The sequence below is a fragment of the Salvelinus alpinus genome, chromosome 17 (assembly GCF_045679555.1).
Source record: "Salvelinus alpinus chromosome 17, SLU_Salpinus.1, whole genome shotgun sequence".
Taxonomy (NCBI): domain Eukaryota; kingdom Metazoa; phylum Chordata; class Actinopteri; order Salmoniformes; family Salmonidae; genus Salvelinus; species Salvelinus alpinus.
This window is the reverse complement of record NC_092102.1, coordinates 14057238-14129326: the sequence shown is the minus strand read 5'-3', so window position 1 is coordinate 14129326 and position 72089 is coordinate 14057238. Positions and strand designations below refer to the sequence as shown.

At 42.4% G+C, this 72089-nt stretch overlaps 2 protein-coding genes across 9 annotated transcripts; one reads left to right on the top strand and one right to left on the bottom strand.

Moving 5' to 3' along the window:
- Window positions 1-15467: 15467 nt before the first annotated feature.
- On the top strand, window positions 15468-28267 carry LOC139542204 (myosin light polypeptide 6-like). 5 transcript variants are annotated; one of them, XM_071347354.1, is made up of 6 exons: window positions 15468-15675; window positions 18046-18073; window positions 24634-24783; window positions 25028-25201; window positions 25525-25602; window positions 27624-28267. In XM_071347354.1, the coding sequence occupies exons 1-6, from the start codon at window positions 15493-15495 to the stop codon at window positions 27650-27652; spliced, it is 642 nt and encodes a 213-aa protein (XP_071203455.1). In that variant the 5' UTR covers window positions 15468-15492; the 3' UTR covers window positions 27653-28267. The 5 variants fall into 5 exon arrangements, with proteins under 5 accessions (XP_071203455.1, XP_071203456.1, XP_071203459.1 ...); XM_071347355.1 differs by having other exon boundaries at window positions 15471-15675; window positions 24634-24777; XM_071347358.1 differs by lacking the exon at window positions 18046-18073 and adding an exon at window positions 17797-17824 and having other exon boundaries at window positions 15474-15675; window positions 24634-24777.
- A 2826-nt stretch (window positions 28268-31093) lies between these two features.
- Window positions 31094-62029, bottom strand: LOC139542203 (complement C1q-like protein 4). Of its 4 annotated transcripts, none has more exons than XM_071347349.1 (3): window positions 61568-62029; window positions 59430-61035; window positions 31094-33514 (listed from the first exon to the last, which is right to left on the bottom strand). In XM_071347349.1, the coding sequence occupies exons 2-3, from the start codon at window positions 59979-59981 to the stop codon at window positions 33335-33337; spliced, it is 732 nt and encodes a 243-aa protein (XP_071203450.1). In that variant the 5' UTR covers window positions 59982-61035; window positions 61568-62029; the 3' UTR covers window positions 31094-33334. The 4 variants fall into 4 exon arrangements, with proteins under 4 accessions (XP_071203450.1, XP_071203451.1, XP_071203453.1 ...); XM_071347350.1 differs by having other exon boundaries at window positions 59430-60202; XM_071347352.1 differs by having other exon boundaries at window positions 59430-60095; window positions 61776-62029.
- Window positions 62030-72089: the final 10060 nt, after the last annotated feature.

Here is a 72089-nt window from a genome sequence, read left to right as displayed (position 1 = left end):
TCTGTGAACTTGAGTTATGCGTGGGGTCGTGGGGTCGTGGAGGGGAGATGCTGCACATGAAAGTGTTAGTTTTGTCTGAGTTCAATCATTAGCACACATAATCTCCATTTCTCATTGTGTGTGTGTGTGTGTGTGTGTGTGTGTGTGTGTGTGTGTGTGTGTGTGTGTGTGTGTGTGTGTGTGTGTGTGTGTGTGTGTGTGTCTTTGTGGTTTTTGTGGTGTGTAAATGATTTTATAACTGCCGGGTCAAAAATGACCCTAAGACATTCTTTGTACTCTGGTGGTGTACAGCTTTCATGGAAATATGAACAAAGGCGATGTTTCACTTTTTCTAATGTTGGGGTCCCTCTAGAAAAAGTCATACAATTTTAAGTTGAAAAAATATAATTTAGGGATTTTCTCTGCTGTTAAACAGAGTGGCGGGTCATTTTTTACCCTTAAGACAACACAAGGGTTAAATAATAGGACCACATCAAATCAAGCCAAACTTTAAATGCACTTGAAATAAAGTTTGATTTAATTTAGTCCTATTCTTTAAACTTAGATTTTTGGTTGAGACGGAGACGTGAAGCCAACATATCAATTATTAATTTGTAGACAAACCGGAATTGATGGAACTATCCAAACCGCACAGATGAAACTATCCAAGCAGAAGATACAATACATCTCCTTCAAATGTTGATATTTGGTTGTGTTGACAACCAAACACAATTCAATATCACTAAATATCTTTACATTTGAAATCAACCAAAGCTTGAAACCCTATGCCTAGTTTAGTGTCTATTTTTAGTTGAACCCTGGGTTAAATTGAAACTGATAGTGGATACAATGTTGAAGATCTGACATTGTTTTAAAGGTTTGTCTATGTTGAAATGGTTACCATGATGACATAATCCTGTGGTTGAAATTTCATCCTCAAAACAACAGTTGATTACTTTTTTCAAATCCAATGTATTTTCTATGTATGAGTCCATGTCACAATATGTTGACAAATTACGTTGAAACAATGTTGATTCAACCAGTTTGTGCCCAGTGGGAAGTGCTTTTCTGTTCATATATATATTTTTTAAAGTCATTCACTACGAAGTTGCATTTTGCCTATTAGAATTGGTTGTGAATATAGCCAAATGATTGGGGATTACACAGAAATAGTTTCCTTGAACCTCTCCCGCTTACAGTGGAATTGATGTGAATTTTCAGAGATAAGCTCACATCTGTTAAACAGATCACAACAGTCATCGTCTCTCGCCGTTTTCTGAACCACCGAATGAATAGCTGGATTGGCATCATAATTGAAGGGTTAAACCATGATTAAGGTTACGTTATATATTATGTAAGATCTCTATGATCTATACCAGGGGTTCTCAACTCTTACCCTACGAGGTCCAGAGCCTGCTGGTTTTCTGTTCTACCTGATAATTCATTGTGCAGTCATTAATTAATAGTTCCTGGTGTCCCAGGTCTAAATCAGTGGAACTGGCTTCGAGGTCCAGAGTCGAGTTTGAGGGATCTATGCATTTATTCAAATTCCTAACTTCTCTCACCTATTAAATATGGGCAATAAGTACTGGTTGAGCAATACTGACATCTAGTTGTATGGACAGGTAACTGTGGTGAGTGCCACAGTTAAATGAGCAACCAGAGCCATACCCTAAAATAGTGTATAAGAGATCATACAAAAGTTTTTGCTGTCACTCTTATGTGGATGATGTTCAAAATATGTGTTAATAAGGAGCATACAGACACTGCACTTGATGAATTTATGAAATTGCTTCTTCCGATTAATGATAAACATGCAGCTGTTACAACTGTTAAGGCTCCACTGATTGACGAGGAATTGAAAAACTGTATGGTTGAAGGAGATGGGGTGAAAGGAGTGTCTAATAAGTGGCTGCACATCTGACTGTCTGACTTATTGCAAACTGAGAAATTATGTGACTAAACTCCACAAAAAGAAGACAAAACTTAATTAGTATTATGAAGCCAAGATCAATGATAGAATGAATGACATACATTTTTGGGGGAGTAATTTAAATGAAATGATGGGCAGAAAGACATTCAACACCATCTTTCATCTAATCAAATGGATTATTCATTAAAAAAAAACATTTAATGATTACTTCATTGGCAAAGTGGGCAAACTTAGGCAGGAAATGCCAACAACGAACAGTGAGCCATAGTCTTTATGCATTAAAAAAAACAAATAATGAAAGAAAATCACTGTAAGTTAGAATTTTGGAAAGTTAGTGTGGGAGAGGTGGAAAAATGATTGGTATCGATCAATAATGACAAACCTGGCATTGACAACTTAGATGGAAAGCTACTGAGGATGGTACAGTGGCTTGCGAAAGTATTCACCACCCTTGGCATTTTTACTATTTTGTTGCCTTACAACGTGGAATTAAAATTGATTTTTTTGGGGGGGTTTGTATCATTTGATTTACACAACATGCCTACCACTTTGAAGATGCAAAATATTTTTTATTGTGAAGCAAACAAGAAATAAGACAAAAAAGCAGAAAACTTGAGAGTGCATAATTATTCACCCTCCCCAAAGTCAATACTTTGTAGAGCCACCTTTTGCATCAATTACAGCTGCAAGTCTCTTGGGGTATGTATCTATAAGCTTGGCACATCTAGCCACTGGGATTTTGGCCCATTCTTCAAGGCAAAACTGCTCCAGCTCCTTCAAGTTGGATGGGTTCCGTTGGTGTACAGCAATCTTTAAGTCATACCACAGATTCTCAATTGGATTGAGGTCTAGGCCATTCCAAGACATTTAAATGTTTCCCCTTAAACCACTTGAGTGTTGCTTTAGCAGTATGCTTAGGGTCATTGTCCTGCTGGAAGGTGAACTTCCGTCCCAGTCTCAAGTCTCTGGAAGACTGAAACAGGTTTCCCTCAAGAATTTCCCTGTATTTAGCGCCATCTATCATTCCTTCAATTCTGACCAGTTTCCCAGTCCCTGCCGATGAAAAACATCCCCACAGCATGCTGTCACCACCATGCTTCACTGTGGGGATGGTGTTCTCGCGGTGATGGGAGGTGTTGGGTTTGCGCCAGACATAGAGTTTTCCTTGATGGCCAAAAAGCTCAATTTTAGTCTCATCTGACCAGAGTACCTTCTTCCATATGTTTGGGGAGTCTCCCACATGCCTTTTGGTGAACACCAAACGTGTTTGCTTATTTTTTTCTTTAAGCAATGGCTTTCTCTGGCCACTCTTCCGTAAAGCCCAGCTCTGTGGAGTGTACGGCTTAAAGTGATCTTATGGACAGATACTCCAATCTCCGCTGTGGAACTTTGCAGCTCCTTCGGGGTTATCCTTGGTCTCTTTGTTGCCTCTCTGATTAATGCCCTTCATGCCTGGTCCCTGAGGTTTGGTGGGTGGCCCTCTCTTGGCAGGTTTGTTGTGGTGTCATATTCTTTCCATTCTTTAATAATGGATTTAATGGTGCTCCGTGGGATGTTCAAAGTTTTCAATATTTTTTATAACCCAACCCTGATCTGTACTTCTCCACAACTTTGTCCCTGACCTGTTTGGAGAGCTCCTTGGTCTTGATGGTGCCAGTTGCTTGGTGGTCCCCCTTGCTTAGTGGTGTTGCAGACTGGGGCCTTTCAGAACAGGTGTATATATACTAAGATCATGTGACAGATCATGTGACACTTAGATTGCACACAGGTGGACTTTATTTAACTAATTATGTGACTTCTGAAGGTAATTGGTTGCACCAGATCTTATTTAGGGGCCTCATAGCAAAGGGGGTGAATACATATGCACGACCAAATACAATGCTATTTTTCTGTAAAGAAAATTAAGAAGGGCACTCAACATGTACTACACTGACACAAGTGAGTGATGATTGGTTGAAAGATAATAATAAGATTGTGGGAGCTGTACTGTTAGATTTCAGTGCAGCCTTTGATATTATTGACCATAACCTGTTGTTGAGAAAACGTATGTGTTATGGCTTATCTAATAGAACTCAGAGGGTTTTCTTCAATGGAAGCTCCTCTAATGTCAAACATGTAAAGGGTGGTGTGCCGCATGGCAGCTCTCTAGGCCCTCTACTCTTTTCTATTTTTAGAAATGACCTGCCACTGGCATTAAAGAAAGCATGTGTGTCCATGTATGCTGATGATTCAACCATATACGCATCAGCAACAATAGCTAATGAAGTTTTGCAGTCAGCTTTGGAATGGGTGGCCAGTAATAAACTGGTCCTGAACGTCTCTAAGAGCATTGTATTTTGTACAAATGATTCCCTAAGTTCTAGACCTCAGCTGAATCTGGTAAGGAATGGTGTGGCTATTGAGGAGACTAAATTACTTGGTGTTACCTTAGATTGTAAACTGTCATGGTCAAAACATATAGATTCAATGATTGTAAAGATGGGGAGAGGTCCGTCCATAATAAAGAGATGCTCTGCTTTTTTGACACCACACTCCACAAAACAAGTCCTGCAGGGTCTAGTTTTATCTTTATTATTATCCAGTCATATGGTCAAGTGCTGCAAAGAAAGACCTAGTTAAGCTGCAGCTGGCCCAGAACAGAATGGCACGTCTTGCTCTTCATTGTAATCAGAGGGCTAATATTAATACTATGCTTGCCAGTCATTCTTGGCTAAGAGTTGAGGAAAGACTGACTGCATCGCTTCTTGTTTTTATAAGAAACATTAATGTGTTGGAAATTCCAAATTGTTTCAAACACAGCTCTGACAAAAAATGTACTCCACCTGTCACGCCCTGACCGTAGAGAGCTTTTTATGTCTCTATTTTGGTTTGGTCAGGGTGTGATTTGGGTGGGCATTCTATGTTTATTTTTCTATGATTTGTATTTCTTGGTGTTTGGCCGGGTGTGGTTCTCAATCAGAGGCAGCTGTCTATCGTTGTCTCTGATTGAGAACCATACTTAGGTAGCCTTTTCCCACCTGTATTTGTGGGTAGTTGTCCATGTATAGTTGCCTGTGAGCACTACGTTGGCGTCACGGTTTCGTTTTGATGTTTATTGTTTTGTTGGCGACATCTTATAATAAAGAAGTATGTACGCTCACAACGCTGCACCTTGGTCTACTGTTTCCACCTTAGACGATCGTGACGCCACCCGACATGCGACCAGGGGCCTTTTCACAGTCCCCAGGTCCAGAACAAACTCAAGGAAACAGTACAGTATTATACAGAGCCATGAGTGCATGGAAATCCCTTCGATCTCATATAGCGCAAGTGAACAGCAAACCTGGTTTAAAAAAAACAAATAAAGCAACACCTCACGGCACAACGCCTCTCCTCCATGTGTCCTACTTGTTGTGTGTATGTACTGCCATCTATGTGTAACTAATAGATACACGCACACTACATGTTCATGCTTTTAAATATATGTCAATTGTAAATAATTTTGTCTGTAATCTCTTTTTCGTGGTGTCGGACCCCAGTAAGACTAGCCGTCGGCAAAACCTTCACAACTTGCAGGATCGCAGTCATCTCCATGGGTCATAATTCATAAGGTGCTTCCATGTGTCATATTAAATAACCTTTTAGTAAATTAATTTATATCGGAATTCTACAAACATAAACTATTTTTTTTCAAATTACTCGAAATATTAGACTTCAAGAGTTTAATGTTCCATTTATATTACATTATTACAGGTGGCCCGAACACCTTGCTGTACATAAAATGATTGATTATTACCATATTCATGTTTGATATATGATCTGCTTCTCCAATGGAATAATACCCAGCCACTGTCAGGATGAATAATCCACACAGGGTGAACTTTGTTTTTAAGAGCATCTAAATCTGGCAGAAATCTGTTTGGTTTGACACAATGCCTTTTCACACCTCCAGTATGCCTGTATGTGTGTGTGAGCGAGAAAGAGAGAGAGAGAGAGAAAGAAAGAAAGAAAGAGAGACTGAGAGAGACAGAGAGAGAGACAGAGAGAGAGAAAGAGAGCGCGAGAGAAAGAGAGAGAGAGAGAGAGAGAGAGGAGGAGAAGAGAAAAAGAGAGAGTGTGTGTGCGAGCATGCGTCCATGTGTGTATGAGAGAGTTGCAAGTGTGTGTGTGCATGTGCATGCAAGCATAAGAGAAACAGAAACAGAAACAGAGAAAGACACACAGGTACAGAGAGAGAGACACACAGAGAGAGAGACACACACACACAGAAACACAGAGAGAGAGCCACAGAAACAGAGAGAGAGCCACAGAAACACACAGAGAGAGAGAAAAACAGAAACGGCAAGAGAGAGAGACACAGAAACAGAGAGCAAGCCACAGAAACAGAGAGAGATATTGTTGAATGTATGGTTATTTTGACCCTTGGTTATTGTTGTTACTGTTGTCCCGTTGACAATTTTGACTCTCATTTTTATATTGTAAATATCCAAAATAAGCTTTGGCAATATGTACATTGTTACGTCATGCCAATAAAGCGAATTGAATTTAATTGAATTGAGAGAGAGAGAGAGAGAGAGAGAGAGAGACTTTAACCACTTCTGGGAGAATTGGAAAACACTAAACAAACAACAACATGAAGAGTTATCTATCCAAAATGGAGATGTATGGGTAAACCACTTTTCCAATCTTTTTGGCCTTATAACAAAGAAAAAAATGCAGAAACATAAACATGATCAAAATAGAAAACTATTAAAGACTACCAGAACCCACTGGATTCTCCAACTACATTGAATGAACTACAGGACAAAATACAAACCCTCCAACCAAAAAAGGCCTGTGGTGTTGATGGTATCGTCAATGAAATTATAAAATATACAGACAACAAATTCCAATTGGCTATACTTAAAATCTTTAACATCATCCTTAGCTCTGGCATCTTCCCCAATATTTGGAACCTGATCACCCCAATCCACAAAAGTGGAGACAAATTTTACCCCAATAACTACTGTGGGATATGCGTCAACAGCAACCTTGGGAAAATCCTCTACTGTATCATTAACAGCAGACTCGTACATTTCCACAGTGAAAACAATGTACTGAGAAAATGTCAAATTGGCTTTTTACCAAATTACAGTACGACATTCCACGTATTCACCCTGCACACCCTAATTGACAACAAAAAAAAGTTCTCATTCTTTGTTGATTTCAAAAAAGCATTTGACTCAATTTGCCATGAGGGTCTGCTATACAAATTGATGGAAAGTGTTGTTGGGGGAAAAACATACAACATTATAAAATCCATGTACACAAACAAGTGTGCTGTTAAAATTGGCAAAAAAACATACACATTTCTTTCCACAGGGCCGTGGGGTGAGACAGGGATGCAGCTTAAGCCCCACCCTCTTCAACATATATCTCAACGAATTGGCGAGGGCACTAGAACAGTCTGCAGCACCCGGCCTCAAACTACTAGAATCTGAAGTCAAATGTCTACTGTTTGCTTATGATCTGGTGCGTCTGTCACCAACCAAGTAGGGCCTGACAGCATCTAGATCTTCTGCACAGATTCAGCCAGACCTGGGCCCTGACAGTAAATCTCAGTAAGACAAAAAGAATGGTGTTCCAAAAAAAGTCCAGTCGTCAGGACTACAAATACAAATTCTATCTAGACACCATTGCCATAGAGCACACAAAAAACTATGCATACCTCAGCCTAAACATCAGCGCCACAGGTAACTTCCACAAAGCTGTGAACGAGCTGATAGTCAAGGCAAGAAGGGCCTTCTATGCCATCAAAAGGAACATAACACTTGACATACCAATTAGGATCTGGCAAAAAATACTTGAATCAGTTATCTTCTTATGGCTGGGGGCAGTATTGAGTAGCTTGGATGAATAAGGTGCCCAGAGTAAACTGCCTGCTACTCAGTCCCAGAAGCTAAGATATGCATATTATTAGTAGATTTGGATAGAAAACACTCTGAAGTTTCTAAGACTGTTTGAATGATGTCTGTGAGTATAACAGAACTCATACGGCAGGCAAAAACCTGAGAAAAAATCCAACCAGGAAATGGGAAATCTGAGGTTTGTAGGTTTGCCTATCCAATATACAGTGTATTTGGGGTCATATTGCACTTCATAAGGCTTCCACTAGATGTCAACAGTCTTTAGAACCTTGTTTGATGCTTCTACTGTGAATAATGAGGTCCCGTGAGAGCGACCTGCGTTCCATCACATTTCTGAAGACAAAGGAATTCTCCGGTTGAAACATTATTGAAGATTTATGTTAAAAACATCCTAAAGATTGATTCTATACATCGTTTGACATGTTTCTACAAACTGTAATGGAATTATTGACTTTGTCTGACCTGCGCGTCATCAATTTGGGTTTTGGAACTAAACGCGCGAACAAAAAGGAGGTATTTGGACATAAATTATGGACGTTATCGAACAAAGCAAACATTTATTGTGGAACTGGGATTCCTGGGAGTGCATTCTGATGAAGATCATCAAAGGTAAATGAATATTTATAATACTATTTCTGACTTCTGTTGACTCCACAACATGGCGGATATCTGTATGGCTTGTTTGGGCTCTGAGCGCTGTACTCAGATTATAGCATGGTGTGCTTTTTATGTAAAGTTTTTAAAAAATCTGACACAGCGGTTGCATTAAGGAGAAGTTTATCTAAAGTTCAATGTGTAATCTTGTATCAATGTTTATTATGAGTATTTCTGTAAATTGATGTGGCTCTCTAAAACATTACTGAACATAACGCGCAAATGTAAACTAAGATTTTTGGATATAAATATGAACTTTATCGAACAAAACATACATGTATTGTGTAACATGAAGTCCTATGAGTGTCATCTGATGAAGATCATCAAAGGTTCGTGATTCATTTTATCTCTATTTCTGCTTTTTGTGACTCCTCTCTTTGGCTGGAAAAATGGCTGTGTTTTTCTGTGACTAGGTACTGACCTAACATAATCGTTTGGTGTGCTTTCGTCGTAAAGCCTTTTTGAAATCGGACACTGTGGCTGGATTTACAACAAGTTTATCTTTAAAATGGTGTAAAAGACATGTATGTTTGAGGAATTTTAATTATGAGATTTCTGTTGTTTAAAATTGGCGCCCTGCACTTTCACTGGCTGTTGTCAAGTCAATCTCGTTAACGGGATCTCAGCCATAAGAAGTTTAAAGAACCCATTGCCCTTTATGGTTGTGAGGTCTGGGGTCCGCTCACCAACCAAGAATTCACAAAATGGGACAAACACCAACTTGAGACTCTGCATGCGGAATCTTGCAAAAATATCCCCTGTGTACAACGTAAAGCACCAAATAATGCATGCAGAGCAGAATTACGCCGATACCTGCTAATTATCAAAATCCAGCGAAGAGACGTTAAATTCTACAACCACCTAAAAGGAAGCGATTCCCAAACCTTCCATAACAAAGCCATCCCCTACAGAGAGATAAACCTGGAGAAGACTCCCCTAAGCAAGCTGGTCCTGGGGTTCTGTTCACAACCACACACAGACCCCACAGAGCCCCAGGACAGCAACACAATTAGACCCAACTAAATCATGAGAAAACAAAAAGATAATTACTTGACAGAGCAAGCTAGAATGCTATTTGGCCCTAAACAGAGAGTACACAGTGGCAGAATACCTGACCATTGTGACTGACCCAAACTTAAGGAAAGCTTTGACTATTATACAGACTCAGTGAGCATAGCCTTGCTATTGAGAAAGAGACGGAGAGAGAGACACACACAGAAACAGAGAGAGAGAGAGAGAGAGAGAGCAGGCTACAGAAACAGAGAGAGACAAACAGAGAGAGAGAGAGAGAGAGATACACAGAAACAGAGAGAGAGAGAGAGAGAGAGACAGAGAGAGAGAGAGAGAGAGAGAGAAACAGACAGAGAGATACATAGAAACGGAGACAGAAAAAGAGAGCGAGCCACAGAAACAGAGAGAGAGAGACACAGAAACACAGAGAGAGAAAGAGACAGAAACAGAGATACACAGAAGCAGAGAGAGAGTCACAGAAACAGAGAGCGAGAGAAAGAAACAGAGAGAGAGATACACAGAAGCAGAGAGCAAGTCACAGAAACAGAGAGAGAGTCACAAAACAGAGAGAGAGTCACATAAACAGAGAGAGCGAGAGAGAAAGAGACACAAGAGTGAAAGAGAGAGAGAGAGACACACACAGAAACAAATAAAGAGAGAAAGAGACACAGAAACAGAGAGACAATACCAAAATATACGCTTGCTTTATCGACTTCCAAAAAGCATTTGATTCTATTTGGCGTACAGGACTGTTCTACAAAGTTATTGTAAGTGGTGTAGGGGGTAAAACATATGACATAATTAAATCAATGTATACTGGCAATACGTGCAGCATTAAAATTGGCAAGAAAATAACAGAATTCTTTAACCAGGGGCGGGGCCTTCGCCAGGTTTGCAATCTGAGCCCTGCACTCTTCAATATTTTCATCAACGAATTGGCCACTATTCTAGAAAAATCCTCAGCCCCTGGTGTTAGTCTCCACAATTCAGAGGTTAAATGCCTACTCTTCGCAGATGACCTATGCCTGCTGTCACCCACAGCACATGGCCTACAACAGAGCCTGGACCTGCTAGAGCAGTACTGCCAGACCTGGGCCCTGGCAGTAAACCCCAAAAATACTAAAATAATGATTTTCCAGAGAAGATCCAGAACTCAGGGAATTAGACCAAAGTTCTCAATTGGTACAAAATATATAGAGTACTGCACACACTACAATTACTTAGGTTTAAAAATAAGCTGGACACCTTAATGAGGCAGTGAATGAACTGAGGGAGAAAGCACGCAGGGCATTCTACGCCATTAAAAAGCAAATTCAAATTGAAATACCGATTAAAATTTGGCTAAAACTAATTGAATATGTAATTGAACCATTTGCACTTTATGGCAGCGAGGTGTGGGGTCCACTTGCAAAACAAGATTTCATCAAATGGGACAAACACCCCATTGAAACCCTGCATGCAGAGTTCTGTAAGATTCTCCTACGTGTCCAGAGGAAAACTACAAACAATGCATGCAGGGCAGAATTAGGCCAATATCCCCTTATAATAAAAACTCAAAAAAGAGCAATTAAGTTTTGGAAACATCTAAAATACAGTGATATCGTATCACTACCAAGCCCTGCAATGCCAAGAGCTGAGCAAAGAAAAGAGTCCCCTCATCCAGCTGGTCCTGGGGCTGAGTTCACAAACCTGTTCTACTAACACACTGAAGCCTCAGGACCAGAACATCCAATCAATCAGAATAAACCTAATTACAACACAGTCAAAACAAAACTATATTGTTTATTGGGAAACACAAGCACAAACACAAAGCAAAATGCAGTGCTATCTGGCCCTAAATCGACAGTACACTGTGGCTAAATATTTGACCATGGTTACTGATCAAAACCTTAGAAAAACCTTGACAAAGTACAGGCTCAGTGAGCACAGCCTTGAAATTGAGAAGGGTAGACACAGGAAAACCTGGCTCCCTGTAGAGGAAAGGCTGTGCAACCAGACGGAGCTGCAAAATGTCAAAGATATACAACAATTAGAGAGTGTCATTTCCCCAAATTTGAAACCCTTATTCAAGGTTTAAAGACCTCTCTGATGAGAGTAGGCTACCAGTCCTGTTGGGGGAGGACGCAGAGAGCTGTGGGTTGGCAGCGCACTACATTGCTGCCTGCCATAATTTGAGGGACAGTGTCTGACAAACCAATCAACCTGCACATGTACTCTACTGTATGCTTATTGTTATTGTTGAATGTATGGTTATTTTGACACTTAGTTATTGTTGTTACTGTTGTCCCGTTGACAATTTTGATTCACATTTTTATTTTTATATTGTAAATATCCAAAATAAGCTTTGGCAATATGTACATTGTTACGTCATGCCAATAAAGCAAATTGAATTGAATTGAAACAGAGAGAGACAGAAACAGAGAGAGAGAGAGAGAGAGAGACAGAAACACAGAGAGAGAAACAGAGAGAGATACACAGAAGCAGAGAGAGAGAGAGAGACAGAGAAAAATGTCCTCCTGTGTGCTACCTATATCCCCCCACTAGAATCCCCATACTTTAATGAAGACAGCTTCTCCATCCTGGAGGGGGAAATCAATCATTTCCAGGCCCAGGGACATGTATTAGTCTGTGGCGACCTAAATGCCAGAACTGGACAGGAACCTGACACCCTCAGCACACAGGGGGACAAACACCTACCTGGAGGTGACAGCATTCCCTCCCCCATATGCCCACCTAGGCACAACTATGACAACATAACCAACAAAAACGGGTCACAACTCCTGCAGCTCTGTCGCACGCTGGGTATGTACATAGTCAATGGTAGGCTTCGAGGGGACTCCTATGGTAGGTACACCTATAGCTCATCTCTTGGCAGTAGCACTGTAGACTACTTTATCACTGACCTCAACCCAGAGTCTCTCAGAGCGTTCACAGTCAGCCCACTGACACCCCTATCAGACCACAGCAAAATCACAGTCTACTTGAACAGAGCAATACTCAATCATGAGGCATCAAAGCCAAAGGAACTGAGTAACATTAAGAAATGCTATAGATGGAAGGAATGCAGTTTGGAAACCTACCAAAAAACAATTAGGCAACAGCAAATTCAATCCCTTTTAGACAACTTCCTGGGTAAAACGTTCCACTGCAATAGTGAAGGTGTAAACTTGGCAGTAGAAAATCTTAACAGTATATTTGACCTCTCAGCTTCCCTATCAAATCTAAAAATCTCAAATAGAAAACCGAAGAAAATGAACAACAATGACGAATGGTTTGATAAAGAATGCAAAAATCTAAGAAATAAATTGAGAAACCTGTCCAACCAAAAACATAGAGACCCGGAAAACCTGAGTCTACGCCTTCACTATGGTGAATCACTAAAACAATACAGAAATACACTACGGAAAAAGAAGGAACAGCACGTCAGAAATCAGCTCAATGTAATTGAAGAATCCATAGACTCTAACCAATTCTGGGAAAATTGGAAAACACTAAACAAACAACAACACGAAGAATTATCTATCCAAAATGGAGATGTATGGGTAAACCACTTCTCCAATCTTTTTGGCTCTATAACAAAGAATAAAGAGCAAAAACATATACATGATCAAATACAAATCCTAGAATCAACTATTAAAGACTACCAGAACCCACTGGACTCTCCAATTACCTTGAATGAGTTACAGGACAAAATAAAAACCCTCCAACCCAAAAAGGCCTGTGGTGTTGATGGTATCCTTAATGAAATGATCAAATATACAGACAACAAATTCCAATTGGCTATATTAAAACTCTTTAACATCGTCCTTAGCTCTGGCATCTTCCCCAATATTTGGAACCAAGGACTGATCACCCCAATCCACAAAAGTGGAGACAAATTTGACCCCAATAACTACCGTGGAATATGCGTCAACAGTAACCTTGGGAAAATACTCTGCATTATCATTAACAGCAGACTCGTACATTTCCTCAATGAAAACAATGTACTGAGCAAATGTCAAATTGGCTTTTTACCAAATTACCGTACAACAGACCATGTATTCACCCTACACACCCTAATTGACAACCAAACAAACCAAAACAAAGGCAAAGTCTTCTCATGCTTTGTTGATTTCAAAAAAGCCTTCGACTCAATTTGGCATGAGGGTCTGCTATACAAATTGATGGAAAGTGGTGTTGGGGGTAAAACATACGACATCATAAAATCCATGTACACAAACAACAAGTGTGCGGTTAAAATTGGCAAAAAACACACACATTTCTTCACACAGGGTCGTGGGGTGAGACAGGGATGCAGCCTAAGCCCCACCCTCTTCAACATATATATCAACGAATTGGCGCGGGCACTAGAACAGTCTGCAGCACCCGGTCTCACCCTACTAGAATCCGAAGTCAAATGTCTACTGTTTGCTGATGATCTGGTGCTTCTGTCACCAACCAAGGAGGGCCTACAGCAGCACCTAGATCTTCTGCACAGATTCTGTCAGACCTGGGAGAGAGAGAGAGAAACAGAAAGAGAGAGAGAAACAGAGAGAGACAGAAACAGAGAGAGAGAGAAAGAGTCACAGAAACAGAGAGAGAGATACACAGAAGCAGAGAGAGTCACAGAAACAGAGAGAGAGTCACAGAAACAGAGTGAGAGATACACAGAAACAGAGAGAGATACACAGAAGAAGAGAGAGTTACAGAAGCAGAGAGAGAGTCACAGAAACAGAGTGAGAGATACAGAGAGAGAGATACACAGAAGCAGAGAGAGTCACAGAAACAGAGAGCGAGTCACAGAAACAGAGAGCGAGTCACAGAAACAGAGAGAGAGTCACAGAAACAGAGAGAGAGAGAGAATTGAAATTGGATTGAAGTTGAATTGAATTGAGAAAGAGACAGCGAGAGAGAGATACAGAAACAGAGAGAGAGTGAGAGTCAGAAATAGAGAGAGAGAAACACACACTAGGAAACACAGAGCGAGAAATGTGCATAACACGTCATGCCAATGAAGCAAATTTACATTGAAATTTAATTGAGTGTCCTCAGTTTCTGTGCATGGCAGATCTGATTCTAAAATCACCACAGGAACCACAGGAAGGAACCACAGGAAGGAAGGAACCACAGGAAGGAAGGAAGGAAGGAAGGAAGGAAGGAAGGAAGGAAGGAAGGAAGGAAGGAAGGAAGGAAGGAAGGAAGGAAGGAAGGAAGGAAGGAAGGAAGGAAGGAAGGAAGGAAGGAAGGAAGGAAGGAAGGAAGGAAGGAAGGAAGGAAGGAAGGAAGGAAGGAAGGAAGGAAGGAAGGAAGGAAGGAAGGGAAAATATCTGGGGAATAAAGAGAATGTTTATTATTCCAGATTCCAAAATAGAACATTATATTTTTAGCTTTACTGGCTGTATCAAGTCTTATTGTTACACAAATAGACACGACACACACACCCAAACCACTTCACAGTATAATTAGTGGCAGGTGTATAGGTGATGATGTGTATAATAATACATGAATACTGAGCTCACTTACACAAACAAGCATACTCACTGACTCACCCACCAGCCTTTCTGACCCATATAAAATGTGCGCTTTCTCTCTATAGCTGCGCCCCCTCCTCATTCGACTCTCCCTCTCATCTCCACTCCTACGCGGCTCAATCTCAACGTCACTTACATGCTCTTCTCTTCTATACAACCACCTCTCTCTGCCTGATCCACCTGCCTGTCCCCCAGGCAACTATACTCATCCCTCTCTCTTGGCCTCTTTATCTCTCTCTCTTCTCTATCCGTCTCTCACTCCCTCTCTCTAAATATATCCCTCTCTCTCCACTATCTCTCTCCACTATCTCCCTCTATTTATAGACTTCCCTCTCCATTTCTCTCTCTCTAGCTCTCTCGCCATCTCTCCCTCCCTCTTTTCCTCTCTCTCTCTCTCGCTCCCGTACACATCTGACACACTTTCTCTTTTTCTGCCTCCACTCCTCTCAGCAACCACATTAGTAACCAGTACAGGGAACAGAGTGAGAGGGCGACAGAAGTACTGTTACGAACTCCAGAAATGGCCCCTAAAAGAGAACCATCTATTAAGAAGACTCCATCGCCTGTGGCCCAGCAGCCCAGACTAGGGCCTCCTTTCCCTTGCCTCCCCTCAGCTAACCCTGCCCAGCCAAGGTCAGCTCCAGAACAGAAACCCAGGATGCTGCGACCCTCTGATTCTCCATTTGACCCCAGCACCATGGAGGTGAGTGGAGGTGCCTCCCACAGCACCCAACTCTGTGTGTGTGTGTGTGTGTGTGTGTGTGTGTGTGTGTGTGTGTGTGTGTGTGTGTGTGTGTGTGTGTGTGTGTGTGTGTGTGTGTGTGTGTGTGTGTGTGTGTGTGTGTGTGTGTGTGTGTGTGTCTGTGCACAGCAATAACAGAGCTAATGTGGAACGCAATCCTAAAATCTAGATCAGTGGAAGTCTCTTTACAAAATGTATCGATACAGTGCTGAATAACTACTATGACTAATAGGGCATGCTGAAAATAGCCCAATGCTCCCATGTCATAATAGACTGGAAAGTAGGCAGAGCGATAGGCTGTTTCTTGAGATGCAAGCATTCAATCCATTTTGAAATATGCAGTTTACTACTATTGTTTTGTCCTGGGAAATGCTCGAGGCTCAAAGCATCTCAAATTATGTTTCTCAATAGCATGATGTGCTTACAAAGCGGACTCCACAAATCCTCTTCCAAATAATCTTCCTATTGTTTTATGAGAGACTAGTAGGAACCAAACTACCAGTATCATTCTGGGATAAAGATGAGTTGAGAACTAGGGCACTGCTATAGAAGCTGTCTGTGACTGACCTCCTCTGGGAGGGAGTGTGCTTATTTCTCTCCAGGAGATACTCTGCTATAACCTTGAGCCTTCCGCAGCAAACATTTACATATTCATATCCTGGGGGGGAAGGTTAGTGAAGGGAAATGAAATAAACTCGTTTTCTTTCCTTTATAAAAATGTTTGGTTAGAAATGTAAAATCACAGAGACATCACAATTGGTAGACCTATATTTGTGTTTCATCCACATTAGGCCTGTCGCTCTGTTATGAAACATCCATAGCTTTGCTCTCATCAATGCTTTGTATGTTACTTTGCAATAGAATTAGTGGTCTGCTGCATGTCTGTGTTGCGAGAGTTTATAAAGGGGTCAATATACCCATAGACTGTAAACACTCCTTGGCACTTTGTCCTCATTGATCAGAGGACTAGACAGGTTGTGGCCTAGTCAATGAGCTAGTCTCAGAACCTAAGGAATCCAACACCATTTCTAGAACAGGCCAAAATGAAACATACATTCAGAGTATAATGTAGCTAGGCCTATGACAGTTTCAAAATGTTTTACCACAGATAAAAGAGGAAATTAGAAGATCTAGTTATATATCTAATAATGCTCCTGAGTGGCGCAGCGGTCTAAATTACTGCATCTCAGTGCAAGAGCAATCACTACAGTCCCTGGTTCGAATCCAGGCTGTATCACATCCGGCCGTGATTGGGAGTCCCATAGGGCGGCGCACAATTGACCCAGCGTCGTCCGGGTCTGGCCAGGGTAGGCCATCATTGTAAATAAGAATTTGTTCTTCACTGACTTCCCTAGTTAAATAAAGGTCCAATAAAAAAATATATATAAATATACAGTATATATATCTTTGGTTTTACCATGGAAAATGGCCAGGGCAGAGGCCATTCTACCCTGGCATGGCACCTGTCCATGGTTATGCGAACTGCGCAGATGCAGCACAGAGGAGCTATGACGAGCAAGTAAACACTGCTGGGGCTGTGCTAGTACTAGTAGGGCTTTTCCTTGCTGCCGACCCCTCACATTCCTCCAGCTCCCGACGTCTTCGACACACTCCAACAGCCACAGATATGGTGTGTTCTTCAATAACCTGTATTAACTAACTAGCTATCTATTCGAAATCCTATTCTTATTTCGGGAATTGTAGCTATGTCGAATTAGCTAACAGTTCGTTAACTTTACTAGCTAACGTTAGCCAGTTTAATTGAGCAGAACCAACTAGCAAGTTAGCGTTATCGTAGCTAATTAGCTTACTGGCTAACGTTAGTCGCTTACTCGCCAGTTTAGCAACCATAGCTTATCGATATAAAGTGGTATACCAGTAGCTAAATCTCAATATAATTTGCCATTGTCTCCAAATGTCACTCAGATGTTAGTATTTCTCACTGACTAGTAACGTTAGCTAGCTAGTTCCTAGATAAGGGTGTGATAGAAAGTTGTCTGCCTAGCTAGCTAGCCACAGGTCTTTCGCAACAGGATTTTACAAAATCATAGTAGTTAGCTAACTTTATCTTTCTTTGAACAGTCTGACTTCTCAGAAGATCAAATCATGGGTGAGTTACACATTTTGCTAACTAGATTAGCTAGCTAATTTTCCCAAACTTGACCAACTATTGCATGTTGCCATCCTCAACTCAGAGACAAATGCCACTTATTTTTTTTTCTTGCTTGTCTTACTTTTTCTTTACTGGCTATCATCTGCTTTATGCCTTGTCTGTCATTCCTCCTATAGTAGCAAAGTTACCACTCTTTCCTTACTGCTTGTTCTTTCCAGATTGAGTTTAACCTGGATCAAATACACGGTGAGTTATTGGCGAATGACCCTAAAATTTGGCCCCTGAGTCTTGGACCTGAATCTAACCGTGTTTAAGGCATGTTGTTTGTCTGATACAGTTGCTGAAGGCTGTGATAGCCAGTCACACCATGGATATTATGTTGGTATATTTTATGACAGAATGAGTCTTACCTGTTATTTTAGCCCATTGTGTCATGTCTGTTTCCTGTTTTTTACTGTCAGTAGAAAGTCTGTTTTATAGCTAGTTTCATCCTCGTTAGCTCAGATCCAGTATACAAGGTAGTAATAGGCTCCTGGTGTGTTTGTTAGTGCATTTCTATAGACAGGAAATCCACCTTTTGCATACCATAGGTCGTCACTCCACTTTCTGTGTTTGCATCAAACTGCATACATTCCCAATCGTCCCGTTCCCATGTACCATAAAAGTTTGCATGCTATCTTACTAGCTTGTCATCTCCCCTGGAGTGTTCCCTTTCCTTTTTTGGAGTTAGACACAGACTAGTATATGAGTCTTCTCCACTCCCTGGCTTGTTTAATCATGGTTGACAATACAGCTCTCTGTCCCTCGCTCCTCCATGACCTAATATGGTGTTGGGAAATGGAACTCAGCGGGCCATGAGGGAAGAGGGAGGCACATTCCTGAGAACAGGAAAAATTACAACGGTGCTGTGTTTGCCTGTAGTTCTGAAGGGATATCCCATACTCTGCAGGCCAGGGTTGTGGTCAATTCCACTTCAATTCAGTCAATTTGGGAAGTATATGGACACTTAATTTAAATGTACATCATTTTCAGTTTACTTCCTGATTTCACAGAATTGAACAGGAATTGGCCCCTAGTCTGATAAGTGGTCCTAGAACCGAGAGACCGCCACCAAGCGCTTACATAATTTCTCTTTCTAGGCCTTTTAGTGGCTTATGGGCCCTTTCTAGTTAGTTCGGCCAGCTTCTTTATAAGACTTTGCTACTACTAATCAACTTGTTTGTTTTAAGGAAATGTTCAGCTGAATAGTTAAAAAAAAAAATTGAAACCAAATAGACTGATCTCAATAACCTATGGTTGAGATGCTTTGGCATTGTCATTGCTTCTGCACTGTCTGCTATGGATTTAGTGTTTTCTGTGCCCTACACTAGTACTCAGTAGAAACCTGCATGCCTCCTTGGAAGGCTTAGATAACATCTCCCGACCTTATATTACGCAGACCTATTTAAGGTCATCAAATATTCAGATGGAAGTAAATGCACAAAAGAGATTACGACATCTGAGAACTTACCGGTGTGAAGACTCAAGTGTTGGTTACATAGGAATTCATATCAGATTTTCCCCCCCCCTTGTTGATATTTGAGTCTACAGTGTTAGCCTAATTAGGCACATTTACAAAGCTCATGGTAGTTAGTGTAGGCTGTAGCAAGTGAGCCTCTTGTGGCTGTTTAGTTTGACTTGTTTGTCATTACTTGGTAATGTGGATGCGGACTAGGCTAATTCCCTTAGTGAACTGGGTGTTGTGCCATTAAAAGGGGAACCGTTCTCATATGTGGCTACATTGGATAATGTTCCCCAGCCTTGCTTAGGTAATGTCATTCTGCTCAGGTGTTTTCTTCCCCCATCTACGCCGCTGGCCTCAATTAACCTAAACAACAGACCCCATTATCCAGGGTAGAGTCTGATATGCGCCTTCGTGTAAAATGAGCTGGCTTCTGTCGAAATCACACGGAGAGACCCCCGTCAACGGCGCAAAATTTGCGCGCGAGAGTAGCCAGCGTCAATTCACATACACTGCGTAGCGTATGCCAACGTAATTGTCATGAAAATCCACAATAAACCGTTGTATTTGTTCGCTGTGTTGCCCCTGGGAGTTCCTTTTGACTCACCTTAGATGTCGTACGCAAGCCACCGTACCTAAGCTAAAGTCTTGTTGCATTTGCTAGCTTTTGGTATTTTATTAGGGTCCCCATTAGCAGTTGCAAAAGCAGCAGCTACTCTTCCTGGGGTCCACATGAAACATAATGCAGAATGACATAATACAGAACATCATTAGACAAGGACAGAACTACATACATTTTTAAAAAGGCACACGTAGCCTACATATCAATGCATACACACAAACTGTCTAGGTCAAATAGGGGAGAGGTGTTGCTTTATCTGTTTTTTGAAACCAGGTTTGCTGTTTATTTGAGCAATATGAGCTGGAGGAAGTTCCATGCAAGGAGGAAGGAAGTTTCATGCAATAAGGGCTCTATATAATACTGTACGTTTTCTTGAATTTGGGGAAAAGACCCCTGGTGGCATGTCTGGTGGGTTTGTGTGTCAGAGCTGTGTATAAGTTGTCTATGCAAACGATTTATGGATTTAACACATTAATGTTTCTTATTAAAAGAAGTGATGCAGTCAGTCTCTCCTCAACTCTTGGCCAAGAGAGACTGGCATGCATAGTATTAATATTAGGCCTCTGATTACAATTAAGAGCAAAACATGCCGCTCTGTTCTGGGCCAGCTGCAGCTTAACTAGGTCTTTCCTTGCAGCACTGGACCACACGACTGGACAATAATTAAGATTAGACAAAACTAGAGCCTGCAGGACTTGCTTTTTGGAGTGTGGTGTCAAAAAAGCAGAGCATCTTTTTTATTATGGCTAGACCTCTCCCCATCTTTTCAACCATTGAATCTATATGTTTTACCATGACAGTTTACAATCTAAGGTAACGCCAAGTAATTTAGTCTCCTCAACTTGCCACACCATTCATTACCAGATTAAAAAATATATATATATGTTTTTATTTATATAGCCCTTCTTACATCAGCTGATATATCATATATCAGTGATCGGTAAGCTGCTCTGGCAGTTGATGCTTAAAGATAGAGGGGGAGATATAAGACTCCAGCTTCAGTGATTTTTGCCATTTGTTCCAGTCATTGGCAGCAGAGAACTGGAAGGAAAGGCGGCCATAGTAAGTGTTGGCTTTGGGGATGACCAGAGAAATATACCTGCTGGAGCGCGTGCTACGGGTGGGTGTTGCTATGGTGACCAGTGAGCTGACATAAGGTGGGGCTTTACCTCGCATAGACTTATAGATGACCAGGAGCCAGTGGGTTTGGCGACAAATATGTAATGAGGGCCAGCCAGCGAGAGCATATAGGTCGCAGTGGTGGGTAGTATTTGGGGCTTTGGTGACAAAAAAGAGGGCACTGTGATAGACTACATCCAGTTTGCTGAGTAGAGTGTTGGAGGCTATTTAGTGAAAGACATCGCCAAAGTCGAGGATTGGTAGGATAGTCAGTTTTAGGAGGGTATGTTTGGCAGCATGAGTGAAGGAGGCTTTGTTGCGAAATAGGAAGCCGATTCTAGATTTAATTTTGGATTGGAGATGCTTAATGTGAGTCTGGAAGGAGAGTCTAACCAAACACCTAGGTATTTGTAGTTGTCCACATATTCTAAATCAGAACCGTCCAGAGTAGTGATGCTAGTCTGGCGGGAGGGTGCAGGCAGCAATCAGTTGAAGAGCATGCACTTAGTTTTACTTGTATTTAAGAGCAGTTGGAGGCAACGGAAGGAGTGTTGTGTGGCGTTGAAGCTCGTTTGGAGGTTTGTTAGCACAGTGTCCAAAGAAGGGCCAGATGTATACAGAATGGTGTCGTCTGCGTAGAGGTGGATCAGAGACTCACCAGCAGCAAGAGCAACATCATTGATGTATACAGTGAAGAGAGTCGGCCCGAGAATTAAACCCTGTGGCACCCCCATAGAGACTGCCAGAGGTCCGGACAACAGGCCCTCCGATTTGACACACTGAACTCTGTCAGAGAAGTAGTTGGTGAACCAGGCGAGGCAGTCATTTGAGAAGCCAAGGCTGTTGAGTCTGCCGATAAAAATGTGGTGATTGACAGTCGAAAGCCTTGGCCAGGTCGATGAAGACTGCTGCACAGTACTGTCTTTTATCGATGGCGGTTATGATATTGTTTAGGACCTTGAGCGTGGCTGAGGTGCACCCATGACCAGCTCGGAAACCAGATTGCATAGTGGAGAAGGTACGGTGGGATTCGAAATGGTCGGTGATCTGTTTAACTTGGCTTTTGAAGATTTTGGAAGGGCAGGATGGATATAGGTCTATAACAATTTGGGTCTAGAGTGTCTCCCACTTTGAAGAGGGGGATGACCGTGGCAGCTTTCCAATCTTTGGGGATCTCAGACGATACGAAAGAGAGGTTGAATAGGCTAGTAATAGGGGTTGCAACAATTGCGGTGGGTCATTTTAGAAAGAGAGGGTACAGATTGTCTAGCCCAGCTGATTTGTAGGGATCCAGATTTTACATCTCTTTTAGAACATCAGCTGTCTGGATTTGGGTGAAGGAGAAGTGGGGAGGGGCTTGGGCAAGTAGCTGCAGGGGGTGCTGAGATGTTGGCCGGGGTATGGGTAGCCAGGTGGAAAAAATGGCCAGCCATAGAAAAATGCTTGTTGAAATTATCGATGATTTATTGGTGGTGACAATGTGTCCTATCCTCAGTGCAGTGGGCAGCTGGGAGGAGGTGCTCTTATTCCCATGGACTTTAGTGTCCCAAAACTTTTTGGAATTAGTGCTATAGGATTTCTTTTTTATAAAGCTAGCCTTAGGAAAGCTAACTGACTGAGTATATTGGTTTCTGACTTCCCTGAAAAGTTACATATCGCGGGGGCTATTCGATGCTAATGCAGAACACCACAGGATGTTTTTGTGCTGTTCAAGGGCAGTCAAGTCTGGGATGAACCAAGGGCTATATCTGTTCTTAGTTCAATTTTTTTTGAACGGGGCATGCTTTTTTAAGATGGTGAGGAAAGCACTTTTAAAGAGCAACCAGGCATCCTCTTCTGACGGGATGAGATCAATATCCTTCCAGGATACCCGGGCCAGGTCGATTTAGAAAGGCCTGGTCATTTAAGTGTTTTAGGGAGCGTTTGACAGTGATGAGGGGTGGTCGTTTGCCCGCGACCCATTACGCATGCAGGACATGAGGCAATAATCTTTGAGATCCTGGTTGAAGACAGCAGAGGTGTATTTAGAGGGCAAGTTGGTCAGGAGGATATCTAAGAGGGTGCCCATGGTTACGGATTTAGGGTTGTACCTTGTAGGTTCCTTGATCATTTGAGTGAGATTGAGGGCATTAGCTTAGATTGTAGGATGGCCAGGGTGTTAAGCATGTCCCAGTTTAGGTCACCTAACAGTACGAACTCTGAATTGATTGTCCCCCATCGATCTTCACATATGGTGTCCAGGGCACAGCTGGGGGCTGAAGGGGGTGGCAACGGTGAGAGACATGTGGCAACGGTGAGAGACTTGTTTCTAGAAAGGTGGATTTATAAAAGTAGAAGCTCGAATTGTTCGGGCACAGACCTGGATAGTATGACAGAACTCTGCAGGCTATCTCTGCTGTAGATTGGAACTTCGCCCGCTTTGGCATTTCTATCTTGTCGGAAAATGTTATAGTTAAGGATGGAAATTTCTGGATTTTTGGTGGCCTTCCTAAGCCAGGATTCAGACACGGCTAGGACATCCGGGTTGGCGGAGTGTGCTAAAGCAGTGAATAAAACAAACATGGACACGCATGCTTTGTTTAATGCCAGTGGCAGGTCATTGGTAAAAATAGAAAAGAGTAGAGGGTCTAGAGAGCTGCCCTGCGGTACACCACACTTTACATGTTTGACATTAGAGACGCTTCCATTTGAGTTCTATTAGATAGATGGCTCTGAATCCACAATATGTCAGAGGTTGAAAAGCCATAGCACAACATCACACGGATGTTGTAGCTAATTAACCTGAGTTGTAAACAACCAAGTCTCATTCTTCTACAAACAGTGACGTTATTCTCTCTTGAAATCGGAGTCCTCGAGTTTTGCTTAGGCTATAAGCCTGTGACACACAGCACAAAGCTGCATTTAAAAAAACAATGTAGCCTATTTGACTGATAAACCTTAGCTTGCAGGCAAAAACATTTTAAACTACATCTTTAGTCTACTTAGCATAGGGAAGATCATAACAATTCCTATTCTGCACACGACCCACACAATTTATCTTCTTATTAAACAGATTTGCTTTCTAAGTTGACGCTTGCGGTCCATCAATTTTCTCTCATTAACTCATATGCGTTCTATTTCCAGTGTGAGCACACTCGTTCACTCGCTTAAAAAAAGAACGCTTTTTGTTTGAATTGGGTTTTAGGCTACCCACTCCACTGTAGTTGGTGCTCTCTCATTTTACTTTCCTACGTACCACCGTGTTGATCCCGCTGGTCAGGTGAAGGGAGACCATGATTTGTTCATTAATGGAATAAGCTGATGTTAAACAATGCCAAGTTCACTAACCTGTTATTCTAGCAAAAACTACCTGAAGTAATACACACATTATCAGTTGTTATCATATTGATTGGTGTCTTTCTCTGGCCTGTCTTACTTATCCAACCTCTCTTGCATTTCCAACTTGTTCACCATCTTCCCGTCTTGAATTTTTTTTCTTCTCCATTTCCTAACCATTTAACATCCCTCTCCCACACCTAATCATTCTCTCCTCACACTCAACCATATCTCCCTCCCACCCTCTAGAGTTTAAGGAGGCTTTCCTCCTCTTCGACAGAACCGGCGATGGGAAGATCAGTTACAGTCAGTGCGGCGACGTTATGCGGGCGTTGGGCCAGAACCCCGTCAATGCAGAGGTCCTCAAGGTCCTGGGCAACCCCAAGGCTGAGGGTGAGGGTGAGATACAATAGAATACTGTATACTAGTGTTCTATTTCATTCTGTGCCCTAAATATATCTCTCTAGCAGAACTTGTTTGGACCAGGGTTCTTTGAGTTTTCACAAGCGAAGGCGTTATCTGATGCAAAAATGATCTAACCGCCTTTGACCTAGCGATCACTTGTGCTGAAAGGGTTATAATGTTTAGACCCCTGTGTTCACTCATATCATCAATTCATTAATTTCCTCCATTTCTACTTCAGAGATGAACCACAAGATGCTTGACTTTGAGCAGTTCCTGCCCATGCTGCAGGCCATCGCTAAGAATAAAGACCAGGGCTCCTTTGAGGATTTCGTTGAGGGACTGCGCGTCTTTGATAAGGAGGGCAACGGCACCGTAATGGGGGCAGAGCTGCGTCACGTCCTCACCACACTAGGTGGGTTACTGGAGCGTCATTCTTTTACTCTCATCCACATCTGAGGAAAGACATTTCATGTATTTAATGCAGAATGCAAATCCCCGAGCGAAAGGTCATCTAATTTGGAAGTTGACTCAGAAAATATAAATCCTAAATGTCACAAAGATAATCTCTGTAATGTGACAATATTTTTTTTTTATCAAAGCACAAACATCAGATTTCAGAAGATTACCGATTTTTAAAGTGTTTTCTTTTTAAGTTCAACACCAATGAGAACACAACTTTTGAACATAACAGTGTAGCTATTACTTTACTAATATATGAGTTTGTCTGTCCTTCAGGGGAGAAGATGACGGAGGAGGAGGTAGAGACGCTTCTTGCCGGACACGAGGACGCTAATGGCTGTATTAACTATGAAGGTGAGCGGGAGGGAGGGGGAAACGGAGAATGAAAGATGGAGGGAGGGAGGGGAAACGGAGAATGAAAGATGGAGGGGAAACGGAAAATTAGAGATAGAGGAGACATGGATGTGTTGTTGTGTCTGATTAGGTTAATAATGTGGTGTAAGTACCCCACCGACCTTACACGACTTCTACTTCTAACCACAACACCCTGGTTATGCAATGATGACCGTGCATGTTTCCTTGCTGTGTGGAGAGAGGTAAAGTGCAGAAGTTGTGGCGGGGGAGGACTTCTGAGCTACAGTGTGTACAAAATGAAGATATGGATGTTTTGGTGCAAAGGTTTGTTTATGCAGGGATCAATATTGATAGCGCAATCTTGCAGGTAGCCTTGAGGTTAAGAGCATTGGGCCAGTAACCGAAAGGTCGCTGGTTCAAATCCCTGAGCCGACTAGGTGAAAAATCTCTGTCCTTGAGCAAGGCACTTAACCCTAATTCCTCTTATAAGTCGCTCTGGATAAGAGCATCTGCTGAATGACAAGTGCCAATGTCGATGGCTGAATAAGTGGACAAGTTTGTTTTTCTATAACTTTACCGTTGAAGCAGTTGGCTAAAGAACTGGACGGAGGCGGTGAAAGTACCAGCGATTACAATCTCCTGTGTCACTGCACAATGATGTATCTCTGCAACGTTTTGTATACAGTAACTGTTTGGTGATGGGAGAACCAGATTGTGAATACAAACCGAATAGGTAACATGCTGTGTAACTGTTCTTCCTCCACAGCGTTTGTGCGTACCATCATGTCTGGCTGAGCGCCGGTATGAGCAGGGCAGCAGAGGGTATACTGTAGAGCCTACTTGAACAACGGGCTTCTTCTCAGGCTCTCCTGCTTTAGGCATCCCTGCAAAACATACACACAAAAGCTGTTATTTGCCTTGTAAACCCATTGTACATCTTGCAGTGGGATAGCCTGGTGAGAGAGAGCCCTGTTGTAGGGCAGTTTGGACTGGAGGTTTTGACTCGTTGGTAGACTCCCTGTTCTCTCCTGCTGCCCCCTGTCTCTCTCTCCTACCCTGAGCCTGGCTGCTACAGCAGGCCCCTCTGCATGTCTGGATATCCCCTCTGTCTGAAGAATTAGTGGAATCTCATTTGTATTCCTCGCTTCCTCTGACCTTTTCCTTCAATGCGTTTTGAGAAGGAGAAGAGGAGAGAGGAAATACAATTGATATTCACCCTATAGAGGGGTAGTTTATACATGCAGAGCACTCTAGCAGGAGTGGTTGTAGTACTCCATGTTGTGTTCGGAGCTGGGCTGGATAATGTAATTGAGCACCTTTTGCAGCAGGTTATTACCCACAATGCAATTTTCTCATTTGGGCCTCTCATCACATGAATTCCATGCTGCCACAAATAGGCAGTTTGCTTTGGAAGTCTCTCTGTGGAAGCCCCTACATGAGAATTAACACTAAATTGACCATTTGAATCAATGTGAGCATATCTTATATATTCCCCCAACTCTGACTCAACAGACCAGTCACTCCTCCCTTTTACTAACCCCAGAATTGCAGTGAATTTGCTATTTTTTGCTGGCGATATCTACTCTCCTTATAGACACTGATTATAGCTGAGTGCTATTGTGATCTCTGTAGATCCCCCCCCCAATCTCTCTCTTCCAATCTCTTCCCCCCTTATCCGTGCCTCATAGAGAAAACAAAGATGGTTTCTCTTCTTTAACGGTCTCTTGGATCCTAGAACAGTCATCCTGGCCAAATCCATCCACTTTGGCTGAGTAGGAGATACTGTAGAGATGATCTCTCAACCTCTGTCCTCCTCCCTCGCCCCCACTTTCCTCTACTCATGGACTTAGATAAACAAGGGATGTACCTCCTACAACAGCATCCCTCAACAATGTTGAGGTCGAAGGGTTAATTTTCAAAACAACCAGGATGTTGCTGTATTTGGAGTGGATTTCCCCCAATTAGCTGTGAATTGGGATTCTAATGTTTTTTCTCTCTCTTCCTCTTTCTTTACACCACAGAACTCGTCCGGATGGTCATGAGCGGTTGAAGATCGGGAAGAACATTCCTTCCTATTCTTCGTTTTCACCCTGTTTATGTCTGTGACACATTTCCCCTCCTTTTTGCAACTAGTTTCCAGTCCTGCCCGCTTCCTGTGCAATCTTATTATATCTTCACGTTTCTTTTTTCTTTCGAAAGTGCCTTTACATTCCCAAGTTAAGACCATTAGTGACCCAAGCTTTTTTTAAATTGTTTTAATGCGTCAGCCTGGTCCGTTGAATTAAGAATAAGACCAACTTGCATGTAATTAGAAGCTTGTGTGCTGCTGGCGTGACCAGCAATAACATTCCAAGAGAGAGCACTTCATACCAACTGTTTGCGCCGTCTTGCCTGTTGCCAACTCTGTCAATGGTATGACAGTGACAGCAATGGAGTTGTCAAGACAGCACAAAAGGATCTGAGACCAGGCTAATGAAGACTTGCTTTGGCTGGGAATGTCTCCCTTCCTATCGCTCCCAGAGCTATGCAGTTAGTTAACCAATATGTATAAGAAGCCATACAATCATGACGACATAGAAATCCATGAGCGGTTCAGTGGATTTTTTTTCTTTTTTCTTCCATTTATTTGTTGCAGCGTTCCAATAAAAAAATGATTTTCTGAAAACATTTTTTTCTTCGTTTTTTTTCTAACAAATTAAAATTGTGAGAACATGATTTGACAGGGTGAACATAATACACCTATGAGTGTTTATTGTAAAATACTTTTTTAATAATTTTGTTTAACTGACAAATTTTGTCTTTTAATTAGTGCTCAGAAATGTGTTGCAATCTATTAAGTGGGCACAAGAGGGCAGTGCTGTGTCTGTTGCAAAAAGACCATTGTACTCGGCCCATACAAGCAACATCTATTGTATGTTTTGTGAATGACAGGTTAGGCGGTAACCATAAACCCACAATGAAACCAAAACTAATTGAATGACTACAATTCTAACAGTCTGCTTTTTATTAAATATTGGCATAATGAGTTTGCACTGTTGGAAAAGGCATGCTCTAAATCAATGGGAATAGTTTTCACTTCATATAACATGTTTCTATAGTTACGAAGTTCTCTTGTAACCAGTGTAATATAATTGTTCTAACACTCTTAAGAGAGCTTTTTATGTATTTTACAACCACTTCAATCTCAACTTTCCTCGGCGCTGACTGAATTTTAAAAAGATAATTATTGCGTTGAGATTGTACTACAGTTAATTGATCAGTGTGTGATCCGGTATGACAGTGTTCTGGATTGGAACATGAAACTGTATGACAGTGTTCTGGAACATTCCCAGTAGAATCCTGTATGTTATGTTGCTTAGTGTGCCAAGACCGATTCCTCTCTGGCTTCCTGACCTTTTCCTTATTCCCCTCACAACCAGTCAACTATTTCCTCTCATTAGGTACCAAGAGATCTATCGGTGTGTGTGTGCGTGCAAAAGATAAGGTATCATAGCACAGGGGTGAATAGGTTGTCCACTAATTACTGAGCGTACGTGCACAGGCCTGTGTTTGTGTTGGATGTAAGTGAAGTGTATTGATTATTTTAAACCTGCAATTTGTGAGCGTGTGATCCTCGTGGCTCTGCATTGACAGGGGAACCTCTAATGGCCTGCAACCTGCCTCAAAACCTCTCCACCAATTAATTTTACACTGGAATCTATCTGCCAGGACTACTGGAGAGAGCAAGCTAGGGGCCTGAGCACACACACTTTCGCTTTCTGTATTTTTCTCATGCACACTCTCCCTCTCACACACGCAAAGATCCACCCCACTCGCTCCCACAGGCAACAGATTCACCAAAGCCCTTTAAATCCAGAAGGCCATTAACTCTCTCCTTTAATTAAAGGTTTCCCTCTGCTCTCTGCCAATACTACAGGTACTGTAGTATTCAAGAACCAATCAAGGAGGAGGAGACATCGCCCTCTGGATGACTAAATATTTCAACAGTGAAATTACAATAAAAAGGAGAGGGCAAAGATTACATACAAGCATAAATTAGTTCAACCTCACATTTGAAAATACTGGGGAAAAAACGTTTATCTGTCTAAATAGGAGACATCACTGGAGAATCCCAGAGATAAATGTCTCAATTAGCCTAGTAATTACCAGACTGAATACCACTGCGTGGCAAACATGTATGTGAACTTGTGAGATCAGGCTGCTTGCGAGGCTGTCTCAATGCTAATAATAGTTATAGCTAAACTAGGATGATTATTGAAAATTAAGATAATGGAAGATTTATCATTCAGCCACGTTCAGATGTTCGGACTCAATCGGCAGAGCACAGCTCTTGCACCACCAGGGTCATAGGGTCTGGTTCCTATTGCCGCAATCCATGACTGTAAATCGCTTTGGATAAAAGCATAGGCTAAATATACACAGTTAAATCAGTTAGTGACAATGACAGTTTGAGGTAAAATCTCCATGCATATAATTCATGTATATGTTCATTTCCCGTCATTACCAGGCTTACATATTGATTTATTCTCTGAGAAAGTGACAGGCATGGGACTGACTATTGATTTATTCTCTGAGAAAGTGACAGGCATGGGACTGACTATTGATTTATTCTCTGAGAAAGTGACAGGCATGGGACTGACTATTGATTTTTTTAAAAGCCAGTTCGATAATCTGCTTCTAATGGTGTACATTTCAACTCTAACTAATCATGCGTTTTACATGACACGTTAAGCACAGAAACAGAAATCAAGATCACCTCAAATATAATGTATTGACATGTTTTGATTTACCAGGCTCTCCATACATGTGTGGAGAGTGATGTAGCTTATTCATCCTTATCATAATTATTTAGGAAGCATTTAAATAACATCCTAGATTTACCGAGGGTTACACGTGGTTTGTTGTGACAGCTAATACGTGTTGTTACAGGTCATAAGGATGACATAATAGAGCTTCGTAGAGCTTCAAATCCACATGCCTTAAATACCTGATACTTTTAAACCAATGTTACACTTCATGTCTGTTTAGTTCCGTCAAGATAGATATCCTTGCAATTTTAAAAATAAGATATTGGGTGGATTTTGTAGAGCAGGGTGTATTACCTACAACACAGGTCAATGTATTAGTGTTTCATTGTAAGGCTGTGTCTTAACTAGACATATTGGAAATCCATGGAGCAAAGGTTGGTCTGAGGCAGTGGCCAGCCGTTGGGAGTTCGATCCCAATCCTCTCTCTCTCACACACACACAACCACACACAGCCACCTATCTCACAGGTCACATTTCCAATTCCACACAGGCAGTTCAAGCACCAAGCAGTCGCTCCAAATGAATGTCAAATTAGTTTGTGTGTGTTTGTGCATATATGTGCTGTTTATTTATCCTGTTAACATAGTAGGCTACAACACAGTCTCCAGTCCATGTACAGTTGCTGGTGAATGTCATCCCCGGTATCCAAACCAGACATGTAAGAATAGTGAAGTGAACAGCAGTGGTGTTGTTATAGATATTTTAATAGCAATTCTGTATACAACTTGGAAGCAACAGCTTGTCAGGCTTTCATCCCAATGGTACAGAGAGTAGAGTAGTGTTTATACACATCAGATGGTTTTACATAATACTGAAAACTCATGTTAGCTCCCAAAGCTAACGCCTCAGGCTTTGGCTCAGTGGGCTAACACGATCTTGCATCACACACTCACAATCCGGTTTTAATAACCAGTTCGTCTCACTCCGAATGTGGAATGGGTAGAACTGATGATCTTGGTTATACTATATGTACAGTTCACAATGTAAGTAGAAGAGACACATGGAATATGCTGTATGATTCAATGTACCAAGTGTTAGTGCACCTATACTGCGCCCCATTTCCCGATAGCGATGGGATTTGGGCTTACGAGTGTTTTAGAGATGCATGTTTCCTAGAACTGCTGTAGATGTAACATACGTTTCCCAAAACCCCACGCAGAGAAAACGTTCGCTGTCTGTCGTTGAGGCATGTGTCGATACTGATTGGATCGAAAGAAATTCAACGCTGGTCTCAGATCAGCTTTCTCAATTTAAATCTTACCTTAACGTTTGAATTATTCCACAATTCTGACGACGGATCAGCTCCTAGACAGATATCAACTACGGCTGCAAATATCGAGGCGTCTTATTCTAATGCTTACCCTATAATAATGCACTAAATCAAGATTTGGCACATCTTTGAGCACGTTAGGCTACACATCATTAACTATATTGAGACAAATTACAGACAGCACCCAACAGTAGCAAAATAGAACCCAATTGACATAGGCCAATAGCCTACTGTATCAATATTTTAATGGAGTCATCTGGTTTTAATTTGAAGAATATCTTGTATACCTCGCTTGTTTGTATCAATTGCAAAGATAATTGCAACTTTATATGTGTAGTGTTTTTACGTTATCTGCGGCTGAACCATGTGATTCTATGTTTAGCGGAGATCTTCTGTGTATAAAGTTACGCTGGAGGCCAAAAAGCATCTAACGCCGCACTTGGCTTTCTATGGGTGGTCTGAGGCATGCCATAGATTACGAGCGTTTTCACGTGCAACGTTAATAACGACGGTTTTGGAAAACAGCGTGAAGATTTTACGATGCTCCTACAAGGTTTTAACAATGAATTTAGACTTAAGATGATTTTGGGAAGTCGGGCCCTGTACATTTTCTGATATCCTTACTTGTACACAATCTGAAATGTAAACACACAGGAGGTGTTAAGAAAATCACTTGGTCATGATGATTGCTTCAACACACAACTCTCTCATCACACACCCATAAAACACTTCATTGTAAAATGACATGCTCACCCACTCAGTCCAGTCTTTTGTGTTTGTTGCCATTTCAGTGTGTGTGTGTACTGTATGTGTGTGTATGTGTGTGTGTGTTTGTATTCCACTCCTCTCCTTCCGTCCTCCCCTAGCCTCATGGTGTGATGGTTATAGAAGGTCAACCATCTGTGCTTAAACAGCTGGGTTTACTTTGAATGCTGTCTTCATTTTATTTTGTTATCATTTTTTTTATGTCCTTCCTTGTTTGGTATTTTTATAACTGAAATCAATAAACAATTGATAATTAAAAATAATACTATAACAGTAAAGCAGTTCCGTCCTAGATTATGAACAACAGGGATCATACTGTACTTTGAACTTTTATTTTGAAACAGCAGGGGACTTTTATTTTGAAACAGCAGGGGCTATTATTTTTTCAACAGCTAGCTAGGGGATGTGATTGGGAACTATCCAAGTGGTCTTAACTGAACTGCCCACTGGATTAGAGGGGGGTTAAATGTAGCGAAGTTGAGAACTGTGATGGCTCCCGGAGCTAATTCCTTGGCTCTAGCTCAGTGTGCTAACCTGGTCTTGATTCAAAACACTCACGACCTTGGTCCCACTCAAGATGCTGAATGCATGGGTAGAACTGATTATCTTGGTTCAACTGTATGTCCAACTCACTATGTTAGTAGACGGTACATATGGCATATGCTGTATATTTTTCAATGCAACCTTGTGCACCTATTCTGTACATGTTGTAATATTCATATGTTCACACACACAATAAACATACTTGGTCATGATTGGCTTAATAACACTCAACACACCCATGAAACACTCCTTAATTTCAAAAACCACACACTCAGTCTATGTCCTTTCATCCTATCAGTGTGTGGGGGGGGGGGGGGTATCATGAAGCTGGGATGGTTGATCAGGGTCAGTCGGGGTAAATGAGGAACCCAGAGAAGGTGCTGTATTTGTTGGTGTTTCCTCCATGGACCTTCCCCCCGTCCAGCTGTACACACACCTCGTCCCCCACGTCCAGATGCAGGATCACACTGTTGGATGCGTAGTCGTAGTTCTGGTCCGCATCCTGGGCTATGGCGCTGGCCTTCACCTGTTACACACACGCGTGCACACACAGAGGGGAAGACAGAGGGACAGTTAGGGGAAGGACTGAACAGACAGAGCAAATGGCATGGCTTGAAATACAGTTAAAACCATCAAGGTTATAGTTTTAAAATAGGCAATTGTAACAGTAACTTAATTCATGCATGTGTGTCTACGTGTCCACATGAGTAAACCCAATTAAATGTGTTAACAAACAAGTAATGATCCACTGCCTGCGGGTCAATACAGACTGAGCTCCTTAACAGCATGCAAATGAGAATCTGTCTGACGCTCAGGCTGGGCCTGACACAGCCGATGCGCTCCAAATGGCACCCTATTCCCTGCACACATTCTGACCACAGTTATACTTGCCTTGATCAAACGCCGTGCACTATAAAGGGAATAGGTTGCCATTTGAGACGCAGACAGCCAGTCAATACCATATTGAGCTCTGCTACTAGCACTAGGCTAGCATCATAAAGCAACAGGGCCCAGTTTCCCAAAAGCATCTTAAGGCTAAGTCCATTGTTAGAACCTTGGTAGGTGCATCGTAAAATCTTCTAGCTGTTTCCCAAAAGCATTGTTAATAACGTGGCATGTGAAAACACTCGTAATCTAACGCATTCCCCCGGCCACTCGTAGAACAGCTAAGTGCGTCGTTATGATGTTTTCTTTGCCCTTCCACTTCACTTTATACACAGAAGATCTCCGCTAAACATAGAATCACATCTCTGTCACCACTGATAACTTCAGAACAAAGTTGACTAGAAATACAAAGCTGCCAATGTCTTTCAATTGATACAAACCAGGGACTTATAAAAAATGCTTCAAATTAAAACCGAGATGACTGCATTAAAATATAAATACAGTAGGCTATAGGCCTATTTCAATTATATTCGCACTTTGGTCCGCAGGTAGTATAACTTTTCATTACATTTCATTACATTTCATTATAGTACAACGGTTTAATTTGTCTAATCTTAGCAATTTCTTCTTAGCTAGCTACATAGCCGTCTTTGTATCAAAGATAATTGCGTAATTATCGTATTTCGTCGTCCTAACGCAGTCTACACTGCTATCTGCCATCTGCCCAGCAGCTAGCCAGCTAGCAAACGTCCACCGTCTACCGAATAGCAGCACTTTGGTCCGCAGGTAGTATAACTTTTCATTACATTTCATTACATTTCATTATAGTACAACGGTTTAATTTGTCTAATCTTAGCAATTTCTTCTTAGCTAGCTACATAGCCGTCTTTGTATCAAAGATAATTGCGTAATTATCGTATTTCGTCGTCCTAACGCAGTCTACACTGCTATCTGCCATCTGCCCAGCAGCTAGCCAGCTAGCAAACGTCCACCGTCTACCGAATAGCAGCACTTTGGTCCGCAGGTAGTATAACTTTTCATTACATTTCATTACATTTCATTATAGTACAACGGTTTAATTTGTCTAATCTTAGCAATTTCTTCTTAGCTAGCTACATAGCCGTCTTTGTATCAAAGATAATTGCGTAATTATCGTATTTCGTCGTCCTAACGCAGTCTACACTGCTATCTGCCATCTGCCCAGCAGCTAGCCAGCTAGCAAACGTCCACCGTCTACCGAATAGCAGCACTGTAGCAACTATTACACCCAACTGAACGACTTGATTAGTGTAGTGTTAGCTAGCTACATAGTTGTCTTTGCTGTCTTCGTATCCAAGATAATTGTGTAGTTTAGAGTGTGTAGTTTTAGAGTGATTATCTTAATTTACCGAGGCTAGCTAGCCAGCTATCTGTCGTCCCTAACGTAGGAGACACTGCTAGCTAGCCAACAGCTAGCCAATATATTGAAATACATTTCATGTTCAATCAAATGTGTTCTATTTTGCTACTTGTAGGCTACTGTCCGTAGGCTAATTATATTTCATGATGTATGGCCTAACATGTGCGCAATGATGTGCCAAATCTTTATTCAGTGCATTACTATAGGGTAAGGATTAGAATCAGGCCCCCAGTATCTGGTCTGGAGCGTGAAGTCACGAGCTCTGCTGGTTGCCTACTGTGTAGCAACCTCGCGGTGCCAAAAGCCAAGGTCTGCCCAAGAAAGCCTATGTAAATTACGATCGCCAGAACAGCCAAACAAAAACATTTTGGAAGGCCGTTTTGGGTTCTAAAACGTGTTTATTGTGATCAAGGTCGATCTCCACAGTAAATTATTTTAAAGTTCGCTACAAATTTAGATATTTAATTTAATAGTGATCCAGAGCATTGGGCCAGTAACCGAAAGGTTGGGAAACAGCTAGAAGATTTTACGATGCACCTACCAAGGTTCTAACAATGGACTTAGCCTTAAGATGCTTTTGGAATCTCAGTTCACTGGTCACGATGGCTACACCCACCCGTAGCACGCGCTCCAGCAGGTGTATCTCACTGATCATCCCTAAAGCCAAAACCTCATTTGGACGCCTTTCCTTCCAGTTCTCTGCTGCCTGCGACTGGAACGAATTGCAAAAATCTCTGAAGTTGGAGACTTTTATCTCCCTCAACAACTTTAAAAATCTGCTATCCGAGCAGCTAACCGATCGCTGCAGCTGTACATAGTCCATCTGTAAACTACCCACCCAATTTACCTACCTCACCCCCCATACTGCTTTTATTTATTTACTTTTCTGCTCTTTTGCACACCAGTATCTCTTCTTGCACATGATCATCTGATGATTTATCACTCCAGTGTTAATCTGCTAAATTGTAATTATTCGATTTATTGCCTACCTCATGCCTTTTGCACACATTGTATATAGATTCTCTTTTTTTCTACCAGGTTATTGACTTGTTTATTGTTTACTCCATGTGTAACTCTGTGTTGTTGTCTGTTCACACTGTTCACATCAGCACATCAGCATATCGATTGTGCTACCAGGGCTGGAAAAACACTAGACCATTGTTACACTAATTTCCGCGACGCTTATAAGGCCCTCCCCCGCCCCCCTTTCGGAAAAGCTGACCACGACTCCATTTTGTTGATTCCAGCCTACAAACAAAAACTCAAACAACAAGCTCCCGCGCTCAGGTCTGTTCAACGCTGGTCCGACCAATCTGAATCCACGCTTCAAGACTGCTTCGATCACGCAGATTGGAATATGTTCCGCATCGCGTCCAACAACAATATTGACGAATATGCTGATTCGGTGAGCGAGTTCATTAGGAAGTGCATTGACGATGTCGTACCCACAGCAACGATAAAAACATTCCCAAACCAGAAACCGTGGATTGACGGCAGCATTCGCGTGAAACTGAAAGCGCGAACCACTGCTTTTAACCTGGGCAAGGTGACCGGAAGCATGACCGAATACAAACAGTGTAGCTATTCTCTCCGCAAGGCAATCAAACAGGCCAAGTCTCAGTACAGAGACAAAATCGAGTCGAAATTCAACAGCTCAGACACAAGAGGTATGTGGCAGGGTCTACAGTCAATCACGGATTACAAAAAGAAAACCAGCCCCGTCGAGGACCAGGATGTCTTGCTCCCAGACAGGCTAAACAACTTTTTTGCCCGCTTTGAGGACAATACAGTGCCACTGACACGGCCCCCTACCAAAACCTGCGGGCTCTCCTTCACTGCAGCCGAGGTGAGTAAAACATTTAAACGTGTTAACCCTCGCAAGGCTGCAGGCCCAGACGGCATTCCCAGCCGCGTCCTCAGAGCATGCGCAGACCAGCTGGCTGGTGTGTTTACGGACATATTCAATCAATCCTTATCCCAGTCTGCTGTTCCCACATGCTTCAAGAGGGCCACCATTGTTCCTGTTCCCAAGAAAGCTAAGGTAACTGAGCTAAACGACTACCGCCCCGTAGCACTCACTTCCGTCATCATGAAGTGCTTTGAGAGACTAGTCAAGGACCATATCACCTCCACCCTACCGGACACCCTAGACCCACTCCAATTTGCTTACCGACCCAATAGGTCCACAGACGACGCAATCGCAACCACACTGCACACTGCCCTAACCCATCTGGACAAGAGGAATACCCATGTGAGAATGCTGTTCATCGATTACAGCTCAGCATTTAACACCATAGTACCCTCCAAACTCGTCATCAAGCTCGAGACCCTGGGTCTCGACCCCGCCCTGTGCAACTGGGTCCTGGACTTCCTGACGGGCCGCCCCCAGGTGGTGAGGGTAGGTAACAACATCTCCACCCCGCTGATCCTCAACACTGGGGCCCCACAAGGGTGCGTTCTGAGCCCTCTCCTGTACTCCCTGTTCACCCACGACTGCGTGGCCATGCACGCCTCCAACTCAATCATCAAGTTTGCGGATGACACTACAGTGGTAGGCTTGATCACCAACAACGACGAGACGGCCTACAGGGAGGAGGTGAGGGCCCTCGGAGTGTGGTGTCAGGAAAATAACCTCATACTCAACGTCAACAAAACAAAGGAGATGATTGTGGACTTCAGGAAACAGCAGAGGGAGCACCCCCCTATCCACATCGACGGGTCAGTAGTGGAGAAGGTGGAAAGTTTTAAGTTCCTCGGTGTACACATCACGGACAAACTGAACTGGTCCACCCACACAGACAGCGTTGTGAAGAAGGCGCAGCAGCGCCTCTTCAACCTCAGGAGGCTGAAGAAATTCGGCTTGTCACCAAAAGCACTCACAAACTTCTACAGATGCACAATCGAGAGCATCCTGTCGGGCTGTATCACCGCCTGGTACGGCAACTGCTCCGCCCACAACCGTAAGGCTCTCCAGAGGGTAGTGAGGTCTGCAGAACGCATCACCAGGGGCAAACTACCTGCCCTCCAGGACACCTACACCACCCGATGTCACAGGAAGGCCATAAAGATCATCAAGGACAACAACCACCCAAGCCACTGCCTGTTCACCCCGCTATCATCCAGAAGGCGAGGTCAGTACAGGTGCATCAAAGCAGGGACCGAGAGACTGAAAAACAGCTTCTATCTCAAGGCCATCAGACTGTTAAACAGCCACCACTAACATTTAGCGGCCGCTGCCAACATACTGACTCAACTCCAGCCACTTTAAAAATGGGAATTGATGGAAATTATGTAAAAATGTACCACTAGCCACTTTAAGCAATGCCACTTAATACAATGTTTACATACCCTACATTACCCATCTCATATGTATATATACTGTACTCTATATCATCTACTGCATCTTGCCATCTTTATGCAATACATGTACCACTAGCCACTTTAAACTATGCCACTTTATGTTTACATACCCTACAGTACTCATCTCATATGTATATACCGTACTCTATACCATCTACTGCATCTGCCATGCCGTTCTGTACCACCACTCATCCATATATCTTTATGTACATATTCTTTATGCCTTACACTTGTGTGTGTGTAAGGTAGTAGTGTGGAATTGTTAGGTTAGATTACTGTTGGTTATTACTGCATTGTCGGAACTAGAAGCACAAGCATTTCGCTACACTCGCATTAACATCTGCTAACCATGTGTATGTGACTAATAAAATTTGATTTGATTTGATTTGATTTGATTTGACACTGCTATGCTTTATCTTGGCCAGGTCGCAGTTGCAAATGAGAACTTGTTCTCAACTAGCCTACCTGGTTAAATAAAGGTGAAATAAAAAATAAAAAAATTGAATCCCTGAGTTGACAAGGTAAAAATCTGTCGTTCTGCACCTGAGCAAGGCAGTTAACCCACTGTTCCCCGGGCGCCAAAGACGTGGATGTCGATTTAGGCAGCCCCCCGCACCTCTCTGATTCAGAGGGGTTGGGTTAAATGGGTTAAATGCGGAAGACACATTTGAGTAGAAGGCATTCAGTTGTACAACTGACTAGGTATCCCCCTTTCCCTTTCCATTCCGACTACTACATTGTCGTCACACAGGACCACGCGCTGACACAGACCAATCATGGGCCGACAGGCTTCGTGGAGGCTCTCGCCCTCATGCACGCTCTATGCAAGTGCACCTAAGGGGGTGTGATGTGCTCATAAATTTACTCTCTCAGGCAGGAAGAAAATTACTACATTGACTATGATCCTTTGCTACTTACGGCCACTTTCAGCATGATCCCTAGCGATTTTTTGGTGCCATTCAGCCCTATTCAGAAATATGGCGCCCTTCAAATTCAAATACTTCTGGTTTCATGTGCCATCGGGAGTTTTCCATAGTGTAATGACTTGTAATACCTCCCCTTGCCAAGCAGTATGGAGGGAGAGACCTTAGTAGAACTAAGTACCTTCTCCCGCCAAAACTCCTACCTCCCCTAAATTTCTGAATTAAGCAACATTTCTATTTTTGATACTAAAAGAACCCTCATGTCGAATTCGTTTTGATGTTGTGACGTCATGAAAGACGGTAGAACCACATAACTGTATCTGTTTGTCTACACTTCTCACTTATGAGGGTTGCATCTGAATGTTGTATAAAATTAATGATTAAGTATCCGAATACTTTTGAGAAAATAGAAATGTGATTTTAGTCTTCTAAATGAGAAAATGTTTTTTCATGTAAAGTTTATCAAGTCAGTAACCACTCCCACGTGAGCACAGAGATTATGCAAAACGTAATGGAAGCCCTTTTCCCCAAAGTGTTTAAAAGGACGCGCTGAAGAATTTAAATAAAGACCAGTTACGTGCAGCACCAGCTGAATACGTTACAAATGGTTCAGAAATCTACCACTCCATAGACCATGCAGACTAAGGCGTAAAACTACAACTACAACCAAAGGACAAGACCAGAGAACGTGAGGACGCTGGTCCCCACGTTGAAATGGTTACCACTCTATAGACCAAGCAGACTGACGTGTAGACTTCACGTTATCAATCTGTAGATGGAAACGTACGTAGCCTAGGACGAGAACACCGACAACCTCTGAAGCATTCTAATGAGATCAACTTTAAGAACTACTGTACAGGGTACGTCGAAGTACCATTCTTACCACCACCACGACCAGGAACTTTACCTAAGGACATGGTGATCTCTGGTGGCCAAAGCAGAGTCGTACACCCAACATCACCCTGACCAAAGGATTTAGACAATCAAGGACAGCTCAATCGTAAATACATAAATTGCATTCTCTTTTCTGAATGAGCGGCTATTAGATTAAAGATTTGGTATTTTCGTGAGCGTAGCTTCCCAAAGTCCAATAGAGTAACTCCTTTGTCTCCCTTCCTTCCCCCCTCCTCTCTCTGAATTCACCACCGTGTTATAACCAAACTGTCCTGTTTTGTTAGTCTTCTAGAGACTATTTACTGTATAATGTTAGTGTGTATTTGTGTATTCTGTAATTGTTTAATTAGTTCGTAATAAATAATTGAGCCAATTTGTGTATCGCTGATTTATCAATAAAGTAGGGTTCGTGCAGACTACAAGAAATGATGACGTTCAGAATGACTGATGAGGTAATAATACATTAATAAGTGACTGTAATCGATAAGATATGAAAATATCTGAAGAGAGTTAAATTCGGGAAATAGTAACTCTTTAAACAACATTTTCCCGTGGTGCCCCGACTTCTTAGTTAATTAATGTTTACATGATTAGTTTAATCACATAATAATATTAACACCTAGAGAATTGATTAGATATAACAGTCTTCACATTAATGAAAAGTCACGTCACGACTATAGGAATCCGTGGATGACGTCAGCGCTATCACTATCTACTGGTTTTAATGTCTATGGTTAGAATAAGCCTCCTCAATATTTGCAGCCATAAGTTAGAATATCTTTCTAGGAGCTGATCCGTCGTTAGAATTGTTCAAGTAAGATTTGAAATAGAGAAAGCTGATCCGAGGGCAGCATTGCCTTTCTTTCGATCCTATCAGTATCAACACATTCCTCAAGGACTTGCGCACGTTCCCTCTGCATGGTGTTTTGGGAAACGTATGTTACATCTTCAGCCATTGTAGGAAAGATGCATCGTTAAAACACTCGTAAGCCTAACACATCGTTATTGGGAAACCGTACCCAGGTCAATAGCTGGTGGTGGAAGATACTGTTGCTGTTTCTGGATCTAACTGCCTGAATGGATGACTTCCAACCCCATAGACCACTGTCCCATGTGAACCTCTTCTTCATCTATTCTACACTAGCCAATCAGCCTTCTGCTTCATTACACATGCCTGAGCGCCCCATACACAGCTACAGCAGCTCTTTGACGACCAATAACAGTGTGTGCGTGGAGGGGGGGGTTAATGGACAATAAAGTACATATTATCTTATATTCACAGTCTTAAAAAAAAGAGAGGAGTGAGTATATAAGATTTATATCTCAACTCTGTAGTCATATGTCTGTCTGGCATCAGTGGCCTAACTGTCCTTGGATCTATCAGGCTCCATGTCCAGGCAGCCACGGCTCTGAGCACAGACCACTCAATCGCTGTCAGCTCTTCAGACAACCGACGCACATCTCCAAGACACCGCACCACACGACAGGCTCAGAATATGATCTGCAGCTCAACTAACATGACTCTCAATCCCACCACTGTACTGTGTCATTGGTAACACTTGACTTAAGGCTGAATAATGATGCTTTATAAGCACGTATGAGCCCTTATGTCCTTCTCCACAACAAGCTGCATTATGATATCTATATGTTAAACTTTAAAGGGCTCTTTGGCTGTCCCCATAGGAGAACCCTTTGAATAACCCTTTTTGGTTGCAGGTCGAACCCTTTTGGGTTCCATGTAGAACACTTTCTACAGAAGGTTCTACATGGAACACAAAATGGTTCTCTATGGGGACAGCTGAAGAACCCTTTTGCAACCCTTTTTTCTAAGAGTGTACATACCTGGCTAATCATTAGTAAGTAAGCCTTGTCTGAGCCAGAATGGCCCATAGGGCCTTACCCCTAATCTATCTCCTTAATGCTGAGTGCCAAGAAGAGAGGCATCGGGTCCCATTTTTAGAGTCCTTATTATGACTCAACCGGGGATTGAAGCCCAAACCTTCCAATCTCAAGGCAGACACTAACAAGAGAACACTGGCCCCACATTCTGTATAAGTCATACTCAACAGAAATTTACCAGATGCTCTCATCCAGAGCAACTTACAGGAGCAATTAGGGTTAAGTTCCTTGCTCAAGGGCACGATGGACATATTTTTCACCTAGTCAGCTTGGGGATTCAAACCAGCAACCTTTCAGTTACTGGCCCAACACTCTTAACCGCTAGGCTACCGGCAGATCATGCCGGCTTGTTTGTCCATTTTTTTTGTTGCACCATCTATGCTCAGTGGGCAGTCAGAGGAATAGAATAAAGGAAGGATAGTCCTACAGTGAGCCAGGGGAATGGAGGACGAAAGAAAAAGAACATGACAGAGACGCACCACTTAGAAAAAACATGACAGTAAAAGGATGGCAAAAGAAGACACGTTGGTTGACAGAGAGAGAGAGAGAAAGAAATCAGGGAATGAGAGGAGAGGAATATAGATGTGTGGGCTGAGGGACGAGGCAATAGGGAGATGGGTGGTGTGAGGGCCAGACTGAGATCACACCACAAGACAGATGTATAGACAAGATATGCAACATGTCATGATGGCCAGAGAAGTGAACAAAGCATTAGAGAGAGAAAAAGAGAATGGGTTTGGACCAGGGCTCTCCAACCCTGTTCCTGGAGAGCTACCATCCTGTAGGTTTTTGATCCAACCTTAGTCTAGCGCACCTGATTCTAATAATTAGCTGGTTGATAAACTGAATCAGGTTAGTTACAACTGGGGTTGGAGCGAAAACCTACAGGAGTGTAGCTGTGCAGGAACAGGGTTGGAGACCCCTGGTCTAAACCATGCCAATGTCTGTTTGAGTTAAGTGAAATCAGTATACTAATTAATGAATCATGTGACGTGATTAATCCAGGGGATATTTCCCATGTTAACTCCACCTGTATGTGTCTGTGTTAGTGGTAGTTTTCCTCATTGCTGTTAGGGGACATTACATGTGGTTGGAGCTAGAGGTTATGGGGGTGACATAGTGACAGCAGTTTTTCCCCTGCCCTTGCCATCAAAAGTAATAGAGATTTGGTATTTAACGTTCCACCACGTTTGCAATGGTCTTGTCTATACTAATGCAGCTATGCTTTATAATGTGTCACAGAGGGGTAATATGTCATGCTATACTTCTTAAACGCATCATCTCCCCTAACCTCTCATTAACTTTGTGGTGGTGCTATCGTTAATCTATTCATTTATAGTCCCACGCTGACGATCTGTACATCATCTGGAAATAATGGGCAAAGTGGTAGGGACCTCAATACAATGTGCAATATGGACATACTGCCTTCATTCCCTCTGATTGAAGCTATCCCTGGGTCTTTTTAATCTTTAATCCCGTAATCTTTTAATAGATCACCTGAAAGGTCAAGTGATTTCATACGGCCGTGTTAAAATGTCAGGCCCCTGGCCCATTCTGTAATGACCAGCACCTGTATTAACTCCAAGTGACATGGATTGCTTCCCAAATGGCATCTTATTCCCTACATAGTGCATTACTTTGACCAGAGCCCTAATGGACTCTGGTCAAAAGAAGTGCACTAAATGGGGAATAGGATGCCATTTGGGGCACAAACATGGATATGGTAGAGCTGCTGAAATATAATATAATTAGCCTTCAGAGTACTATAACGAAGGAAGCTCTGGCTCTGCCTATGTACGGTGCCTGACTCTTTGAAGAAGTGATGTTTGAGACTGTTTGTGTTTGAGACTTCAAGGCAACCAATAAAATAGTTCATGATTATGTAATATAAATCTCTCAAAATAGAGATCTTTTGATCCTTCACGCCAGAGTAATTAGTGATCAGGTATGTACACAGTAAAGGCCTGTTCACCCCGCTACCATCTAAAAGGCGGAGACAGTAAAGGTGCATCAAAGCTAAGAGCGAGAGACTGATAAACAGCTTTTATCTCCAGGCCATCAGACTGTTAAACAGTCACCACTAGCCGGCCTCTACCCAGCCCAGTACCCTGCCCTGAACCGTAGACACTGCTGCCCTATGTAAATAGTATCATTGAACACTGGTCAGTTTAATAATGTTTACATATTGTTTTACCCACTTTAAATTTAAGCTAAGTACACAAAACATTAGGAACACCTGTTCTTTCCATGACATAGACTGATGAGGTGAATCCAGGTGAAGGCTATGAACCCTTATTGATATCACTTGTGAAATATACTTTAATCAGTGTAGATGAAGGGGAGGAGACAGGTTAAAGAAGGGTCTGTAAGCCTTGAGGTTGTTCTGAGGGCCAAAAGGGGGTGCAACTCAATATGAGGAAAATGTTCTTAATGTTTTGTTTACTCAATGTATATACTGTATTCTACTCATGGCTCATCCTATATAACTACTGCTGTACACATATTTTATATTTATATACAGTCCATACTGTCTATACACATCATTATATATATAAAGTGTATATACAGTGCATTCGGAAAGTATTCAGACCCCTTGACTTTTTCCACATTTTGTTACATTACAGCCTTATTCTAAAATGGATTAAATCAAATAAAAACACAAAATACCCCATACTGAAATTTTTGCACACTTGAAATACTTTATTTACATAGGTATTCAGAGCCTTTGCTATGAGTTTGAGATTGACTGAGTTTTTTGGTAATGGGGTTGCTCCCTATGCACCTGCCAATGTTAATCTATTGAATATATTAGCAACCAGACAGGAAACAGTGCTAAAGTTTTTTCCCATTGATAACCTGAATGACAATGAACCTGACTCTCGCCCTGAGGACATGACAAGGGAAAATACATCTTTTAAGAGGAAAAGCACGTTTTTACCACCCGAAAGAAATCCCTCTCTTGAAACATATTGCCACCTAGTTGAGAAAGATGTACATAATCTCCTGGCTAAGAATAAATAATACAAGGTATTCCACAATATGTCCAAAGCAGAGAAAGAATATATTATGGAACTCTTATGGAACTGAAAAATCATTATAAAACCTGCCGACAAAGGAGGTGCAATAGTGATACTAAATGCAGTAGACTATGAAAAGGAAATTCTGAGACAACTTAGTGATGATGCATTTTACAAAAGACTCCCAAAGGACCCTACTAATCAATTCAAGTCTCTGATCCATTATAAATTGTCAAAAATGTGGAATGAAGGGGAAATTACAAAGACAGAATATGAGTTTATGAAAGTTGACTGCCCAACCACATCTGTCATATACGCTCTACCCAAAATTCACAAGAGCATGACACCGCCTATACCAGGCAGGCCCATTGTGAGTAGTAACGGATCTCTGACAGAGAATATCTCTACCTTTGTAGACCATTTTGTGAAACCTTGGGCGATCTCCCTCCCCACGTATACTAGAGACTCTATTGAATTTATATATATTTTTTAAATCAGTGGACCATACACCTGAAAATTATATTCTATGTACCTTTGATGTTACCAGTCTATATACTAACATCCCCCATCAGGGCGGCCTAGAGGCCCTCAAGTTCTACCCCTAATGCTCTACCCAGCACCAATTGCATTGTGGACTTGGCTGAACTTGTACTAACCTCCAACTATTTTATCTTCAGAGGAGACTTTTTCCTCCACACCAAAGGGACAGTGACAGGGAGCACTATGGCTCCTCATTATGCTAACCTATATCTAGGAATGTTTGAAAAACAGGTGATGTTGAATCCAGACCTTAACCCATTTCTCTTCAACATTCTCCTAATTCGGAGATGTTTGGATGACATTTCCGTGATCTATATTAGGCACCCAGGAAGAACTTTTGGAATTCCATGCTTATCTAAACTCTATGAATGAACACCTTCACTTCACCAATAACTATGACCTATCACAAATCAGTCTTCTTGATGTGATGGTTATTAAGGACAAAACCTCCCTCTCTACAGATCTCTAAAGGGGAAAGGGGGATACCTAGTCAGTTGTACAACTGAATGCCTGTAACGGTCGTTCTCCTCCTCTTCGTCTGAAGAGGAGGAGTAGGGATTGGACCAAAGCGCAGCGTTGTTATAGGACATAGTGATTTATTTAAACAAAACCGAAAACACAAAGAACACTTGAATTGATACAAAAATAACAAACGACGTAGACTGACCTGAACATAAGAACTTACATAAACACGAAGAACGCATGAAACAGGAACAGACTAAAACAAACGAACGAAAACACGAAACAGTCCCGTGTGGTGCATACAGACACAGACACAGGAAACAACCACCCACAACAAACAATGTGAAACAACCTACCTTAATATGGTTCTCAATCAGAGGAAACGTAAAACACCTGCCTCTAATTGAGAACCATATCAGGCAACGACAATAACCAACATAGAAACACATAACATAGAATGCCCACCCCAACTCACGCCCTGACCAACTAAACACATACAAAAACAAGAGAAAACAGGTCAGGAACGTGACAATGCCTTCAACTGAAATGTGTCTTCTGCATTTAACCCAACCCCTCTGAATCAGAGAGGTGCGGGGGGCTGCCTTAATCGACATCCACGTCTTCGGGCACCCGGGGAACAGTGGGTTAACTGCTTTGCTCAGGTGCAGAACGACAGATTTTTACCTTGTCTGCTCGGGGATTCGATCCAGCAACCTTTCGGTTACTGGCCCAACGCTCTAACCACTAGGAAACCTACGTACAGGAATACAATCCTTAGAGGTCAGCTTTCATCCACGTCCACTTATTAAAAGTCTCCCTATAAGTAAATTCAGTCGTATCAGAAGAATATGCAGTTCTGATGCTTCTTGTCAGGAACAGACCACGGACCTCACGCAAAAATTTAAGCAAAGGGGGTACAACGACAATTGGGTAAAACATGCCAATGATCGTTTTGAAGGACTAACACAGTTGGAAAGCCTTCAACCAAAAGTCAAAGAAAAAGCAGAACATGTCCCATCATGCATTACCCAATTCTCACCATTGGGGAAGGCATTTAAGGACATTATCAGGAAGCACTGGTACATTATTGATACTGACCCACAATTGAAACACATTTTTAAATATCCCCCACGTATGGTTTTTAAAAGACCCCCAAACGGCCTCGACCCCGCCCTGTGCAACTGGGTCCTGGACTTCCTGACGGGCCGCCCCCAGGTGGTGAGGGTAGGTAACAACATCTCCACCCCGCTGATCCTCAACACTGGGGCCCCACAAGGGTGCGTTCTGAGCCCTCTCCTGTACTCCCTGTTCACCCACGACTGCGTGGCCATGCACGCCTCCAACTCAATCATCAAGTTTGCGGACGACACTACAGTGGTAGGCTTGATTACCAACAACGACGAGACGGCCTACAGGGAGGAGGTGAGGGCCCTCGGAGTGTGGTGTCAGGAAAATAACCTCACACTCAACGTCAACAAAACAAAGGAGATGATTGTGGACTTCAGGAAACAGCAGAGGGAGCTCCCCCCTATCCACATCGACGGGTCAGTAGTGGAGAAGGTGGAAAGTTTTAAGTTCCTCGGTGTACACATCACGGACAAACTGAATTGGTCCACCCACACAGACAGCGTTGTGAAGAAGGCGCAGCAGCGCCTCTTCAACCTCAGGAGGCTGAAGAAATTCGGCTTGTCACCAAAAGCACTCACAAACTTCTACAGATGCACAATCGAGAGCATCCTGTCGGGCTGTATCACCGCCTGGTACGGCAACTGCTCCGCACACAACCGTAAGGCTCTCCAGAGGGTAGTGAGGTCGGCAGAACGCATCACCCGGGGCAAACTACCTGCCCTCCAGGACACCTACACCACCCGATGTCACAGGAAGGCCATAAAGATCATCAAGGACAACAACCACCCAAGCCACTACCTGTTCACCCCGCTATCATCCAGAAGGCGAGGTCAGTACAGGTGCATCCAAGCAGGGACCGAGAGACTGAAAAACAGCTTCTATCTCAAGGCCATCAGACTGTTAAACAGCCACCACTAACATTTAGCGGCCGCTGCCAACAAACTGACTCAGCTCCAGCCACCTTAAAAATGGGAATTGATGGAAATTATGTAAAAATGTACCACCAGCCACTTTAAACAATGCCACCTAATATAATGTTTACATACCCTACATTACACATCTCTTATGTATATGTATATACTGTACTCTATATCATCTACTGCATCTTGCCATCTTATGTAATACATGGACCACTAGCCACTTTAAACTATGCCACTTTATGTTTACATACCCTACAGTACTCATCTCATAGGTATATACCGTACTCTATACCATCTACTGCACCTTGCCTATGCCGTCTGTACCATCACTCATTCATATATCTTTATGTACATATTCTTTATCCCTTTACACTTGCGTGTATAAGGTAGTAGTTGCGGAATTGTTAGGTTAGATTACTTGTTGTTATTACTGCATTGTCGGAACTAGAAGCACAAGCATTTCGCTACACTCGCATTAACATCTGCTAACCATGTGTATGTGACTAATAAATTTGATTTGATTTGATTTGATATTGTGGTTAAATCTGATTAGCCACCAGAGAAAAGGGAAACTTTCTTGGACAAGGTTCCGGAAGGTAATTACAATGTGGCCAATGTTCTCAATGCAGCTTACCCACCCCCGCACAGGAGAACGATTTAAGATCAAGGGCCTGATTACCACCACTGTTATTTACATGTTGAAATGTCCTTGTGGTCTGTCTTACATAGGGAAAACCCATAGAAGCCTTAAGACACGGATCAGTGAGCACCGCAAAAAGTGAGACAAAAAATCTGGTTGCTGTTCATTTTGTACAAGCTGGACATCCTATTAGTTCTCTGATATACATTGGAATAGAAATGGTAAAGATGTCACGCAGGGAAGGGGACATTGAGAGGAAACTTCTTCAAAGGGAATCTTTCTGGATCCACAGGCTGAACACACTGTCTCCTCTTGGCCTTAACGAGGAGTTTGACTTGAAACCGTTTTTATAGTTTCAATATGTCTAAATTGTGTTTGTTTTTTTATCCTAATTTAATATTGTATGTGTCTGTTTATTACTGTAAATATTGAGCACGTTCCCTGTGTATGATCATATATTTTGATACATTGAATGTTAATATTGGGAAACTATGTTATACATTTTTCTTACCTTCTGTTTTAGGAAGTGATGTCACTGAGTACTGCCCCTATATATAGGACCTTCGACCCCCACCTGGGACATTGATGCCTGATGAAGACCTAAGGGTCGAAACTTTGTCGTAAATAAATATCATCTGGGAACATTGTTATGAATTTTATGAATAATGACTAAATTATGTATACATTTAACGTAGAACTATAACTAACAGAATTCTACCCTGTCACTGTACGATTGTATGATATTTATTAGAATCATAAATCTATACATCTGATGTGTGTAGTTTTAGTCAGAATTAGAACAAGGACTTTTTGTTCCTTTTTAGTATGTAAGCAGGGTGCAAGTGTGAAACAAATGATAAGAGGAGATATCGACAGACAAGCTGTACTACTGTGTTCCTTTCAGGACATTCTGTCCCCACCCAGGGAGGGGAGAGACCTTGGGCTTGTAGTAGATTGTATAACAGGTGGCGGACAATGTATGAGAAGGAGACGACTTGTGAACTATATTGTCATTGTCTTAGAGGAGGAGGGACAGTTATGACGAGATGAGAGGTAAATAAACCAATGTACATGTAAGGATGGGCAGAGCTCTCGTAAATAAACATGCTGACTATGGTAGACTGGCTTCTGTCTGTTTCATTTCTATCAGTATCCTACAAATCCTGATATAGCAGACTGAGTAGTTTAATTGAATTGGTTAATGAACATGAGAACATAATTCTCTTGACAAGCATGAGCAGCAGTGGGCGGCGTTTTCCTTTCTGTTTTCCACAAATTAAAATGATTGGACAGGATTTGGAAAAGCACACACCTGTCTACATAAGGTCACACAGTTGACAATGAATGTCAGAGCAAAAACCAAGCTATGAGGTTGAAGGAATTGTCCGTAGAGCTCCGAGACAGGATTGTGTCGAGGCACAGATCGGGGGAAGGGTACCAAAACATTTCTGCAGCATTGAAGGTCCCCAAGAACACAGTGGCCTGTATCATTCTTGAATGGAAGAAGTTTGGAACCACCAAGACTCTTCACAGAGCCTTCTTCGAGGGAGAAGGGCCTTGGTCAGGGAGGTGACCAAGAACCCAATGGTCACTCTGACCGAGCTTCACTGTGGAGATGGGAGAACCTTCCAGAAGGACAACCATCTCTGCAGCACTCCACCAATCAGGCCTTTATGGTAGAGTGGCCAGACGGAAGAAACTCCGAGGTAAAAGGCACGTGAAAGCCCGCTTGGAGTTTGCCAAAAGAGTCTCTGGTCTGATGAAACCAAGATTGAACTCTTTGGCCTGAATTCCAAGCGTCACGTCTGGAGGAAACCTGACCCGTACCCATACGGTTAAGCACGGTGGTAGCAACATCATGCTGTGTGGATGTTTTTCAGCAGCAAGGACTGGGAGACTAGTAAGGATCGAGGGAAAAATGAACGGAGCAAAGTACAGAGATGATGAAAACCTGCTCCAGAGTGCTCAGGACCTCAGACTGGGGCAAAGGTTCACCTTCCAACAGGACATCAACCCTAAGCACAGAGCCAGACAACGTAGGAGTGGCTTCGGAACAAGTCTCTGAATGTCCTTGAGTGGCCCAGCAAGAGCCAGTACTTGAACACTATCGAACATCTCTGGAGAGACCTGAAAATAGCTGTGTAGCAACGCTCCCCATCCAACCTGACAGATCTTGAGAGGATCTGCAGATCTTGAGAGGATCTGCAGAGAAGAATGGGAGAAACTCCCCAAATACAGGTGTGCCAAGCTTGTAGCATCATAACCATGAAGACTCAAGGCTGTAATCGCTGCCAAAGGTGCTTCAACAAAGTAATGAGTAAAGGGTCTGAATACTTATGTTGAGTTGAGTTTATTTTATTTTTACAGGGACAGTGCACATTAATCAACGTTTCAGTAAAAGTGTCGGTTTTAGCCAGCCGGCTAATTTTCAACCGCAGTTCCTGGGCAGGTTATTAAAAACAATTACAATATAGACAATCATTGAGCAGTGAGTGTCACGCCCTGACCTTCGTTATCTATGTTTTCTTTATTATTTTGGTTAGGTCAGGGTGTGACTAGGGTGGGTATACTAGTTTTGTCTTGTCTAGGGCTTTTGTAGGTCTAGGTATACATATGTCTATGGTGGCCTGATATGGTTCCCAATCAGAGGCAGCTGTTTATCGTTGTCTCTGATTGGGGACCATATTTAGGTAGCCATTTTCCCTTGAGTATTGGTGGGTTCTTGTCTATGTGTAGTTGCCTGTCAGCACTCTTTTGTATAGCTTCACGGTTCGTTTTGTTATTTTGTTAGTTTTGTTCAGTGTTCATTCTTATAATAAAGAAGAATGTACGCATTCCACGCTCCTCCTTTTGACGGCCGTGACAGTGAGCACATGCAGAGCAACATAGGACAAGCAAGACAGAGCAACATAGAACATGTAAATGTGATAGTTCATTATTTTTTTTTTTTATACATTTGCAAACAATTAGGAAAACCTGTTTTTGCTTTGTCGTTATGGGGTTTTGTGTGTGGATTGTTGAGGGGAAAAAAGCAATTTATCAATTTTAAAATAAGGCTGTAACGTAGCAAAATGTGGAAAATGTCAAGGGGTCTGAATACTTTCCGAATGCACTGTATGTACAGTACCAGTCAAAAGTTTGGACACACCTAATTATTCAAGAGTTTTTCTTTATTTTTACTCATTTCTACATTGTAGAATAATAGTGAAGACATCAAAACTATGAAATAACACATATGGAATCATGTCGTAACCAAAAAAGTGTTAAACAAATCAAAATATATTTTCTATTTTAGATTCTTCCAAGTAGCCACCCTTTGCCTTGATGACAGCTTTGCACACTCTTGGCATTCTCTCAACCAGCTTCGTGAGGTAGTCACCTGGAATGTATTTAAATTAACAGGTGTGCTTTGTTGAAAGTTAATTTGTGGAATTTCTTTCCTTTCTAATGCGTTTGAGCCAATCAGTTGTGTTGTGACAACAGAAGATAGCCCTATTTGGTAAAAGACCAAGTCCATATTATGGCAAGAACAGCGCAAATAAGCAAAAAGAAATGACAATCCATCATTATTTTAAGACATGAAGGTCAGTCAATCCAGAAAATTTCAAGAACTTTGAAAGTTTCATCAAATGCAGTCACAAAAACCATCAAGCGCTATGATGAAACTGGCTCTCATGAGGACCGCCACAGGAAAGGAAGACCCAGAGTTACCTCTGCTGCAGAAGATAAGTTCATTAGAGTTAACTGCACCTCAGATTGCAGCCAAAATAAATGTTTCACAGAGTTCAAGTAACAGACACATCTCAACATCAACTGTTCAGAGGAGACTGTGTGAATCAGGCCTTCATGGTCGAAATGCTGCTAAGAATCCACTACTAACGGACACCAATAAGAAGAAGAGACTTGCTTGGGCCAAGAAACACGAGCAAAGGATATTAGACGGGTGGAAATCTGTCCTTTGGTCTGATGAATCCAAATGTCAGATTTTTGGTTCCAACCGCCGTTTCTTTGTGAGACGCAGAGTAGGTGAACGGATGTGTGGTTCCCACCGTGAAGCATGGAGGAGGTGGTGTGATGGTGTGGGGGAGCTTTGCTGATGACACTGTCAGTGATTTATTTAGAATTCAAGGCACACTTAACCAGCACGGCTACCACAGCATTCTGCAGCGATACGCCATCCCATCTGGTTTGCGCTTAGTGGGACTATCATTTGTTTTTCAACAGGACACTAACCCAACACACCTACAGGCTACGTAAGGGCTATTTCACCAAGAAGGAGAGTGATGGAGTGCTGCATCAGATGACCTGGCCTCCACAATCACCTGACCTCAACCCAATTGAGGTGGTTTGGGATGACTTTGACCGCAGAGTGAAGGAAAAGCAGCCAACAAGTGCTCAGTATATGTGGGAACTCCTTCAAGACTGTTGGGAAAGTATTCCAGGTGACTCCCTCATGAAGCTAGTTGAGAGAATGCCAGTAGTGTGCAAAGCTGTCATCAAGGCAAAGGGTGGCTACTTTGAAGAATCTAATCTTGTTTAACACTTTTTTGGTTACTACATGATGTGTTATTTCTTAGTTTTGATGCCTTCACTATTATTCTACAATCTAGAAAATAGTGAAAAGAAAGGAAAACCCTTGAATGATTAGGTGTGTCCAAACTTTTGAATGAAACTGTACTGTATATATTTACAAAAATATATATGGGGGATTGGAAATGATTCAGACATTACATTGATGGAAGCTACAATCTATCTGCAATATAAAAGCTGATCTACCCCCTAAAAAAATTATAATAATAAAAATAAACATCTCAAGGAGGATCAATGGCAAACTGTCTGAAAACTTATGTAAATAAGGTATTTCTGTTTTAAAAAAATTGTACATTTGGAAAAATGTCTCAACTTGTTTTCGCTTCGTCATTATGGGGTATTGTGTAGGTTGATGAGGAAAACAATTAATTTAATCCGTTTTAGAATAAGGCTGTAACATAACCTAATGTGGAAAATGGAAAAGGGTCTGAATACTTTCCGAATGCACATTTATCTGCAAATCTGTGTACGCAGCCAATAAACTTTGATTTGATTTTAATTACATATACAGACCTTGTAGTCTAGACTGTTATTGTATAAGACTGTTTATGTAAAACGCCAAAAACAAACTGTGAGAAGAAGAGAAACCTTGACATATGTTATCAAAATGTACAATTTAGCCCAAAGTATAATATCTTGTAAATTAGATATTTTGCATATCACAGTAATGCCACTAACATAGTAAACTGTATTTATAAGAAGGTAGCCCATTAGATGTTGTTAGCACTCACCCTCATTCATGTAAAATGCCAACAAAACTCTAGAAAACAATGCAATGCTAAAGTAGCTTGTTTCCCTGTAAAACCCAACCAAGAGTCCTCTTGGGGCAGCAAAAACCTTTTCAATAAATCTTCTATTTCTACTGCTTTCTCCTCACCCCTCTCTCGCTCTCTGCCTGCCTGTCTTGTCTTGCCATGTGCAGCAGAGAGAGAGTCCCCTCTCTTAAGAGCTACTTTTCTATTGGCTTCGCTCTAATAGGTCAGTATATCACAGCCAATGAATCCTGTCAGTTTTATTACCACTGGACCAAGGCACTACAGATAAAAACAAGGCTTTGTATACCCTCACATCTCCCTGCTGGTCTCACAGAATAGCTGTGCTTGATCAGTTTGTTACCCTAGCCACCCCCGGCCCTCCTTCACCACCACCCTCCTCCTCTCATCCCTCTGGTCCTTCTGTTTTGTGTTTCTCCTTTTGTCTACCCTTGCCTGACTCTTTCAACACACACGTTCACACATCCCAGGTTGTATATGAAATGACAGTGCAGCTGCCTCCCTCACTCCTTTCCAGGACCGTTTACCACAGACTCTGTGTTGAAAGGGCCAGGCCCAGCCAGACACAGGAAGAGAGACAGCCCCAGGCTCTAGGCTGGCCCCAGGGGCCCCCTTGCTCCTCGCAGCCCCAGGATCAGCTCAGTGTGGCAGCCTCACATGGAGGAGCTCACTCCCCCTCTCCTGGCCATCTCCATCCCCCTGTTTCTCTTTCTCTCTCTCTCTCTCTCTCTCTCTCTCTCTCTCTCTCTCTCTCTCTCTCTCTCTCTCTCTCTCTCTCTCTCTCTCTCTCTCTCTCTCTCTCTCTCTCTCTCTCTCTCTCTCTCTCTCTCAACCCCCACCTCCACATTAATCTCCTTCATAATCCTACCATGCCTCCCTCACGACTGTTTGTCTCTCTGTCATTTCACCATTACCTGCAAAAATAGCAGACCTACGTAAATAATAATTTCACATATTGGAGCAATATTTATACCATAAAAGCCCCTGCACCCAAATACTATGCTTTATACATGCATAATAAATTATGTTAAAAAATCTTACAAAATAATAGACTTATACTGTTGAATGCTCCTTCTTTGAATAATTGGGGAAATCAAAAGTGGCCACATGCCAGCGTTTTTAACTTGAGCTTCCCTCCGACTATATGCCTGAGGGAAAAAAGCACCCCTTCACAGTTTGCCCAAAATAATGAGGAGGATGACATATGCTGGGTGTCAATGGGAAGTCACAGCAACACAGCATCACTGTCATCAGCAACATGAGATGCTAATGTAATATTGGCTTGTCACTACGGACGTCTAGCAGAATGACAAGCTAACCTTTCCAGATGACAATCAATCGTTGTTGTTGTTTTTTTAAATGATCTACGAGAAAACACATTGCTAAGAGCAAATATATATAGCCTATATTACTTTTGTCTATATCATTACCTTGGTCAAAATGGTTATGTTATGGTAACACAAGATAATACCACTCCAGAGGAGTAAATGAATCAATTAATTAATCTGATGGGTTTTAAAACTGTTAACCACCACATTTAGAACCACTACTAACAGCCACATACAGTCGCTGACTCTATAACATGTCTAAGATCTAATAAAGTTATGCCATAGCTCCACACACACGCACGCACGCACGCACGCACGCACGCACGCACGCACGCACGCACGCACGCACGCACGCACGCACGCACGCACGCACGCACGCACACACACACACACACACACACACACACACACACACACACACACACACACACACACACACACACACACACACACACACACACACACACACACACACACACACACACACACACACACACACACACACTTAATCAATCTGCCTTAGAGTGGACACTGGACAGACACACAGGGCTTAGCTGCACCTCTAGCTGGCTGGCTGGATATAGACATGCTTCATGTCCTGTGTGGACTCCGTGACCTGCGTCTCATTTAGAAACAACTACCATACGGACGCTGACCAGAGCATGGAAAATAACTGAGGCATTGATTGATGTCTGGAAACAGAATATAACTATGTAAATGGTGAGTAAGAAGTAGTTCTAATGTAGCACCACAAATGAGAGAAGCATGGTGGGGGTGTGGGCGTTCACATAGATTTTCAGGATGGAACGCATTTTCTCCAAGTTTATATTTTTACTTGATTAATTTCATTATTAGTCAGACCAACTCAACACTACTGAGCCCTATAGGACACTACTTGAGCCCTATAGGACACTACTTGAGCCCTATAGGACACTACTTGAGCCCTATAGGACACTACTTGAGCCCTATAGGACACTACTTGAGCCCTATAGGACACTACTTGAGCACTATAGGACACTACTTGAGCCCTATAGGACACTACTTGAGCACTATAGGACACTACTTGAGCACTATAGGACCCTACTTGAGCCCTATAGGACACTACTTGAGCACTATAGGACACTACTTGAGCACTATAGGACACTACTTGAGCACTATAGGACACTACTTGAGCCCTATAGGACACTACTTGAGCCCTATAGGACACTATTTGAGCCCTATAGGACACTACTTGAGCCCTATAGGACACTACTTGAGCCCTATAGGACACTACTTGAGCCCTATAGGACCCTACTTGAGCACTATAGGACACTACTTGAGCACTATAGGCTGCAGTCAAAAGTGCATTATAGAGATAATAGGTTGCCATTTGGGGGACACAACTTTCTCACAAAGTTGCAATACTGCTGCATCTGCGGCAACAGAAGAAGAGGTCCTTTGACTCTAAAGTCAGGAGGAATACAGCATGTTGGACACAGCGGCCATTTTGTAGATACTGTACCATCACTGATAGGGATATAGCCTCAGGCATAGAGCTCTTCTGCCTCAGGTGTTCAGAATGTAATGCACCGTTTGGAGGGTACAAAGAGTTAACATTAGGTAAATGAAAGATAAGACTTGGACACGAGACAGCATACGGAATTCAACGGGACATTACTTTATTCTTGGTCAGGCAACCACCATCTCAATCAGTTTACGTGACAGAGAGGAATATATAGACACAGGTCAGGCATTACTAATCAATGATCATCAACTCGAATTTTAACTCTTACAAGAATAAGACCATGCAGCAAAACAGTAGTGATTCATTTACACCACACTTCTATCTACATACATCTAATCTCTCGCGTGGACAGATGCACGTACCATAACTGGTATCGTAGCATCTGTCAACAGACTTTGGGACGCAACGACTAACAAGGAACATTGTCCTGGTGCGTTGGTTTTTCGTCACTGACCATTTGGACAAATCATGATTTCGCAGGTACTTGCATCTTTCCAATCTCAGAAGAGGAGGGGACATTTGGCCCATAGACTTGCCCGCAACTTGCGGAGAGAGAGAAGGGTGGAGCAACCGCCTTGCTTTCGCCCCTCTTTCTGGTAACTTTTATAACACATCTCCCCACAGGACTTGAGCATCAGACGCAACTAGGCAATATTTTAGTTCTGTGTTTCCGAGATTAAGTAAGCGAAATACATATCCCGACAAACTGTTTTGGAAATTGACTAGGCTGCAGTCGAGGTAATTCGAAAAATCATCTTCTTATATTTTGAGTGGAACATAAACACTGATATTGTGCTGGAGATAATGAATAAGAGGGTAAAAAGTGGTGAAGTGTCCCTTTAAACTGATTTCTAATATGAGATCTGATCTCTATATAAACTGTTAAAATAAATGGGGCTAGCTGATGGTTGTGAGATGGACGTGGGTCTCTGTGACCTTAAATAATTGAATTGAGTGAAACTATAATTTATGGACAATCAATGGACAATGACGAGAGGAGGGAGAGGGGGGTAGGAGTGGAGGAGAGGGGGTAGAGAGAGGAGGGTGTAGAGGGTGGTAGTGGCAGGAGAGGGGCATACGGGGGTAGAGCGGAGGCAGAAGTGGGGGGTGGGGGTGGTGTTTCAGGGGATCTAATCTAGGAGTTATGAATGATTTAACAGGGTGATGAGATGACTAGAATGACAATATATCTGATATCGCTAACTGGTAGCCAAATACATTCACTCAGGCTTTGGACATATTTAAAGGACTGAATGCCACATTGCTAAAATAAAGAGTGTGGTGACTGTCTGATTAATTAAGATGAAAACATAGCAGTGTTAAAGTCCTCAAATTAAATCCCTGTGATTTATCCCACACCTCTTATTTTTCTCTCCAATTTTTTGTTCCTCAACCCACCATCAGGCCCTCTATCTTTAATTAGTACCAGGGGAACGAGAGAACAGGGAACAAGGGATGAGTGGATGAGTGGCCTGTCAGTTTCACTTTCATTATTTATTTATCTATCTGACGTGTAAGCTGACTCGTCCGCGTTGTGACAGTCTGTATCCCAAATGGCACCCTATTCCCTTTATAGTGCACTACTTTTGATCGGTGCAGGGCCCAAAGGGCTCTGGTCAAAAGTAATGCACTATGTAGGGAATAGGGTGCCATTTGGTACACACACTGAAGGACAGACATTTCTCCAGTGCTCCTCAGCGCTTACATTTAGGAGATATTTAAGTCCTGGAGTATAATACCAAATGGCACCCTATTCCTATGGGCCCTTTATATAGTGCACTATATAGAGAATAGAGTGCCATTTGGGACACAATTCTGGTATATGATATCGACTAATTTTACTTTCCTTTGGCGAAGACCGACGGCAGCACACTGCCACTTGTCATTTGGCTACGGCTTATGGGAATACAAATATTAGTAGCTGTGATTTGAAAGTGTAAATGGTGATTTTAAAGCACGACTTCTCTTTAATGAGGGAAAATATTTTCTTAGCTATATTTTGCTGCCGTGTTGCTGCGGCCTATAGGTACATGGGAATGTGATGTGAATTGAAAGTGACCGATGTTGTATAGCAAAGGTGAAAGTGAGTCAATTAGTGACTCTGAGATAATGGTCAGTGGAGATGTGTTGTTCAGACAAACACACATGCACGCACAAGCACACTCTCTATCTCTCCTACCTGTCCGTTCTTCTTCAGGTCGGCCCACATGCTGGTCCCGTCTCCACCTCTCATCAGAACATGGTAGGTGAAGTAGTAAATACCTGGTAGAGGACAGGTGAACTTCCCAGTACTAGGCTCATAGTAGTTCCCTACATTGGTCACCACATCATCAAACTTCAACACCTCGCTGCCCTCATGCTGTTTCCTTAGCCCTGCATAGAAGGCAATCTTAGGGCTGTAGAAAGAGGGGACGTAACCATTAGGTCCAGGGCCGGGAGGCCCCTGTGGGCCTGGCTTGCCTGGTTCCCCAGGGGGCCCTGGGTTGCCCGGAGGACCAGAGATCCCAGGGACCCCGCGGTACCCCGTTTTCTTCCGCCCAGGGTAGTCCGGTTGGGGAGACACGGCTGTCAGCTCCTGGCCTGGTTGGGCAGTACTATATGGATCACAGACCATTCTGCAGCTCCCCAGCATTTCATAATGGGTCCCCCCTCCGCCACTTCCTGGGTTAGCTCCTCCACCTTTTGCGGTGTGGACCAACAGAGGGATGGCGATCAGAAGGAGTAGGACCATGGCCACGCCCACGGCGGCTCCGATGACACACTTCCAGCGGCTGAGCCGAGAGGCGGCCAGGGTCAGAAAATCCTCCTCCCCTTTAGACGGAATGGTGCCGGGTGCCAGGTTGGACTACAGAGAGACAGAATATGAAAGAGTGGAAGGAGGGATGGGTGAATGAAAGACTAGAAGGAGTGTATAGAGAGGTTTGGCTGCTGTATGAATGTGGTGCGCTCAGACTAGGACCACAGGCAGCCAATAGAGAGGGTCCGTTGAGACACCATGAGTAGAATGTGGGCGAGAAAAGGAAGATGGCGGACGGAGAGATCAGTGACGAAGGGAAGAGAGGAACAACAGGGGACAGGATGACGAAGGGAAAGGGGCGGTGAAGGAGCAGGATTTAACTCTTTTAAAATCAGTGTTCAGACAACACTGTGTTGTAGTTCATCTGGACAAAGATCTGGCTTGGATTGTGTTGGATAGGTTATAGAAAACATCATTTATTTCATTAAGCCTCTTTCACCCGTTTTTCCCCCAGTTCTTGTCTTCCAGAGTTCTTCTAGTCTCTGCTTTGATCAAATTCCTTCTCTTTTCTGTGCATCAAACATCAACTAAACCCAGCCCAAGAGAGGGTACAATAGTTAAATTTATGACATCAGAACTTATCCAGAGCTCACTGATTCGACATCAGGTGCCAAATTCAGCTAATTATGTGCTAATTATGTTGGCAATTGTTTTTTGTTTAATAAAGAGTCATTCACAGTCTCTTCTTAAATAGAACGCTTCTGCTTTACTTAATGTCCCCCTAAGAAGGACTGCATCTCACCTAATAGAGGTGTCTGCACTAAATGTGTCATGGCTGAGAGGGAAAAGATGGGAAGAGAAGGAAAAAATAAAGTCGATGTGTTCAGAGTTCCCTTCCTGTCAGAATAATTTTAGTCCTCTGTGTTTAAAGGATGGCAGTGGTATTATAGGGTGTCCTGGTCTAATTGGAGGGTGCCGGGGAGAGAAACCAATAAAATCTTTATTTTGTGATCCAAGGTATATTCCTCTATTCTGGGACGCACAAAGTCTGTGGAAAGATGAAGGGGAAAAAATACATTCATATAGTGTTTATATTTCTATTATTTTATATTATACCATCCAATTAATATAATTATGCAATCTACAAATCAAACGCTCCTTGAGGTTTGACACTGACCACTCTCATTTAAAACAACTGGTATTTTCTACATGGAGGACACTGATTAATTTTCGGTCCTCTTTTCAGATTTGATAAGATAAATGCACAAATAAGGCAATTATTGAAATCGTTTATGAGGTCTTACTAGGTCAAAATCTGACAAAATGTAGTTTTATGTTCATCCCAAGCAATCCCTAAATACTTACTTAACAGCATTTTTTAAAGGAATTTAATTCACTTCCAATTATCAAGTAATGATATTTGTTATATACTTATCGAAATATTAGTAGCTTATAGGTAGCCTACAGTATTTGTATTCGTTTTTATCACTGTTCAGAATATGTCTCACTCTCTCCATGATAAATCTGGGGAACGGACACATAAAATCAAAAAGCATGCACTGCACCGTATTGTTACTCACTCTCTGTCTTCCTACTGTAATGAAACTGGAGTCAAGAAGATTTCTCCACCAGGCGTTTTTGAATCGAGTGTATCCAGGTACGAATCCTCCCGGTGCGATGAGACTCCGCGAACAACTTCGCGTGTCAAATAAATAGCCGAGGGCGCGCGCACTTTTAAGCAGGAGAAGCCCGGGAAGTAAAGAGAAGGAATAAAAAATCAATCCTCACCACCACTTCTACGGTAATTTCCCGTTTCGACTGAGATCAGTACAGTGCGGTTACTTATGAAGTCCAACCCGAAGTTGCTAGAAATGTTTTTTTGTCGCCCTCGTTAGCTTGTCCAAGTTGCTGTTGAGTGTTGAACACTGAGCATCCTTTTGTTTATAAAAACCGAGTTACTTTGAGGAACTGATTTTGTTCTATCTCCAACAAACCGCGTTAAAAAAGCTCCCACTCCCTCCCCTGTGTAGGCAACACCTGTAAGATCTCTCTCTCTCTCTCTCTCTCTCTCTCTCTCTCTCTCTCTCTCTCTCTCTCTCTTCTCTCTCTCTTTCTCTCTCCCACTCTCGCTCTCTCTCTATCCTTATGTTTTTGATTGCAAGCATTTTATTACAAAATATAGCCCTTGGGCTATTATAGGGGAAAATAATGAAATGTCTTTTATATGGAAGCCCATTCCCACCTCCAATTATAATTTTTGATGTCGATACTATATAAAAATGTCGAGATACTATCTAAAAATGTCAAGATACCAAGTTCAAAGTTTGAGATACTTTTGTATATATAGTGTATGTGGACACCCCTTCAAATTAGTGGATTTGGCTATTTCAGCCACACTCCCTTGCTGATAGGTGTATAAAATCGAGCACACAGCCATGCAATCTCCATAGACAAACAGTGGCAGTAGAATGGCCCGTACTGAAGAGCTCAGTGACTTTCAACATGGCACCGCTATAGGATGCCACCTTTCCAAATCAGTTCGTCAAATTTCTGTCCTGCTAGAGCTGCCCCGGTCAACTGTAAGTGCTGTTATTGTGAAGTGGAAATGTCCAGGAGCAACAACGGCACAGCCGTGAAGTGGTAGGCCACACAAGCTCACAGAACGAGACCTTTGAATGCTGAAGCGAGTAGCGTGCTGAGTGCTGAAGCGCGTAGCGCATAAAAATCGTCTGTCCTCGGTTGCAACACTCACTACCGAGTTCCAAACTGACTCTGGAAGCAAAGTCAGCACAATAACTGTTCGTCGGGAGCTTCATGAAATGGGTTCCATGGCCGAGCAGCCACACACAACCCTAAGATTACCATGCGCAAATGCCAAGCGTCGGCTGGAGTGGTGTAAAGCTCACCGCTCTGGAGTGATGAATCACGCTTCACCACCTGGCAGTCCAATGCTGAATCTGGGTTTGGCGGATGCCAGGAGAACGCTACCTGCCCGAATGCATAATGCCAACTGTAAAGTTTGGTGGAGGGGGAATAATGGTCTGGGTCTGTTTTTCATGGTTCAGTCTAGGCCCCCTAGTTCCAGTGAAGGGAAATCTTAATGCTACAATATACAATGACATTCTAGACGATTCTGTGCTTCCATCTTTGTGGCAACAGTTTGGGGAAGGCCCTTTCCTGTGTCAGCATGACAATAACCCTGTGCACAAATTGAGGTCCATACAGAAATGGTTTGTCGAGATCAATGTGGAAGAACTTGACTGGCCTGCATAGACCCCTGACCTCAACCTCATCAAACACCTTTGGGATGAATTGGAACGCCGACTGCGAGCCAGGCCTAATCACCCAACATCAGTGCCTGACCTCAATGCTCTTGTGGCTGAATGGAAGCAAGTCCCCGCTGCAATGTTCCAACAGTGGACACTACGTAAAAACTAGAAAACTAGAAAACAACTGCGATGGACAATAGAACTAACCCTGCATAAATCAAGCTCAGCTCTGTTAGTTCTTTTATCCATTCACAGTTGTTGTCTATTTTTTTTTTGTTACAATATGACTTGATTAGAAAAATCTGGTCCCATCATAGCCCATATAAAACCGTTTTACAGCTGCTTTATTACCATGTCACACCCTACAGCTAGGGTTCTGAGTTTTACCTGGTTATGTTAACCTACCAGATTAGGGAAAACTCTGGGCCCCAGGAAAACCCTCCTGTGGTACCGCCTCTGAAATCACCACAAAATGTTACAAATTAAGTTAAATTTGTACTTATGTTACTCAACATTTTTACTAACTATCTTGAAATGTTGAGATAGTATCGACATAAAACAAAAAAATGGTGGCAGAGATGGGCTTCCATAGTTTTTAACCATTTTTCTTTTCAAATAGGACACAAAATAAATACCTATAATTTGCCTGCTTGTTAATGCTTCTCTACAACTACATCACATGTCCTTAACCCACCTGTTGTTACCTGTTGGTAAGACTTCTGTGGCAAAACCATTAAATGGTAGGCACAATCCTGCAAGAAAGAGAGGTAGAAGGAGGAAGAAACAAGGCGAGGATGACTAAGTATAATTATTGTTGTACGTATGGGTGAGGAATGGAGAGAAGACACTAAATGTTCCCTAGACTTTTGTCTGAGTGACACACACACACACACACGCACGCACGCACGCACGCACGCACGCATGCCTAGACTATTGTCTGTCTGTGTGAGTCGCTTTCTCTCGTTATCAGGCCTCATTAGGAAGAGATACTGAGCCACACAGAGAACTGTTCTTCTCTTACACACACACATGCATACACCCATACACACAAACACACACTTTTTCCCAAGATCCATGTTTTTGCTCTCCGTTCTTTTTGTTATCAGGTGTTATTATAGTTATATGATAATAAAATAAATAACTTCAAATAATTGCAATAATAGTAATTTACAGTAACTGCATCTCAATTGCCCAATTCATTCACTAAACAATTGTGGTCAAAACAGTATAGGGACATAGTTGTAAAATAAATGTATGCATAATTATAAAGGTATTCGTATATTTAATGGCTTTAATAACTTGTTTTTAAATGCAGGTTTTACCTCTGTATCCCCCGAGATTTGTGTCTCTCTCCATGACAGGCGTAATCACACCTCTGCATGTTTAAAGTTTATTGACTGAGATGGGAGCTGGTGGGAGGCTCTGGGGAAATACATATTGATGATGACTCTTTTCATCAATTGCCAATCGTTCTACCTCTATCCCTCTTTCTTTAGATATGACCACTGTCAAGGGAGCGAGGGAGAAGCCCACCAGAGAGAAAAAAACAGAAGGTAAAAATTGTGCCTAACAAGCGTTAAGCTTTCTCGCTATTAGCCTACTGAATATGTCAAAGTCTAGGACATATGACAACGTGAGACTAGATTCGGATGGAACGTTAAGAGAAGGAAAAGGGTGGGTGTGAGACTAAGCTAGATTAGGTTCCTAGGGCTCCATGGGGTAACGTTTGAGAACTTAACATGTGCAGTCCAGTCCTATCCAACACAGGTATGTGTTGTGTTAAATGGTGTGTCAGTCTCATTTTGTGGCTTGGGGAGTCTGCCAGTGCCATTAAAACCATTAGAATTCTAGAACATTACAACATAATAGAACACTCCTCAGAGCTCTAGAGGCAGTCTCAGTCACCGACAGGACAACAGATAGATAATCATGGCCAGCAGTGAGAGGCAATATAGTCCGAATTGGATTTTTAGGGGCTGTTAAAATATTACTGAGCTCATTAATATTGAAATTTGCATATGTCTCTGAGCTGTCTGTCTCTCTCTCACTCCCTCCTTCTGTCTTTCTCCCTCCCTCCCTCTCTCTCCCTCCCCCTCTCTCTCTCTCTCTCTCTCTCTCTCTCTCTCTCTCTCTCTCTCTCTCTCTCTCTCTCTCTCTCTCTCTCTCTCTCTCTCTCTCTCTCTCTCTCTCTCTCTCCCATGCTCTATCTACCCTTACTTGTCCTTGTTAGATTTGTATTTATTGTGAGAAGAGTTCCTTTTATTTGTGTTATTGAGCCGTGTGCATCCATGCTTCTGGTAGCAGAGGTGTGAACAGGACATTCCATTTACTGTAGCTAGGGTCGGAAGACATTTTGAGTTGTTTGTTTAATCGGCCTCATATATCGTGGTGCAACAAAGAGAATCTCTCTCTCTCCCTCTCTCTCCCCTCTCTCTCTCTCTCTCTCTCTCTCTCTCTCTCTCTCTCTCTCTCTCTCTCTCTCTCTCTCTCTCTCTCTCTCTCTCTCTCTCTCTCTCTCTCTCTCTCCCTCCCTCTAACCAATGATTTAGGCTCAGTCGTTTCTCTCCTCTTTGTCTAAAGAGAAAGAGCAGGAACCTATTTTATGGTCACATAACTCATGGAATATTTCTCGCATTTGTCTGTGTGTGCTTTCTTGACTACACTACCGTATCACGATTTGAATTTAGACATTGTGAGAATTCAAGGCTCGTTTAATATTTAATTGAAGACGATATCAGAACCTCTATTTCAAAGAAGCAGGCCACAGAATGCAATAGTCTTACAACTTGCATTGTAAAGACAAAATATGCAAACCTGCTTGATGATACAGCACGAGGTAGATTTCAGCGAGAACGTTCCACATATTAGATCAGCATCACTGTGAGTTCCAGTCTGAGGGGGATATACGGATGGTGTTGGAGAGATGGGTGAAGGGGATGGTGAAGGGTGGAGTGATAACATCAGAAGGATGGTTGTTGGATCCCCTAGAGGCAGGTCACAGCTGGATGTCTGATGGCCACCACTGCTACTCCCTAGGGTCCCACTCCTCAGCAACACAGCTACCCACAGCTCGAACCACACTACCACTAAACACAGATCCAACTATCTAATCCTCATCCACTGCCAGGGGGACAGATAGCAATCAATCTGGGGGTCATTAGGATACAGGGGATACAACGGCTTCTACAGGGTTGTTTGAGGACAGGCCAGAACGACACACATACATGCACGCACACACACACCAAACGACGGACAGGAGAGAGTTATTACTCAATATAATGATTGTGGGAGCGGGGGTGAGAAAGAAACAGAACGTGGGACATCTATACTACAAGTGGTTAGTGACAAAAGAAAGTAAGTCATGGAAGGCATGACCTGACCTCCAAATAAAGATGGAGAGGATGTCTTGCCTAACTTTGATATGGTGTTAGTTAGAAATAGGGTCAATACCTCCCAGTTTGGTATGGCCTCTCAACAATGAGATCAACGGTATGGAAGGAAAGAGAATTCTTAAGGCAGGAAAAGGGAAGGTATACACTTGCCCGCACAGCACGTGTGTGTGTTTGTGTGTGTGTGTGTGTGTGTACAACATGTTTGTGCTGTGCTGTTCCATTAGACTTTGATTAGGAGGCCTGATGCAGAGTGACAGTGTGCAGATTGAGTTGCACAGCCACTCTCATTCTCCCTATTAATAATACCAGCTACACGCCCTGCTCTCTCTCTCTCTCTCTCTCTCTCTCTCTCTCTCTCTCTCTCTCTCTCTCTCTCTCTCTCTCTCTCTCTCTCTCTCTCTCTCTCTCTCTCTCTCTCTCTCTCTCTCTCTCTCTCTCTCTCTCTCTCTCTTCCTCCCTACACACTGCTGGCCCAGACCACATTTATTAATCACTATTTGTCACCTGTCCAATGCTCCACTCTCGCTCTCACTTTCACTCTCTCTTGGTCTCGGTCTCTCACTCTGTTTTTTTAACTCCTCTTTCTTCAATCGCTCCCTGTCTCCCTCCTGGTCTGTCCAGTTATCCCTTGCTTTCCGCCTCTTCCTCCATTCCAAGCTCTGAGACATGGTCAGGCATACTGAGAGATGTTCTACTCTCTCTCTCTCTCTTTAAGTCCACATACATTTTTGGTAATTTATTTTTTATTTTTAAAGCTTTCCTATTTATACGACATAATTTACTGCCGCATTGTCTTTACAAAAAAAGTATAATGTATAATGAATACTTATATTTCTGAACGCTATATATTTATATACATATATATTTTTTACACCAGATACAAACGTATACATATGAACAACAACTTACAGACGCACACAAACAATGACTACATCTCATCTGCCCAGACCCACATGATCACACCCCCATCCCTAGTGCCTGTATGATTGTTTGCCACTTGGCCTTAAATTGTACTAATTCGTTTTTTTCTCCCATTCTATTTCAATATTTAAATAATAAATCATTTTATTTTTCCATTATGTTAATGATGGCAGAGTGATTGATTTCCAGGTTGTTAGTATACGTTTAAAAAGATGAGTGATTAGAAGAGAATCGTCCAGCCCATTGGGTGTCTCACTACAACCCCATATGACACTACACCACCATATACCATGTCTTGAAATATGCAGACAGACGGAATAAAAGTAAGTTTACGTCGTAAAACTTATGACAGACAACTTTCTAACTCTGCCCATAACTTTTAGACTTTATAGCATTCCCAGAATGCATGGTTTATTGAATCATTCTTAGTTTTACATTTAATAAGACATGACTCTGCCATTGTGCTGTAGAATTTGTGAATTTTGTCTCTTGTATAATAAATTCTATACATTAGTTTATACTGGATTAAGCATACATTTTCCTTAACTGTAATTTTGTTAGTGTCACGTTCTGACCATAGTTCTTGTGTGTTTTACTTGTTTTAGTGTTGGTCAGGACGTGAGCTGGGTGGGCATTCTATGTTGTGTGTCTAGTTTGTCTATTTCTATGTATGCCTGATATGGTTCTCAATCAGAGGCAGGTGTTTGTCATTGTCTCTGATTGGGAACCATATTTAGGTGGCTTGTTTTGTGTTGGGGTTTGTGGGTGGTTGTTTCCTGTCTTTGTGTTCTGCACAAGATAGGACTGTCTCGGTTTTCACGGTTGTTATTTTGTATTTTGTATAGTGTTCACGTTATCGTCTCTTTGTTATTAAACATGTTGAACACTAGCCGCGCTGCGTTTTGGTCCTCTCCTTCATCTCAGGAAGAAAACCGTTACAGTTAGTTATGCTTCAACATTCCTTCAATCTTGTGCCAACATCAGTTATTTTGAAGTCTTGGTTCCAATAGTTTATATTTCTTTCTTAGAGATTGTCAGTTGGATATGCTCTCTGCAAGGTTTTGTATATCTTACCTATCATATGAACATTTTCTGGCTCAAATAAGATACCCTCAAGGAGGACCGACTTTAGAAATCAGTGGAACGGCCGGTGGAATTAGAGTATGATAGCTAAGGAAATGGAGAAGATTCTGGCGTTTGATTGCAAATATGCAGAGGGAGTTGAAAAGAGAACACACAGAAGGCTGTTTATAAAACACCTGTCTCTGGATTACATCTTCAAACTAAGGGCAACCATGGCAGGGAGAAGCGTCCATCCATGTATACAACAATCCAAAATTTCTTTTTGATACTGTCGCAAAGCTAACTAAAAAGCAGCATTCCCCAAGTGAGGATGTCTTTCACTTCAGCAGTAATAAATTCATGAACTTCTTTGAGGAAAAGATCATGATCATTAGAAAGCAAATTACGGACTCCTCTTTAAATCTGCGTATTCCTCCAAAGCTCAGCTGTCCTGAGTCTGCACAACTCTGCCAGGACCTAGGATCAAGAGAGACACTTAAGTGTTTTAGTACTATATCTCTTGACACAATGATGAAAATAATCATGGCCTCTAAACCTTCAAGCTGCATACTGGACCCTATTCCAACTAAACTACTGAAAGAGCTGCTTCCTGTGCTCGGCCCTCCTATGTTGAACATAATAAACGTCTCTCTATCCACCGGATGTGTACCAAACTCACTAAAAGTGGCAGTAATAAAGCCTCTCTTGAAAAAGCCAAACCTTGACCCAGAAAATATAAAAAACTATCGGCCTATATCGAATCTTCCATTCCTCTCAAAAAAAATTGAAAAAGCTGTTGCACAGCAACTCACTACCTTCCTGAAGACAAACAATGTATACGAAATGCTTCAGTCTGGTTTTAGACCCCATCATAGCACTGAGACTGCACTTGTGAAGGTGGTAAATGACCTTTTAATGGCGTCAGACTGAGGCTCTGCATCGGTCCTCATGCTACTAGACCTTAGTGCTGCCTTTGATATCATCGATCACCACATTCTTTTGGAGAGATTGGAAACCCAAATTGGTCTACACGGACAAGTTCTGGCCTGGTTTAGATCTTACCTGTTGGAAAGATATCAGTTTGTCTCTGTGAATGGTTTGTCCTCTGACAAATCAACTGTACATTTCGGTGTTCCTCAAGGTTCCGTTTTAGGACCACTATTGTTTTCACTATATATTTTACCTCTTGGGGATGTCATTCGAAAACATAATGTTAACTTTCACTGCTATGCGGATGACACACAGCTGTACATTTCAATGAAACATGGTGAAGCCCCAAAATTGCCCTCGCTAGAAGCCTGTGTTTCAGACATAAGGAAGTGGATGGCTGAAAACGTTCTACTTTTAAACTCGGACAAAACAGAGATGTTTGTTCTAGGTCCCAAGAAACAAAGAGATCTTCTGTTGAATCTGACAATTAATCTTGATGGTTGTAAAGTCGTCTCAAATAAAACTGTGAAGGACCTCGGCGTTACTCTGGACCCTGATCTCTCTTTTGACGAACATATCAAGACTGTTTCAAGGACAGCTTTTTTCCATCTACGTAACATTGCAAAAATCAGACATTTTCTGTCCAAAAATGATGCAGAAAAATGAATCCATGCTTTTGTTACTTCTAGGTTAGACTACTGCAATGCTCTACTTTCCGGCTACCTGGATAAAGCACTAAATAAACTTCAGTTAGTGCTAAATACGGCTGCTAGAATCTGAATGTGATCATATTACTCCAGTGCTAGCTTCCCTACACTGGCTTCCTGTTAAGGCAAGGGCTGATTTCAAGGTTTTACTGTTAACCTACAAAGCGTTACATGGGCTTGCTCCTACCTATCTTTCCGAGTTGGTCCTGCCGTACATACCTACACGTACGCTACGGTCACAAGACGCAGGCCTCCTAATTGTCCCTAGAATTTCTAAGCAAACAGCTGGAGGCAGGGCTTTCTCCTATAGATTTCAATTTTTATGGAATGGTCTGCCTACCCATGTGAGAGACGCAGACTCGGTCTCAACCTTTAAGTCTTTATTGAAGACTCATCTCTTCAGTAGGTCATATGATTGAGTGTAGTCAAGCCCAGGAGTGTGAAGGTGAACGGAAAGGCTCTGGAGCAACGAACCGCCCTTGCTGTCTCTGCCTGGCCGGTTCCCCACTCTCCACTGGGATTCTCTGCCTCTAACCCTATTACAGGGGCTGAGTCACTGGCTTACTGGTGCTCTTTCATGCCGTCCCTAGGAGGGGTGCGTCACTTGAGTGGGTTGAGTCACTGACGTGATCTTCCTGTCTGGGTTGGCGCCCCCCCCCCCCTTGGTTTGTGCCGTGGCAGAGATCTTTGTGGGCTATACTCGGCCTTGTCTCAGGATGGTAAGTTGGTGGTTGAAGATTTCCCTCTAGTGGTGTGGGGGCTGTGCTTTGGCAAGGTGGGTGGGGTTATATCCTTCCTGTTTGGCCCTGTCCGGGGGTATCATCGGATGGGGCCACAGTGTCTCCTGACCCCTCCTGTCTCAGCCTCCAGTATTTATGCTGCAGTAGTTAATGTGTCGGGGGGCTAGGGTCAGTTTGTTATATCTGGAGGACTTCTCCTGTCTTATCCAGTGTCCTGTTGAATTTAAGTATGCTCTCTCTAATTCTCTCCTTTTCTCTCTCTTTCTTTCTCTCTCTCGGAGGACCTGAGCCCTAGGACCATGCGTCAGGACTACCTGGCATGATGACTCCTTGCTGTCCCCAGTCCACCTGGCCTTGCTGCTGCTCCAGTTTCAACTGTTCTGCCTGCGGCTATGGAACCCTGACCTGTTCAGCGGACGTGCTAAAAAAGCCAACTGACATTTACTCCTGAGGTGCTGACTTGCTGCACCCTCGATAACTACTGTGATTATTATTATTTGACCATGCTGGTCATTTATGAACATTTGAACATCTTGGCCATGTTCTGTTATAATCTCCACCCGGCACAGCCAGAAGAGGACTGGCCACCCCTCATAGCCTGGTTCCTCTCTAGGTTTCTTCCTAGGTTTTGGCCTTTCTAGGGAGTTTTTCCTAGCCACCATGCTTCTACACCTGCATTGCTTGCTGTTTGGGGTTTTAGGCTGGGTTTCTCTACAGCACTTTGAGATATCAGCTGATGTACGAAGGGCTATATAAATACATTTGATTTGATTTGATTTGATGTATACGAACGAGTAAGATAGTCTAGCAAGCCACATTTTCAGATAGTATACGTTTCTAATTTTGTCAAATAGTAGTTTTCATTTCAAGTTAAAGGTTACTATTAGCTAGCTAGTGGAGAGCTGTTATTTGTCTACACCCATTCTTAAGAGGGTGTGAACTATGCTGAGTGGGTGTAGACAAGGAAGAGCTCTCCAGTAGGTTTACCAAAACATTCAAGACCATTTCCTCAAAAGTGAGGTTACCAGTTTATCAACTTTCAAAGCAGAATTACTTTTCCAATGTTCCTCAACTGTAGTGT

What these genes read in the sequence shown, in the direction of transcription:
- LOC139542204 (XM_071347354.1), top strand. Translation starts at nt 15,493, where the DNA reads ATGGCCCCTAAAAGAGAACCATCTATTAAGAAGACTCCATCGCCTGTG. An exon ending in CCCCAAGGCTGAGGGTGAGG is followed by an intron (nt 24,784 to 25,027) that starts GTGAGATACAAT and finishes TTTCTACTTCAG; the next exon opens with AGATGAACCACAAGATGCTT. An exon ending in TGGCTGTATTAACTATGAAG is followed by an intron (nt 25,603 to 27,623) that starts GTGAGCGGGAGG and finishes TTTACACCACAG; the next exon opens with AACTCGTCCGGATGGTCATG.
- LOC139542203 (XM_071347349.1), bottom strand. Translation starts at nt 59,981, where the DNA reads ATGGTCCTACTCCTTCTGATCGCCATCCCTCTGTTGGTCCACACCGCA. An exon ending in ACCTGAAGAAGAACGGACAG is followed by an intron (nt 33,515 to 59,429) that starts GTAGGAGAGATA and finishes TGTGTGTAACAG; the next exon opens with GTGAAGGCCAGCGCCATAGC.